Consider the following 72,089-nt stretch of genomic DNA (forward strand, 5'->3'; position numbering starts at 1 on the left):
GTAAAAAGGCAGGCTGCGTTCAAGAAATAGTCCAACAATCTGGTCCGAAGTCATACACAGGGAAATCCAAATTAGCAAAGCAGGGCAGACAGACAGGGAGCTAGATCACGAACAACACAGGTATCACTCACTATCACAAGCAAGGGACTGAGCATTTGGCTTGCTTTTTACAAGTGACAGACCACATCAATCACCTTGCAGGTGGACACAGACAGGGAGAATGCAATAGCCAAAACCCGGATCCTGGAATGAGGAGCAGGAGCACTTAAGTGACAGGAGATTGTGAACACATCATTTAAACATGAAGAAAGTCCAAACTGTATGAGATCTTTATCACTATTGTGATTCCAACAGCCAAACATACATGTGAGTGAATTTTTGCCAGTTATTTTATATTGGTTTTACTTTGTAAACTTGTTTTTATATAATAAATGCTACACTATGAGGCTGCCTCCCTCTTTTATGTTCATGTGATGGAGCGCTGAGTATTGGGACATGGAGAAAAATTGGGAAACTTCTCCTTGTGATTAGAGAGGATTGGTGTTGGTCGAATCTTGCAACTAATGGGGTGAAATATTCCCAAATCTAAAGTTCTGCTCAAGACTCTCTCCTCTTATCATACATGGGCAATCCAGGTGCTGGCTAGTATATAGCCTGTGTCCACTCTCCATCAAAGATATGTGGAGAATGGTGAAGCGTGTCAAGAAACTTTGGTTTTTGAGTGAAGACATGTTATATGTAGTCACTTTGCTGACAACAAAAATACAGTAAGAGGGTCCAAATTTAGAGTTAAGTTCCAGCTACATCCCCCCCCCCCCCCCCCCATACAAATCTGATAAAGTCACAGAGGGCCTAGCGTTTATAGCACAACACCCGACGATACCAGCAATTTGGATGGGGGACTTTAACAAGACAATGTCTCCATCTCTAGATCGACCGACACAAATAGGGGACCAAATGGGTGCACCCGTGCAGACCAGATTATTTCGGACCATGACAGAATTTGCCCTAGTGGATGTGTGGCACAACAAGCCCACAACCAAAGCCTACACATGCCATTCCACAAGCTATAATACTATGTCTAGAATAGATTTTGTACTAGTGTCCCTGGCTCTACTACCTAAGGTCACGGGGTCGGGGATCACACCAAGGACGCTGTCAGACCATTCCCCTTGCTGAGTGACAGTATCTCTGAGGAATGCCCCCCTGTACACACATGGAGACTGAACCCCCACTGGTTATCGGCCCTTACAGACCATGATTTCATTGAAAGAGAGATTAAACACTTCCTGGACAGACCTAGAATCCCATCCTCCCTTAACACATTCTGGGATAAATTTAAGGTACAGGCCCGATGGATTCTTACCACCAGAATAAGCAGACTTAAACAGTCATCTAATCTAATGCTACAACTAACAATTGATAAGCTGCAAGAGCTGGAAACATAACTCCAATCCCACCCCTGAAAATCTAGACAAGGTAAAACTACAGTCCCGCATGTACTGAAAAGGCCAAGCAAAGTATATTTTTCTGTAAGCAAAGAGTTTACGAGCAAGGGGAGAGGGCAGGCAGGTTATTAGCCTATTTAGCCCACATAGACGATAGGCCTCCAGTAGTAGTCTCCCTAAAAGACCCTGAGGGAAATAACATTACGGACCCCTCTCAAGTAGCATCCCAGTTCTTACAATTCTATAAAAAAACCTTTATAAATCCCATACTACCCATACACAAAAGGATCTTCAAGCGTTTTTAAATACAATCCAATTCCCCAGATTAAAACCAAAACAAGTGAAATTACTAGATGCACCCATAACTACACAAGATATTACAGATGCAATTGCCCAACTGGCTAAATCTAAAGCTCCTGGACTAGATGGACTGCCCCTGGAGTTCTTTGCAACATACTCGGAAACACTCATACCTAAACTTAAGGATCTCTACCAATCCATATTTGACACAAACTCGCTCCCTTTGTCCATGCAGGAGGCCCAAATAATCGTACTCCCCAAGCCGGGCAAAGACCCCCATTACCCTGAGTCATACAGGACTATCTCACTCCTACAGGTAGACATTAAGATACTAGCTAAAATATTGGCCAATCGATTGAACACAGCTATTCTTACGCTAATACACCCTGACCAAACAGGCTTTATGCCAGGAAAAAACACTGCCATGAACATTAGGAGATTATACATGAACATACAGGCTCAACATGACAATTCCAGAACCAGGGTGGTAGTAGCACTAGACACTGCCAAAGCCTTTGATTCCATAGAATGGCCGTACTTGTGGGAGTGCCTACACAACTATGGCTTTGGTCCACAGTTCATGCAATAGGTTAAGCTCCTTTATCAGACACCTAAAGCAAGGGTGTTTGATAACGGTTGGCCTTCGGAGCAGTTCCCTTTGGAAAGGGGTACAAGACAGGGATGTCCCCTGTCCCCCCACTGTATGCCCTGGCGGCGGAGCCGCTGGCTATTGCCATCAGGGCAGACACAAATATAAAGGGCTTGAGAAAAGGGCACACAGTAGATAAAATAGGTCTGTATGTGGATGACACTATTTTGTACTTAGCAGATCAGGGACTTTCACTACAGGCCGCACTTGAAATCATTGAAAAAATGGGTAGTTACTCGGGATTGCGTATCAACTGGGACAAATCCCAAATCCTCCCACTGGACATCCCCCCCCCCTAAAACAAACCCAACTTTACCATTATCTAGAGCAGTGGTCATCAACTCTGTCCTCAGGGCCCACTAACAGGCCAGGTTTGCAAGATAACTGAAATACATCACAGGTGATATCCTTTGCTGCTCAGTGATTACAGTATTCTAGTCTGCATCTCCCCAAGGTAATACATAAAACCTGGCCTGTTAGTGGGCCCTGAGGACAAGGTTGATGACCACGGATCTAGAGTTTCAAAAATTAAGTACCTGGGGGTGGAGGTCACTAGGACTTTGACGGACTACACACACTTGAATGTTATACCCTTGTTTAACTTGATAAAGTCCAAAACCCAGACATGGTCCAGGCTGCCATTAGGGGTGATGGGATGTATAAATATAATAAAAATGATTCTGTTGCCCAAAATACTATATATTGCTTGGCATGCTCCTATCTACATCCCTTTAAAAGTCTTTAAACAAATGGAAGCCATTCTAAACTCATTTGTGTGGGGAAATGGCAGACATAAACTGGCCTGACATGTTCTAAAGAACCCTACGGATATGGGAGGAGTGTCCCTTCCTGATCTACAAGATTATCACTTGGCAGCTCAACTCTCCCACATATACCACTTTAACAAAGCAACGCTATAGATCCCTAGTATGTAAGAAACCGGGTCACCCAGCATTTACCCCACTTCAAGCTATCCTCAAAAGGAAACAAAATCACTAAAAAACCCCCAAGGTATAATATGGGAATGCTACTCCATCATCAAAGAATATGGGAAATTACGTTTAAAAAGCAAAACTTTGGGAAAATTCACACCCACACCCCACTATGGTTCAACAAACACCTACCTGAGTTGGAATCTCTTTCAGACTCAACAGTATGGGCTACACATGGCATAATATACCTCCATCAGGTGTTATCTAATTCCAGACTTAAGCAGTTTCAAGTACTTAAACAAGAATATACACTCCCTAATCAGATGGCTTTTAAGTAAGTATCTACAACTTCGTCATGCATTAAAAACACAATTACCAAATATGGAAGTAGTGTCAGACTCTCCTCCAGTTCCGGATATAATACTGGGAGAGGAACCCTCTAAACTCATATCGACCCTTTATCTAAAGATCAGAAACCGTAGATCACATGCCATTGCACAAAGGGCAAAAATGGAATGGGAAAAAGACATAGGAGAGGAAGACTGGGATGAAATAATGAAAGGGACCAGGCTGACGTCCCCCAAGCTATCTGACAGACTGACATAGATATACATTGTACACAAAGCCTACCTGACTCCCCTGAAAAAGGCAAAATTCCTCCATATATATGACCCGACATGCTATTTGTGTCACGCAGCACCAGGTACGTTCTTCCATCTCATATGGAGCTGCCCAAACATTCAGTCATATTGGATGCAGATTGTTCAGTTTTTACATGACAATATGGGATCCCCAGTAGTGTTAGACCCCAAACTATGTCTTCTGGGACTTATGCCAGACATGGAAATTGACAAATTCCAAGCTAAATTTCTAAATGAAACTCTGTTTATGGTGCGTAAGGGCATAGCCAAGGTATGGATGCAGGCTCAGCCTCCCTCTATACGCCAATGGATGATTGCACTAACATTAAAAAATTAGTCTATGCCCAGAAAATGCGCACATAAGTACTCAAAGGTGTGGGATAGATGGTTAGAAGATGGAGAAACATGTGCCTAAAATACTCCAAGCCCTGAAGTCAGGCCTACTTAGATGAAAGTAGAAAGTGACTGTCATATGAAGGTGTAAACCATGAAAATCGTAATGAGATCTGTACTGATAGCAGAATGACATGAAGTCTCTTATATACTAGATGTCTACACCAGCATAAACTTGTGCCTTAACATGTATGTACAAAGAATCTCACACAAAATGACTGTTATAATGTACTGTTTATTATTTCATATAAGCAACTACTTTGTAAAATGACTTTTATCCAAATAAAGTTTTTCCAATTAAAAAAAAAAAAAAATTTAGAGCGTTAAATTGATATTTTTTCATATTCGGGTTGGAGTGTTTGGATGCCGAAATCACAATAGTAATTATACTTCGGTACATACAGGCACGGTCACTGATAAGGCAGTACAGCCAGCCCCCCTGTACTGGGCCCAGGCCTCATCAGTTCAAAAGGGGGGCCCGGGCACCTGCTGAGCAGGAGGGCCAGCAGTACTGCCTTATTGCTGAGACTTGTGACTCTTGTGCAGTGCTCCCAGCTTCTACTTTTCTTTTCTTCCTCTGGCTGCACTGCAGGAGGATCAATTCTAGTATCTGTGCCCCCTTCCTCCTGCTGCCTGGGACCCCTGTGTGCCCCTTTCCCCCACGGTGCTGCTGTTTTCCCTCCTCTCCTCTCCGCTCCCGCCAGCAGCTGCTGAGGGTACACAGGTGGGTTCTTTCTGGGTGGTGAGGGGGTTCACCATTCTGAATGAACACACCACCCTCAATGAACACAATGAGTGATCGTTACAGTGAGGTGATTGCCTCCATGCCGCTATTCACTTTGAATAGGTCTTGTTCAATGGGGTAAAATGTCTGCTATGGCTGCATGCAAAGCATAGCATAGCAGGCATTGCATTTTATCAAAAATATAATTTGATATTTTCAGAGGAGGAGGGCCCTGTCAGGTAGGTTGTACAGGACCCTGTGATTTCTAGCAGCAGCCCTGCATACAGGGGCAGTACTTGATTAGCCTGCCCTTTACTAATTTCAGTGATGGGATTTACACTGTGAAAATCTCATACAGGATACGATAGACTTTCTTCATGTTTAAATTATTCTGACGTGCTCATAATCTCCTTTGTAGTTTTAAATAATTAGGGCACGTAAGATTTTTGTCTATGTATGTTTATATATGTGTTTGATGTGTCTTTTTGTGACACACTCATAGGATTTCACAATATATGCTTTGATTGTAACAATAGGTGTTTTTTGAACAGGGGACTTGTATTTCACATGTTTTGATTGTAACACCTGATGTAACACTTGGTGTTTTAAAACACAGGAATTTATTGCTAGGTTCACACTATATACTGTATACTTTATACCACAAAAGTGAGCACACCCCTCACATTTTTGTAAATATTTTATTATATCTTTTCATGTGACAACACTGAAAAAATGACACTTTGCTACAATGTAAAGTAGTGAGTGTTCAGCTTGTATAAAAGTGTAAATTTGCTGTCCCCTCAAAAAAACTCAACCCACAGCCATTAATGTCTAAACCGCTGGCAACAAAAGTGAGTACGCCCCTAAGTGAAAATGTCCAAATTGGGCCCAATTAGCCATTTTCCCTGCCTGGTGTCATGTGACTCGTTAGTGTTACAAGGTCTCAGGTGTAAATGGGGAACAGGTGTGTTAAATTTGGTGTTATCACTCTCACTCTCTCATACTGGTTACTGGAAGTTCAACAACCTCTTGGTAAACTCTCTAAGGATCTGAACAAAAGAATTGTTGCTCTACATAAAGATGGCCTAGGTTATAAGAAGATTGCCAAGACCCTGGAACTGAGCTGCAGCTTGGTGGCCGAGACCATACAGAGGTTTATTAGGACAGGTTCCACTCAGAACAGGCCTTATCATGGTTGGCCAAAGAAGTTGAGTGCGCGTGCTAGCATTATATCCAGGGGTTGTATTTGAGAAATAGACTATGATTGCTGCAGAGGTTAAAGGGATGGGGGGTCAGCCTGTCAGTGCTCAGACAATACGCTGGATGCTGCATGAAATTGGTCTGCATGGCTGTCGTCCCAGAAGGAAGCCTCCTCTAAAGATGATGCACAAGGAAGCCCACAAACAGTTTGCTGAAGACAAGTAGACTAATGCCGCGTACACACGAGCGGACTTTCTATCCTACTTGGACCGGCACACTTTCCGACGGACTTTGTCCGCCAGGTGCGCCGGACTTTAAAACGAACGGACTTGCCCACACACGCCGGGATTTTCCGGCGGGCTAAGTCCGCCCGTCTTTCCGACGGACTTTCGCCGGAGTTCCGGCGGACTTTCAGAATGAACGGACTTGCCCACACACGGACAAGTCCGTTCATTTTGAACGTGACTCAGGTGCGACGGGACTAGAAAAGGATGTCAATCTTGCCGCTTTTATCGGCTAGATTGACACCTTGCGAGCCCCGTCGCGGGGCATACCAGGCCCTTAGGTCTGGTATGGATTATAAAGGGGAACCCCGCTACGCCGAAAAAACGGCGTGGGGCCCCCCCTAAAATCCATACCAGACCCCGATCCGAGCACGCAGCCTGGCCGGTCAGGAAAGGGGGTGGGGACGAGCGAGCGCCCCCCCCCCTCCTGAACCGTACCAGGCCGCATGCCCTCAACATGGGGGGTGGGTGCTTTGGGGGAGGGGGGCGCCCTGCGCCCCCCCCCCCAAAGCACCTTGTCCCCATGTTGATGAGGACAAGGGCCTCTTCCCGACAACCCTGGCCGTTGGTTGTCGGGGTCTGCGGGCGGGGGCTTATCGGAATCTGGGAGCCCCCTTTAATAAGGGGGCCCCCAGATCCCGGCCCCCCACCCTATGTAAATGAGTATGGGGTACATGGTACCCCTACCCATTTACCTAGGAAAAAATTGTAAGTAATAAAACACACTACACAGGTTTTTAAAATATTTTATTAAACAGCTCCGGGGGGGGGATCTTCCTCCGGCTTCGGGGGTCTTCTTCCGGCTTCGGGGGTCCCTCCGCTTCATCTTCTCCCGGCGTCCGGTTGGTTCTTCTCCGCTCTCCGGCCTCTTCTCCCGGTGTCGCAGGTCTTCGGCCGGCCCCTCCGCTCTCTTCATGTAGCTCTATTGCGAGCGGAGGTCCGGACTTCTGGGCTTCTTGGCTTCTTGGCTTGGCTTGGCTTCTCTTCTCTTCCCCCAGATGTTGACACGACGCTCTCTCCGGCTGGACTGGTTTCTGAGGGCTGCGTTGTGACTTATATAGGCGGAGACCCCGCCCCCATATGATGTCACAGTCCCTGGGCATGCTGGGACTGTGACGTTTTAGGGGGCGTGGTCGACCACGCCCCCTAAAACGTCACAGTCCCAGCATGCCCAGGGACTGTGACATCATATGGGGGCGGGGTCTCCGCCTATATAAGTCACAACGCAGCCCTCAGAAACCAGTCCAGCCGGAGAGAGCGTCGTGTCAACATCTGGGGGAAGAGAAGAGAAGCCAAGCCAAGCCAAGAAGCCAAGAAGCCAAGAAGCCCAGAAGTCCGGACCTCCGCTCGCAATAGAGCTACATGAAGAGAGCGGAGGGGCCGGCCGAAGACCTGCGACACCGGGAGAAGAGGCCGGAGAGCGGAGAAGAACCAACCGGACGCCGGGAGAAGATGAAGCGGAGGGACCCCCGAAGCCGGAAGAAGACCCCCGAAGCCGGAGGAAGATCCCCCCCCCGGAGCTGTTTAATAAAATATTTTAAAAACCTGTGTAGTGTGTTTTATTACTTACAATTTTTTCCTAGGTAAATGGGTAGGGGTACCATGTACCCCATACTCATTTACATAGGGTGGGGGGCCGGGATCTGGGGGCCCCCTTATTAAAGGGGGCTCCCAGATTCCGATAAGCCCCCGCCCGCAGACCCCGACAACCAACGGCCAGGGTTGTCGGGAAGAGGCCCTTGTCCTCATCAACATGGGGACAAGGTGCTTTGGGGGGGGGGCGCAGGGCGCCCCCCTCCCCCAAAGCACCCACCCCCCATGTTGAGGGCATGCGGCCTGGTACGGTTCAGGAGGGGGGGGGGGCGCTCGCTCGTCCCCACCCCCTTTCCTGACCGGCCAGGCTGCGTGCTCGGATCGGGGTCTGGTATGGATTTTAGGGGGGGCCCCACGCCGTTTTTTCGGCGTAGCGGGGTTCCCCTTTATAATCCATACCAGACCTAAGGGCCTGGTATGCCCCGCGCTCGCCGCAATAGGAAGATTTGTTTTTCCTATTGCAGCGAGCGCGAGATGCAATACCATCCCCTCGTGTCGCATTTGGTCCGTCGGACCAGCCTACACACGAGCGGGCTTTCTGTCGGACCAGCACACACACGAGCGGACTTTCCGCCCGAAACTGAGTCCGACGGAAAGATTTGAAACTTTCTTCAAATCTAGGTCCGGCGGGCTTTTGGGAAGAAGTCCGCCGGAAAAGTCCGCCGCCGCCCACACACGGGCGGATTGTCCGGCACACTCTGGTCCGCCGGACCAAGTATGCCGGAAAGTCCGACCGTGTGTACGCGGCATAAGGACATGGATTACTGGAACCATGTTCTGTGGTCTGATGAGACCAAGATAAACGTATTTGCAGAGGCGTATCTAGTGAAAATGGCGCCTATGGCAAAACAAAAAAAAACCCTGTCAAAACAAAAAAAAACAGCTAACAAAACTACAAGTCAAGCTCTTTAATCTTTCAATTAACAAATTATGGATTAGCACTACATAAACTGCCCATGGGTCAGTTCGCCCCTGGTCATTAAACATTCCACATTCAGTGAAAGTTCATGTACTGCAAAGTTTGCATTAAAAGAACTTTCACTGACTGTAGAATGTTTAAGGAGCTTTTTGCACAAATCACTTTATTAAACTTTATGATATCTATTTATTTACTCCTTATTGAGCACTATTTGATTGTGCGTGTGTGCCAAGCAGAAGCAGCCAATCAAATATAATGCTCAATATGGATTAAATAAATATGCATAGCCATAAATATCAGAAATAAAAGTGTAATAAAGTGATTTGTGCAACAGCAGGCACTACTTTTAAATAGACTGTGAATGCAACATACTACAGGAGATGACCAGAGACTGCGAATGTGAAATACTAGAGGAGATGACCAGAGACTGCGAATGTGACATACTACCGGAGATGACCAGACTGCGAATGTGACATACTACAGGAGATGACCAGAGACAGCGAATGTGACATACTACAGGAGATGACCAGAGACTGCGAATGTGACATACTACAGGAAATGACCAGAGACTGCAAATGTGACATACTACAGGAGATGACCAGAGACTGTGAATGTTACATACTACAGGAGATGACCAGAGACTGCAAATGCGACATACTACAGGAGATGACCAGAGACTGCGAATGTGACATACTACAGGAGATGACCAGAGACTGCGAATGCGACATACTACAGGAGATGACCAGACTGCGAATGCGACATACTACAGGAGATGACCAGACTGCGAATGGGACATACTACAGGAGATGACCAGACTGCGAATGTGACATACTACAGGAGATGACCAGAGACTGCGAATGTGACATACTACAGGAGATGACCAGACTGCAAATGTGACATACTACAAGAGATGACCAGACTGCGAATGGGACATACTACAGGAGATGACCAGACTGCGAATGTGACATACTACAGGAGATGACCAGACTGCGAATGGGACATACTACAGGAGATGACCAGACTATGAATTAGACATACTACAGGAGATGACCAGACTGGGAATGCGACATACTACAGGAGATGACCAGAGACTGCAAATGTGACATACTACAGGAGATGACCAGACTGCGAATGTGACATACTACAGGAGATGACCAGAGACTGCGAATGTGGCATACTACAGGAGATGACCAGACTGCGAATGGGACATACTACAGGAGATGACCAGAGACTGCGAATGTGGCATACTACAGGAGATGACCAGACAGCAAATACGACATACTACAGGAGATGACCAGACAGCGAATGGGACATACTACAGGAGATGACCAGACAGCGAATGTGACATACTACAGGAGATGACCAAGTAGCCAGTTTTAAAATTTTAACTTTTAACAATGCACAGCTATACAGGGGGGTAAACAACATTGTCAGGGAGGGTTTAGTAACAGTGAGTCTATAGGCAGAAAGACCTACCTGGCCAGCCAGGCTCACCTCCCGCTCTCAGAAGTCTGGAGGCGGAGCTTTCCATGGTAGGGCGGGGTTTACGGTGCTAGGGGCGAGGCTTACAGCGCTAGGGGCGGTGTTTTCACTGTAGGGGCGAATATTCGTGGTCCAGGAGAGACGATCTCTGCGCTCCGAGGCACAAACAGAGTACATGGGGCAGAGAGGGCAGGGTCAGAGCGTCAGTGGAGCTCCCTGCCCCGCCCCTCCCTGCTGACTGAGCCTCCCTCAGCCTAAGTCGAGCCCAACAGCCGGCTATCTGATAGAACACTGGCGCCGCGATCCAGCAGGCTGGCCGCGGCGCCGGCGGCTATATTAGTCCGGGAGGACGGGTGGGTTTTTTTTTTCATGTGAAGGGTGGCTTTTTGCGCCCCTTCCCCCTATGGCGCCCATGGCACTTGCCATGGCTGCCATACTTTAGATACGCCACTGCGTATTTGTTTCAGATGGTGTCAAGCGTGTGTGGTGGCAACCAGGTGAGGAGTACAAAGACAAGTGTGTCTTACCTATAGTCAAGCATGGTGGTGGGAGTGTCATGGTCTGGGGCTGCATGAGAGCTGCCGGCACTGGTGAGCTACAGTTCATTGAGGGATCCATGAATGCCATCATGTACTGTGACATACAGAAGCAGAGCATGATCCCCTCCCTTTGGAGACCGGGCCGCAGGGCAGTATTCTAACATGATAATGACCCCAAACACACCTCCAAGACAACCACTGCCTTGCTAAAGAAGCTGAGGGTAAAGGTGATGGACTGGCCAAGCATGTCTCCAGACCTAAACCCTATTGATCATCTGTGGGGCATCCTCAAATGAAAGGTGGAGGAGCGCAAGGTCTCTAGCATCCACCAGCTCTGTGATGTCATCATGGAGGAGTGGAAGAGGACTCCAGTGGCAACCTGTGAAGCTTTGGTGAACTCCATGCCCAAGAGGGTTAAGACAGTGCTGGAAAATAATGGTGGCCACACAAAATATTGACACGTTGGGTCCAAATGGACATTTTCACTTTTGTTGCCAGCAGTTTAAACATTAATGCCTGTGTGTGCTGAGTTATTTTGAGGGGACAGCAAATTTACACTTTTATACAAGCTGAACACTCACTACTTTACATTGTAGCAAAGTGTAATTTCTTCAGTGTTGTCACACGAAAAGATATAAAAAAATATTTACAAAAATGTGAGGGGTATACTCACTTTTGTGAGATACTGTATGGGTGCAGGACACGCTTTCCCACATGTGCAACAAAAATGTGCAGGGGTTCTTAAATGATAAGTTAACTTTAAAAAAATATATATATATAAATGCACATCTTTTTGCAGGTAAAAAAAAAAACGTGCATTTATTTTTATTTTTTTACTTGGAGCCTGTAAAGCATTGCACCTGCAATCCGCAAATCATGGGTGCCATGCAGGACTCCTGCAGACTTGTCAGTGTATCTGTCTGCTCATACCTTGTACGGGCAGGCAGATACACACTGTCAGGAAAAGACAATGAACAACCAGGGCGTTCACAGTGCCATTGTAGTTCATTGAGAACTACAAGTCGTCAGCTGCAAAGGCTGTCGGGACTTGTAGTTTTCCCATTCACAGAACACTGTGAATGGATGGCGAGGCAAGGCGGCATTTTCTTTAGATTGTGGCACCGAGCCGGGGGGTGAAGATTGGGGGTGCGGGGGGGTGGTGCATTTGTAACATGTTACATGTTACACCCTGAATATGGGTGTAACATATTACAAAAGGTGAACTTCTCTTTTAATGGCATCCCCACTCAATGTAAATTGCAGCACTGTTTCCCATGTGCGCAGTTTCCTGAGCTGGGAACAGTTTCCCTTTGGCTACAATTTTTGAAAAGGTGCAGGGAACTTTTTCCTGCGTTTTTCTTAGGTACTGCAGCGCAAATGCAGCCTCCGGGAAACCGGCATAGTGTGAACCTAGCCTTATTTTTCCGTTTGTATTGATTGTAACACTATGTTTCATTTGTAATATTTAGTTTATGTTGTGGCGCTGCAAGTTTTACCTTTTATGTTATAAGGGCTTCACATATATCAGCCCTTTTTGTAAGCAGCTCAGAAAGTGCTAAATTAGCGCAGACATAAATTTTATATAATTAAAATGAACCACATGGCCTGTGTAGGGGAACACTTCAGATACTCTTCCAAGGTTACATAATTTTTATGATGCAAACCAATTGGATGAGGCAGGGTCATGGCGTGAGCTTTTTCTTCTTTGGTTGCTTAGACTAGTAGTCTCCAAACTGTGGCCCTGGGGCTAGATGCGGCCCTTTCCTTACCTTTTGCCGGCTCCGGAGGCATTATTCCTGTCACTGACACCAACAACGGGGGGGCTATTCCTTCCACTGACACCAACAATGGGGCATAATTTCTTCTACTGACAACAAAAATGTGGCACTATTCCGTCCAACGACACCAACTATTTCTCCCCCTAATACCAAAAATATGTCATTGTTTATTCCCACTGGGCACAGTCCGGTCCCTCTAACGCCTGAAAGACAGAAAGCTGGCCCTTTTAGAAAGTTTGGAGACCCCTGGCTTAGACACATCAAAAGTAGCACAGGGATCAAGGAGTAGGGGTCCCCCCCCACGCTTTTATTTGTGTTTTTTGTTTTGTTTTGTTATGGTCCCCTTCATTTCTTCTTTTTCTTTTGTCCTCCAAATTTTATCTTTTTTTTGTTCTCTGCTTATAATCTTCTTTCTTATGTCTTATACAAGCCAAATAATCTATGCTTGTACCAATACCACTATCGGTGCCGATGCTAAGCATTTGCACGAGTATTGGTACTTGTGCAAATGCACTGATACCTCAAACCGATAATTTCAGGCTCGGTTCTTTCAGCTGTCAGCGGGATTCCCCCACTGACAGCTAAAATGTAAAAAAAAAAAAAAAAGCCGCCAATTATCAGGTGTTAAGGAGTGGGGTTGCCACATCCTTAACAACCAATGACTCATTCAGCTGTCAGTGGTGAGGTTCCCCTGTTGACAGCTGAAGTGTTAAAGAAGTCTGGCAATTGATGCTGTCAAAAAAAAGCAGTCGGGCAATGTTTATCAACAACATTGCTCAGCCGCTGAAACACTAAGATAAAAAGAAACATTGTTTCTTTTTGTATCTTTCTGTTTCTTCATCTACAGATCAAAAGGATGAACTTTGATCTGCAGATGAAGTCAGTTTAAGACCCCTTTCACACTGGGGCCAGGGCCACTCTAGCGCTAAAGCACTGCTTGTTTTGGCGGTGCTTTAGTGCTGTTTAAGCGTCGGTTTTTGGGTGCTAGCGGGGCTAAAGAAGAGGTTAAAAATGCCTGTGTTCAGTTGCTTTGGAAGCGCTGCCCATTCATTTAAATGGGCAGGGTATTTTGGGAGCGCTAAATACCGCGATCCCAAACTGCCCCAAAGATTCTGCTTGCAGGAATTTTCCTAATGTCTCGCAAGCGCACCGCCCCAGTGTGAAAAGTCACACTGAAATGAATGGGAGGCGGTTTTTAGGCGCTTTACAGGCTCTATTTCTAGCGCTAAAACACCTGAAAACGCCTCAGGGTGAAAGGGGTCTAAAGCAAAATGTTCCTCTGTTTAACCCTTGCTTAACTCTTAATTTACTCTAATCAGCCCTAATTAACTTCTTATTCTCCTCCATTTAATTATTATTTTCCTGTTAAATTTTTTTATTCCACTTCTATGTTACAAACTATCAATAATTAAAAAGTTTTTTTTGTTTGCTTTGTTCAATATCATTTTTACACCTTTAGCATATATCCACATGTTTCACATTGAAAAATTAAAAAATAAAAAAAGATATACCATATTTATCAGCATATAACACGCACAGGCGTATAACACGCACATTCATTTTAAGAGGGAAGTTTCAGGAAAAAAAAAAAAATTTTAAATAGGGAACTTTGAATCAAAATAAGGGTCAGTGCCCATCTGCAGCCTCACCATTGCCATCAATGCAGCCTGATCAATGCCCACCTGCAGCCTCACAAGTGCCATCAGTAGAGCCTTATTAGTCCACATCAATGCAGCCTCACCATTGCCATCAATGCAGCAGCCTCACCATTGCCATCAATGCAGCAGCCTCACCATTGCCATCTATTGACTTCCTATTACAGAGGCCGCCAAGTAAACAGGAGATTCTCACTGTATGTAATCTGACGGCACTCCTCCCGCTCCCTCCCCACCCCCCCCGTTGCCTCCGAGGCAGCTGAAATTGTAGTATTGGCGTATAACACGCACACGCTATTTGCACCCGATTTTCATGGTGAAAAAGTGAGTGTTATACGCCAATAAATACAGTATTTATTTCATTTGTAAATAACTTTTAAATGCTTTGTACCACTGCTGACAGCTACAGTGTAAACAAAACAGTTATCAGGTATCGGTATTGGTATCTGTGAATACTAACAAAAAAAGAATTTGTACTTATACTCATTGTTTAAAAAATGGTATCGGTGCTTGACTAATATAATCCCCACATTTCTGGAACTGATGATATGCACTGATGTCATACGCATGATTATTATTGCTCTTGCTTTTGTTACCAGATATGCTCAAATATCACCATATCTCTCATATTCGCACTGCATAGATCAGTTGTTAACCTAGTGATTTTTTTTAATGTGTTTTCTCATTGTTCACTTCGAGCAACAATGTATCTAGATTCTTTATGCATTTGGTAAGAGTGTTTAAAAGCTGACCAAACAATAACTTTTTTTTTGTTTTTGTTCAACCAGTAGGTTGAACGAAAAAATAGACTTGATTCCCGCCCCACTAAGCTATTGTAGTCAGACAGTATAGGAGACTTCCCCACTGTCGAAATAAAATGATCAGTACTTCCAGCTATAGCCAGCAGTTATGATCTTTTGGGAAAAAACCTAACAGGCTGATTGTACAGTTGATTGGTAGATCGACTTCTGTACAACCAGCCTGCCCATACATTGATCAAAATTCGGCCAGTCCCTACTGAACCAGCCAGATTTTGATCCATGTTTATGCTGCAACCCAACCCAATTCTAAAAAGGCGTCTAAAACACCCTTGTATGAATTTCCCCGATAATGTGTTCTAACAAGAATTGGGGGCAAATCTTCTTCTAATAAGGAAAACCTGTTCCAGTCACAACTGTCTATGAGGGGATTTTATTTCTTCTTTAAGAGATTTCATCTTACTTCCTATCACTGGGACATAAAGTACTCCATAATTTAAAAAAACATACTGGTGCTTTAATCTTTTCCTACTTTATCTCAAACTGAAAAGTAGTTCCTCCCAGAGACATTGGTCCCATTGGTCGCACTTCTATTTTTAGTAAAGTTATTGCCCAAAAGTGCATGTCTTTTGATCCACCAACCTCAGCGCAGTGGAAAAATCAGGTTAATTCTGTTGCCAAAGAAAAAATTCACCAAATTATGGAATCCTTGGTTGTCAGTACCTATTTAGCACCCATCACACTTATTACACAGAGGCTATTTCAAGAAAATGTATACATTTGTTTGAGATGGAACGGAACTGGCAGGGCTTTAATGTACATTAACATATAACTACACTATTCATTTTTCAATGTATTATACAATCTATTGACCTGGAGTTAACAGAGAATGTCTGTTTTTGTTGTGAGGATACTGTCTCCTATTGTAAATGCCTGTAGCAAGATCTTTAGTACTACTTTTGTGACATGTTCTGTCTTAACAGTATTGTTTGCAAAACCCATTATTTTGCTTTTGAATGCTTAAATATCTGTCACCTGGAGGTGTGAGGTATGGAATTGTAGTCATATATTATTCATTTTTAAGAAGTAATAAAAAAGCATTTAATTAATAGCCATTTTTATTAATAAGAAAAAAACATAATGCCAGTCATTTTCCCAGAAAAAGTGGCAACCCTATACCTATCCTCTGACATAACATCTTCAATTCCATGCTTACATACTCTTTGCTGAATGTATTGGCCCATTCTGCACTAGGACAAGCAATGAAGCCCTCTCAACCCTACACCAAGCACAACCATTGCTGTAACTAAAGGTTACTGATTTGTTAAAACATCAACATTGTAACATGAACACTCATTCCACAAACCACTAAACACAGGAAGTTGTGAAAAAAGTCTGAGCTCAGTAGACACCAACCACAATCAAGCTAAGAAGAGAACAAGAAAAGAAACCTCATATAAGATACAGACACATTATAGATAGCCAGTAGGGATGAACTGAACACCCCCCCGGTACGGTTCGCATCCAGAACATGCGAACAGGCAAAAAAATTTGTTCGAACACGCGAACACCGTTAAAGTCTATGGGACACGAACATGATTAATAAAAAGTGATCATTTTAAAGGCTTATATGCAAGTTATTGTCATAAAAAGTGTTTGGGGACCTGGGTCCTGCCCCAGGGGACTGTATCAATGCAAAAAGAAGTTTTAAAAACGGACGTTTTTACGGGAGCAGTGATTTTAATAATTGCTTAAAGTGAAACAATAAAAGTGTAATATCCCTTTAAATTTCGTACCTGGGGGGTGTCTATAGTATGCCTGTAAAGGGGCGCATGTTTCCCGTGTTTAGAACAGTCTGACAGCAAAATGACATTTCTAAAGGAAAAAAAGTCATGTAAAACTACTATCGCTAGCGCCTGCTATAATGAATTGTCGGTCCAGCAATACCAATAAAAGTTCATTGATAAAAACGCCATGGAATTTCCCCACAGGGGGAACCCCAAACCAAAATAAAAAAAAAAAAAAAAAAAAAAGCGTGGGGGTCCCCCTAAATTCCATACCAGGCCTTTCAGGTCTGGTATATATATTAAGGGGAACCCTGCGCCAACATTTTTTTAAACAAAAAAATTTTTGGTCCCCCCAAAAATCCATACCAGACCCTTATCCGAGCACGCAACCTGGCAGGCTGCAGGAAAAGAGGGGGGACGAGAGAGCGCCCCCCCTCCTGAAACGTACCCGGCCACATGCCCTCAACTTTGGGAGGATGCTTTGGGGTAGCCCCCCAAAAGCACATTGTCCCCATGTTGATGGGGAGAAGGGCCTCATCCCCACAACCCTTGCCCGGTGGTTTTGGGGGTCAGCGGGCAGGGGGTTTATCGGAACCTGGAAGCCTCCTTTAACAAGGGGACCCCCAGATCCCCGCCCCCCCCCCGTGTGAATTGGTAATGGGGTACAAATGTACCCCTACCATTTCAGAAAAAAAGTGTCAAAAAGGTTAAAAAACAAAAAGAGATGGTTTTTGACAAGTCCTTTATTAATTTCTTCTTCCATCTTCTTTCTTCTGGTCTTTCTTCTGTGTTCTTCTTCTTCCTCCGCTCTCCTCATCCCGCATCTTCCTCCGGCTTCTTCTCTGCTCCGTCCGCACGATCCGCCTCAGTGGGAGTCTTCCGCCGTGTGACGCTTCGGTTCTTCTGACACTTCTTATATAACGGAGGGCGGGGCCACCCGGTGACCCCGCCCTCCTCTGACGTACAGAGACTTCACAGGGACTTCCCACTGGCTTTCAGAGGGGGCAGGGTCACCTGGTTACGTAAACAGGTGACCCCGCCCCCTCTGACAACACGGGGAAAGCCAGAGGGAAGTCCCTGTGAAGTACCCGTGCGTCAGAGGAGGGCGGGGTCACATTTTTTTTTTTTAATTTTGGCCCGGGGTTCCCCTTAAAATCCATACCAGACCTGAAGGGCATGGTATGGAAATTAGGAGGACACCCACCCCCACGCATTTTTTTTTTAAATTTTGGTTTGGGGTTCCCCTGTGGGGAAATTCCATGACGTTTTTATCAATGAACTTTTACTGTATGTGTATTGCCGGATCGACAATTCATTATAGCCGGCGCTAGCAATAGTAGATTTACATGACTTTTTTTCCCTTTAGAAATGTAATTTTGCTGTCAGACTGTTCTAAACACGGGAAACATGCGCCCCTTTACAGGCATACTATAGACACCCCTCAGGTATGAAATTTAAAGGAATATTACACTTTTATTGTTTCACTTTAAGCATTATTAAAATCACTGCTCCTGAAAAAACGGCTGTTTTTAAAACATTTTTTTTTGCATTGATACATGTCCCCTGGGGCAGGACCCAGGTCCCCAAAAACTTTTTATGACAATACCATGCATATAAGCCTTTAAAATTAGCACTTTTGATTTCACCCATAGACTTTTAAAGGGTGTTCCGCAGCTTTTGAATTTGCTGCGAACACCCCAAATTGTTCGCTGTTCGACGAAAGGGTGAACAGCCAATGTTCGAGTCAAACTCATGTTCGACACAAACATAAAGCCCATCCCTACTCAGCGGTGCATTTACCCTGACATAATGACCTAAGATTAGCTTCTGCTGAGTGGGCATGATCAAGATCATCATACAGTAAACCCAGAACCTTGAAAAATTCTTCAACTGACCCTCTGGCTGGGTCATATGTGGAGAGACTAAAAGCCCAAGACTGGGGATCCCATACAAATCCCATATAAATAATGGAATAATCAGACTGACCCGCTGTGCTTCAGAACCAGAGGAGTGTGGATGAAGCTTAAAGTATAGCATACAAATATTTCCAAATTTGCAAAACATATAGGGGTCACCATAAAAACGGTCAGGTGGGTTAACTTTGGGCTCTGGCTCCTTTATTACTGCTGGAGGTGCATTTCCTGGAAGTGGTGTGTCAGCAAATTTCCTCACAAATAAGCGAGCCTGTGTAGTGTCCCTCTTGACAGAAAATGGCTTGTGATAATGTCATGAATGTCACATCTACCCCAATGCAGGTGGTCAGACACTATAGCTAGCTACTGTGTGCTTCATTTATAGCAGTCCCCTTTCCCTTAAGGCAAGCAGGCCTGCTGGTACTTGGTTTCCCCCAGGACTTATACACAATGTTATAGTGCCTGGCTACCACACTAGGGCAGACTCAAACAGAGCAAACAACAGACTACTTGCAGTGTAGCAGAGATATAGCGTGGTTCTATGACAGTCAAGGTAAAAGGCAGGCTGAGTTCAGGGAATAGTCCAAGATTCTATCCAGGTCATACACAGGGAAATCCAACAGCAAAGCAGGAACAATGCAGGTAACTCTGTCTCTATCACAAGCAAGGGACAGAGTGTTCAGTTTGCTTATATCAGGTGACTGACCAGATTAATCACCTTGCAGGTGAACACAGACAGGGGGAATGCAACAGCCAACACCTGGATGCTGGAATGAGTAGCAGGAGCACTAAGTGATCCTGACACTAAGTTGCTATGATTGTTTTCATGAATATCTGGTTAATAGTATGTGATTGATATGCTTGTTTACCATGCTTGTACTCATTTTGCTATGTCATGTTTTTTAATGTATTGAATAAAACATGTGTTTTTACATTGACTTATCTTTTAGCCATGCTAGACCTACCTCATTTAAAGTCCCAAACCCTCTTTTTCTTGCACATCGATTCAGGGATGGAGATGTGTAATGTTACCATAGACGTGCGCACGGGGTGTGCCGGGTGTGCCTGGGCACACCCTAATCACCCATGCTGTGTCCAGAGATTTGCCCCAAAATGCTGCATCCAAGAGAGTGTGTGGCCCGCGCTGCCTGTGAAACAGTTTCACAGGCAGCAGAGCGTGAGAATTGCCAGAGCTGTTCAGTGTATGAAACTGTCAGCTAATGACACTGCATGCAGGGAGAGACACCAGCTGTCAAAATGTCGGGGTGATGTCGGGGGTGGGCGGGACAGAACGGCCATCCAACACCAGCCAATGGGATGGGGTCTGGGCGGGCCGCTACATTTATGTGGCCCCACCCCCTCTCTGAAGCTGCTCAAACATTGGCTTGTGTTTATAGCGCTTGGTCCTGCCCACTCCCGACATCGCGGCTGAGTTGTAAGTCATCACAACTCAGCCGCAATGTCGGGGGTGGGCGGGATCAAGCGCCAACACCAGCCAATGATTGGGCTGCTTCAGAGAGGGGGCGGAGCCAGAGAAATGTAGCGGCCCGCCCAGACCCATCCTATTGGCTGGTGTTTGGTAACTGTTCAGTCCCGCCCACCACCAGCATCACCACTGACTTTTAACAGCTGGTGTCTCTCCCTGCATGCAGTGTCATTATCTGACAGTTTTATACACTGAACAGCTCTGGCAATTCTCACCTTCTCCTGAATGTGAAACTCCCCCTCTCTCCTATCTGTGCCACCCAATGCTGCCTATCAGTGCCAACCATTGCTGCCAATCAGTGCCAACCAATGCTGCCAATCAGTGCACACCAATGCTGCCAATCAGTGCACACCAATGCTGCCAATCAGTGCCAACCAATGCTGCCTATCAGTGCCAACCAGTACTGCCTATCTGTGCCAGTGCTGCTTATCAGTGCCAACCAATTCTGCCTATCAGTGCCAACCATTGTAAACCAGTGCTGCCCATCAGTGCCACCTATCAGTGCCAACCAATGTTGCCTATCAGTGCCAGTGCTGCTTATCAGTGCCAACCAATGCTGCCTATCAGTGGCAGTGCTGCTTATCAGTGCCAACCAATGTTGACTATCAATGCCAACCCGTACTGCCTATCAGTGCCAACCAATTCTGCCTATCAGTGCCAACCAATTCTGCCTATCAGTGCCAACCAATTCTGCCTATCAGTGCCAACCAATTCTGCCTATCAATGCCAACCCGTACTGCCTATCAGTGCCAACCAATTCTGCCTATCAGTGCCAACCAATTCTGCCTATCAGTGCCAACCAGTGCTGCCTATCAGTGCTGCCTATCAGTGCCAACCAATGCTGTAAATCAGTGCCAACCTATGCTGTCAGTCAGTGCCAACCAATGCTGCCTATCAGTGCCCATAAGTGCTGCCCATCAGTGCTGCCAATCAGTGCCCATCAGTGCTGCCTATCAGTGCCCATCAGTGCCGCCTATCAGTGCCCATCAGTGCCGCCTATCAGTGCCCATCAGTGCTGCCTGTCAGTGCCCATCAGTGCTGCCAGTCAGTGCCAACCAATGCTGCCAATCAGTGCCAACGAATGCTGCCAATCAGTGCCAACGAATGCTGCCAATCAGTGCCAACCAATTCTGCCTATCAGTGCCAACCAATGCTGCCTATCAGTGCCAACCAATGCTGCCTATCAGTGCCAGCCAGTACTGCCTATCCGTGCCAGTGCTGCTTATCAGTGCCAACCAATTCTGCCTATGAGTGCCAACCATTGCAAACCAGTGCTGCCTATCAGTGCAAACCAGTGCTGCTTATCAGTGCCAACCAATGCTGCCTATCAGTGCCATTGCTGCTTATCAGTGCCAACCAATGCTGCCTATCAGTGCCAACCAGTACTGCCTATCTGTGCCAGTGCTGCTTATCAGTACCAACCAGTGCTGCTTATCAGTGCCAACCAATGCTGCCTATCAGTGCCAACCAATGCTGTAAATCAGTGCCAACCAATGCTGCCTATCAGTGCTGCCTATCAGTGCCCATAAGTGCTGCCCATCAGTGCTGCCAATCAGTGCCCATCAGTGCTGCCTATCAGTGCCCATCAGTGCTGCATATCAGTGCCCATCAGTGCTGCATATCAGTGCCCATCAGTGCTGACAATTAGTGCCCATCAGTGCTGCCTATCAGTGCCACTTACAAGTGCCCATCAGTGCTGCCAATCAGTGCCCATCAGTGCTGCCTATCAGTGCCCATCAGTGCTGCATATCAGTGCCCATCAGTGCTGCATATCAGTGCCCATCAGTGCTGACAATTAGTGCCCATCAGTGCTGCCTATCAGTGCCACTTACAAGTGCCCATCAGTGCTGCCAGTCAGTGCTGCCTATCAGTGCCCATCAGTGCTGCCTATCAGTGTCAATCAGTGCCCATCAGTGCTGCCAATCAGTGCTGTGAATCAGAGCCTATCAGTGCCCATAAGTGCTACCAATAAGAGCCCATCAGTGATGCATATAAGTGCCCATCAGTGCCACCTATCAGTGCCAATCAGTGCCCATTAGTGCCAATCAGTGCCCATTAGTGCCCATCAACGCTGCCAATCAGTGCAGCCTATTAGTGCCTATCAGTGCTGCCTACCAGTGCCTATTAGTGCTGCCTTAGCAGGGATGGTGGAAACCCCTCTACAGATAATTGCAATACAAATTACCTTCGAGTGCAACAACTTTTTAGTTGGGAGGTTCCCACCATTATAGCACTTTGGATTTTTTTTTTTTTAGAGTGTTACACTTAATTGTATATGTTTTAGTTACAGTTATAATGTGAATTATTGCACTTGAAGTTAATTTCCCACCACCCCTGCTAAGTCCATGTCTTTATGGACCTTGCTTTGTGCACTGGTGCACAGTCATGTTGGAAGGGGTCATCCCCAAACTGTTCCCTCAAAGTTGAGAACATGAAATTGTCCAAAATGTCTTGGTATGCTGACGCCTTAAGAGTTCCCTTTACTGGAACTAAGGGGCCAAGCCCAACCCCTGAAAAACAACCCCCACACCATAATACCCCCCCCCCCACCATAATACCCCCTCCATCAAATGATTTGGACCAGTGCATAAAGCAAGGTCCATAAAGACATGGATGAGCGAGTTTGGGGTGGAGGAACTTGACTGACCTCAACCCGATAGAACACCTTTGGGATGAATTTGAGTGGAGACTGTGAGCCAGGCCTTCTTGTCCAACATCAGTGCCTGACCTCACAAATGCCCTTCTGGAAGAATGGTCAAACATTCCCATAGACACACTCCTAAACCTTGTGGACAGCCTTCCCAGAAGAGTTGAAGCTTTTATAGCTGCAAAGGGTGGGCCAACTCAATATTGAACCCTATGGACTAAGACGGCATTAAAGTTCATGTGCGTGTAAAGGCAGGCGTCCCAATACTTTTGACAATATATATATGTATGTATGTGTGCTTGAGCTTTCAGGTGCACACCCTAATGCAATAGGCTGCGCACGCCTATGAATGTTACACACCTCATTTAAAGTCCCAAACCCCTCTTTTTGAATCACACCAAAGGAACCTTTTCCCAAATCGTGTGGAGTCACATTATTTTGAACGGACACCATTGAAAACAATGTGATTGTTTGTTGATTGTCAAGACCATTGCCTGAGCCAAAGCAAGAATGTCCACCTGAAGACACTGTTGTCTTAAGTCTATAACCAGCTTAAAAAGACCATGTTGCCAGAACAGTCATTTTAAAAACAATATTCCCAGTTGGTGACAGGGTCTCTTTAAGACAGGATCAGTGACATTGATTCAATTCTTTCCTATGCATTTGTTAGACTGCCAAGCATATTTATTGTTTTACAGTACCACTTTTACTGCCTGTATTATAGTACACAAAAGATTTCAGCTTCCTGAAATAAGCAGAAGGGAAATACCATGTACAGCAGCTCAAATATTGACATGGCACTAATGTGGTTTCAAATTTATGAGGTTTATGCAGAAGTGCTGATAACATTTCATCTTCAATCATTGTCTGTCGCTGTACTCTCTGACAAGGCATCATTACGAGCACCTGAGAACAAAGTTGAAGGTACGTTCTCTCTGTCTCCCTCCCGCTTGCCTGTTTTTTCTCTTCTATTCTCTTTAACTTTATCCTTTCCTTCTCAGACTTCCATTACTTTTTTCTTCTATCGGTGTTTTGCATCTTCTCTTCTCTCTTTAGCTGGTCACAAAAAAACTATTTTGGCTGGTTCCTGATTTAACCGGTCAAAATTTGATTTGTGGATGGCCCTAATAGCCCCCCTCCCACCCCACATATTTCAATAAAAAATTTAAAGGTGCCAGGTGAAATATTTTCATCCAAATAGCACTTGCATCCAATCAGATGCAGGCATTGTTCAGGTAGTTTGACAGCTGGTGTTAAGCCTCGTACACACAATCTAATTTTCCGAAGGGAAATGTGTGATGACAGGCTGTTGGCGGAAAATCTGACCGTGTGTATGCTCCATCAGACAATTGTTGTCTGATTTTCTGCAAACAAATGTTGGCTAGCAGGTTTTCAAATTTTCAGCGGACAAATGTGTGTTGACGAATTTTCCGAGCGTGTGTACACAAATCAGTCGGACAAAAGTCCAAAGTACAAACACGCATGCTCAGAAGCAAGGACGAGCCAGAAGCGGTTGGTCTTATAAACTAGCGATCGTAATGGAGAATTAACATTTTGTGACATGGCAAATTATAAAATCTCGAAATGCAGCGCACATTCTCTTCTTCTTTAATGGGATAATAATGAAGCTGCTTTGCTGGTGATACTGATGGAGCTATTGCAAACGAATTTTCAAAGGCTTTTATTTTCTAGTGATATCAAGAATAATATTATTATGCTTTTTTTTTATTGGGGCAGGTTACCACAAGACCATTATCCCGTAGTTTTTAAGATTAAATATACAACTATGTTGGTGTCCCTTGTTAATTTTACATTGTATTTTTTAAACTGTAACTGCCTACTCCCAAACTGTCATTTGAAGTAAAACACATAGCCAAGTATTATTCTCCACAATTTTTTTATCATGCATTAAAAAAAGAAAACAAATAAAATTAGACATGCTATCTGCCAATAGAACTTAACCAAAAAGTGCATTCTATGCATCCAAAAATATATAAAATATACCAAATCAAATCATTGTTCAATCCAAAAAATAATGTCAAAGCAATAACTCCAAGGCCAATAATAAATAACACGTTATCTCCTCCGATTCCACAACATGGCTAGTTGACGAACGGCCGTTCAAAAACAAACTGAAAAGCGTGAAATGAAAAGTGCGAAATGAAAAGTGCTAATCAACACTCACCAAACTTCTACTAACACGAAATTAGCAGAAGGAGCCCAAAGGGTGGCGCTAAAGAGCTGAAAAACAACGTAGTACATCACTACATTCGTATTTGTTGGCCAACAATTGTTTGGCCGTGTGTATGCAAGACAAGTTTGGGTCAACACCCTTCGGACAAAAGTCCACAGTTTTGTTAGCCAACAATCCGATCGTGTGTACGAGGCTTTAGAGTTTAGCATGGATGAATGAACCTGATAAAAGCATGTATGGTCAACTTTACATCTTCTGCAGTGTCTTTCTTTTTATTAATTTATAATCACTATTGGAACTGCATGTTACAGGGTGAAAACGCACAATACCAATATCAGAGACAGGGACAGAGCATTATATCAACCCATAACAGGGACCTTAATGACAAGAACATCAGGTATTATTTTAATGAAAGCTGCAGATTTAAAAAGATTTATACTTACCGGTATTTTTATTTTTAATCTTATTTTATCGTTTTAAAAAAGTCAGAGCAAATTCAGACAAATACAAAAAGAGGTTCTCAAATAATATAAAAGGATTTGGGAATAAACCTATGATCTAACATACTCGATGTTAGGTCATATCTGATATCTGAATATCTACGTATAAATAGTAGAGTATGCAAGCACCCTATGATAGCCATACAGATCCCTAAAGCTCATGAAAAATTGAATAAACGATTGAAGAATTTACCGTAGCTAAGCTTCGTTGTCAAAAACATAACCAAAAATATAACAAAAAAAAAAAGGAAAAAAACAAATTGAAAAAAGAAAAATAAGTGTTTTCCACCCTACCTTAAGCGAATCCAGCGAATCCATTTCCAGTACCCATTCAGCCAACGTAGGCACCACTGAGGATTACCAATGTCTTTTTTTTTTTTTTTTCTTTTTTTTAAATATACGTTTTTATTAATTTTCAAAAAAAACAGACAACAAACAAAAATGAATACTTGCGGCAATTAAAGAAACTATATACATAGAAAACAAAACACATAAAAAAAAAAAAAAAAAAAAAAAACCAAACCCCACATACATACATACATACATACATACATACATTGGCCATACCTGGTTCCTATGCCAGTTTAATTTTAGAGAAAGGTGTCATCCCGTGTTACATATGTACACCTAGAGCCCAATAACTAATGGAGAGATTGCAAAGAGTCATATTCCTCTAGGAGGCTATTGAGGCTGTAGAGGGGTCCATGAGCCATTTGGACCAAACCTTTTCATATTTGAGGAGACAACCCCTATTTGTATATGTTTCTTCGTATAATGGTAAGCTATTATTAATGAGTTGTTTCCACAAAGTCAGCGATGGGGGGGTGGTTTTCTTCCAGCTGAGAGCTATGGCTTTACGAGCATAGAACAAAAGCAGCCCCACCAAAGTGCGCCCTGCTGTTGTAGGAATAAATTGCTCTGTCAGACCTAGAATACATATTGGCATTGATCGTTGCAGTGGGATATATGTTATTTTGAATATAAAAGCTAGTATTTCTTCCCAATACCTTACGATAGCTGGACAAGTCCAGAATATATGGGTAAAGTCTCCAGGAATCTCCCCACATCGCCAACAACCAGGAGCTGAGTCTGAATTAATTTTATTTAATATATGGGGGGTGTAATATGCCCTGTGGACTATCTAAACTGAATAAGTCTGTCTCTCAAGGAGACGAGAGAGTTGAAGGGAGAGTCCCATATATTATCCCAATCATCCTCATTAAGTTCAGGGATATCCTTAGACCATTTTTATCTTAATTTCTCTAAATCGGGGAGAGAGGCAGTTGTTAAGTGAAGATACGATTTAGATGCGGCATTCTTTGTGCAATCCAACCTAAGAAGCTTCTCTAAGGCAGATTGGACTAGTTGTAGAGAAGAGCCAGAGAACTGACAGCTGAAGGCATGGGAGAGTTGAAGGAAACGAAAAGAATATGACTGAGGGATATTGAAATCAGAGATTAATTGGGAAAAAGAAATCAAACATTTATCCAAAATGATCTGTGTCACTGTTTTTATCTTAAAATTAGTCCAAGCATAGGGGTCGGGTAGTGAATAGAAATGCTCCAGAGTGGGATTTAACCAGAGGGGAGCATTAGGTGAGATTGCCTGTAGGGGATATCGTTCAATTTTGAGGCCCTCTCCCCATACACGTAGCGTGGTAAGCATAGATGGTGTCAATGAATATGGAGCACAAGGGCCCCGAAAGATCAAAAATTTCAGCGCCTCTAAGGATCCCAGCACTGCTGCTTCTACCTGAGTAGCGGAATTTGAGGTATATGGGTTAAGCCACCAGGCCGTAGTTACTAGCTGAGAAGCCAAGTAATATTTATGGAAATCTGGACATGCCAGGCCACCTTGGGAGGTCGGGCGTACCAATGTTGCCCAGCTATACCTAGGGGGCTTTGATCTCCATATGAATGCTGAGAAAATACGATGTAGCCTTGCAAAGAAAGATTTAGGGATCCACTGGGGAGAGTGTCGAAATAAATATGTGAATTTAGGTAATACATTAATTTTTATTAAATTTATGCTTCCTAACAATGAAAGGGGTAATGACTCCCATGCCTTCAGCTGTTGTTGAATCTCCTGGATCACAGGTGTTAAATTTAGGGATATATAGTCTGAAACCTGTCTGGAAACCACTACCCCTAAATATTTAAAATTCTCCACCCATCTTAGGGGGGTATCCATATCAGCAGTAGCACGAGCCGCAAAGTCTATAGGAAATAGAAGTGACTTTTCCCAGTTTACTTTAAGGCCTGTGACTGCGGAGAAAGAATTGAGGACCTGTTGGGCCCCCCTAAGTGATGGTCCTGCGTCATTAAGAAAGAGGAGTGGGTAGTCCGCATACAAGGCGACCCTTTCCTCCAGCCAGCCAACACGCAATCCCTTAACATGAAGGGAAGTACAGGGAGAGCCTCCGCCAGCGGTTCCATCGCTATGGCGAAAAGCTCTGGAGAGAGGGGGTAGCCCTGTCGAGTACCCCTTGACAGAGAAAAAGACTGTGATAAGCTACCTCCCAACTTGATAGCTGAGGTGGGGTTTTGATAAATTATCTGTATCCATTTAATAAAGATCAGGGGGAACCCCATCCTTCTAAGGACCTCCCAAAGAAAAGGCCATTCGATAGTATCAAAGGCCTTTTCAATATCTAAGGAGGCCACCACCCTAGTACCTTCATTCAAATGCTGTGCATGTATATTAGTAAACAAATGTCTCAAATTTACATCGGTTGACCTGTTGGCCATGAAGCCAGTTTGATCAATATCTACAACAGATGGTAATAGTGGCTGTAGTCTGATGGTAAGTAATTTAGTCAAAATTTAAAAATCTGTATTAAGTAGGGCAATTGGCCTATAGGAGGCACACAATGAGGGATCTTTTAGATCTTTATGAATTAGTATAACATGGGCATGGCTCATAGAAGTTGGAAGGGCTCCATCTGTCAGGCATTGAGAATAAAGTTGTGCTAGCTTGGGAGCTAATATATTCCCATGTGTCTTATAAAACTCTATGGGGAGGCCATCCGGACCCGGAGACTTCCCCCGCGGAAATGATTCGATTGCTCTCAGCACCTCCTCCGGGGTTATTGGCCCCACCAGAGATTCTCTTTCTTTATCTGAAAGCCAGCCTAATGCCAATGGGTCTAGCCAGGATGCCAAATCCTTGGGCTGAAAGTCAGAAGGCAACACAGGAAATGATTCGATTGCTCTCAGTACCTCCTCCGGGGTTATTGGCCCCACTAGAGATTCTCTTTCTTTATCTGAAAGCCAGCCTAATGCCAATGGGTCTAGCCAGGATGCCAAATCTTTGGGCTGAAAGTCAGAAGGCAACACAGAGGTATAAAGAGAACTATAATATTGGCGAAAGACCTCTAATATATCTGGTAATAAAGAAACTGATGCACCTGAGGCAGACACCACATTGGGAATCACTATTGGAGGATAATCCGGCTGTGCCAACATCGCTAGAAGACGACCATTATGGTCCCCCTGTTCAAAGAACATTTGTTTATTCCGATGTAGATCTAATCTGCTGATCTCAGTGAGATGGAGATGTAGCTTACGTTTTGCAGCATTCAGGAGGTCAAAATGAATATTAGTAGGGTCAATAGTATAAATATCAGACTGACGTTGCGCAGCTTGCTGTAGCGCTGTTGTTCCAATGTCTAGGGATTATAAGCCACTGTCAAAAAGTGGCAAAGTATATACCATTTTACAGTTCTCATTGAACTTGGCAGTATAGGTAGTAAGGTAATCTGAGGATCATTAGGAATAAAAGTCCCTGTCACTTTACATTAAAGTTGTGAAACAGAGGCCCAGAAATTCTTGATCAGGGGGCACTCGGCCCATATATGAAGCATAGTACCCTCCTGGCTCCCACACCGCCGCCACAAACTGGATACGGAAGGATAATGATGATGTAAAGTAGCTGGGCACCTATACCATCAGGCCATCAGAATTTTAAAGTTTTTTTTCTTGTGCTGCACTGGCTTTGAAGAGTTTATGAGACAGAATAAATGCTTTCTCACAATCTTCTTAGCTAATTTGAGTTTTTTATTCCTTCTTCCACTTGAAAGTATAGACTGAAAGTTTGGGTGAAAGAAGGGACAGAATAGAGTAAATTTGGGAAATTGCTTGCCTTGGGGGGCAATTCACTAAGTAATCATTCTTTAAATGTAGTAGGACAGGAAATACGTTTTTGTTTGCTAGTAACTGAAGCAAAAATTATTTAATTTGTTGTTGCAAGAACCAATTTCCCATTCCATGTACATTTAAGATAGGAACTGTAGGGGTTAGGAAGGGAACTGTCGACTGAAAAGATTGAAACCAAGCAGGGTCGTATCATTTTTTGACAATCCACAATGATGGATTGTCAAATAAAGGCATCATAGGACCAGTATAAGCAGAGTTATAGAGACGCAATATCAGAGTGTCCATTAGGCACAGTTTCTGTTTATGAGGTTGAGGTTGTGGTGGGTAAATAGATAACCAACATGTCAGGTGTTAAAACTGTACGTGCCCAAGAAGAGGTGACTCATTTTAGCACCCATGTTCTTCCAAAGTTCTTACAGGTTATTGGTTTACGGTTATCCTTGAATATTGACAATCTTTATCTAAACAGGTACAACATACTTGTTGGCAACTCTAAAGGAAATTCTACAGAAAATGTTTAAATATTGTGATAAGGTAAACTAAAGTAGATTCATCCCAATCACTAAAATCTTCTCATATAATCTTTACAAGTTAATCTTATTTTGAAAACAATATACAGTCAGGTCCATAAATATTTGGACATCGACACAATTCTAATCTTTTTGGCTCTATACACCACCCCAATGGATTTGAAATGAAACAAACAAGATGTGCTTTAACTGCAGACTTTCAGCTTTAATTTGAGGGTATTTACAACCAAATCAGGTGAACGGTGTAGGAATTACAACAGTTTGTATATGTGCCTCCCACTTTTTAAGGGACCAAAAGTAATGGGACAGATTAACAATCATCCATCAAACTTTCACTTTTTAATACTTGGTTGCAAATCCTTTGCAGTCAATTACAGCCTGAAGTCTGGAACGCATAGACATCACCAGACACTGGGTTTCATCCCTGGTGATGTTCTGCCAGGCCTCTATTGCAACTGTCTTCAGTTCCTGCTTGTTCTTGGGGCATTTTCCCTTCAGTTTTGTCTTCAGCAAGTGAAATGCATGCTCAATCGGATTCAGGTTAGATGATTGACTTAGCCATTGCATAACAATCCACTTCTTTCCCTTAAAAAACTCTTTGGTTGCTTTCGAAGTATGCTTCGGATCATTGTCCACCTGCACTGTGAAGCACTGTCCAATGAGTTCTGAAGCATTTTGCTGAATATGAGCAGATAATATTGCCTGAAGCACTTCAGAATTCATCCTGCTGTTTTTGCCAGTAGTCACATCATCAATAAATACAAGAGAACCAGTTCCAATGGCAGCCATACATGCCCACGCCATGACACTACCACCACCATTTTTCACTGATGAGGTGGTATGCTTTGGATCATGAGCAGTTCCTTTCCTTCTCCATACTCTTCTCTTCCCATCACTCTGGTACAAGTTGATCTTGGTCTCATCTGTCCATAGGATGTTGTTCCAGGACTGTGAAGGCTTTTTTAGATGTTGTTTGGCAAACTCTAATCTGGCCTTCCTGTTTTTAAGGCTCACAAATGGTTTACATCTTGTGGTGAACCCTCTGTACAGACATACCCCACTTTTAAGTACACAATGGGGTTTATTTACTAAAGCTGGAAAGTGCAAAATCAGGCTCCCTTCTGCATAGAAACCAATGAGCGTCTAACCCCAGCTTGTTCAATTAAGCTTTGGTAATAAAACCTGGAAGCTCATTGGTTTCTATGCAGAAGTAAGCCTGATTTTGCACTTTCCAGCCTTAGTAAATAAATCCCATTGTGCGCTTAAAAGTGGGGTATGCCTGTATTCACTCTGGTGAAGTCTTCTCTTGATTGTTGATTTTGACACACATACACCTACCTCCTGGAGAGCATTCTTGATCTGGCCAACTGTTGTGAAGGGTGTTTTCTTCAACAGGGAAAGAATTCTTCGGTCATCCACCACAGTTGTTTTCCATGGTCTTCCGGGTCTTTTGGTGTTGCTGAGTTCACCGGTGCGTTCTTTCTTTTTAAGGATGTTCCAGTTGATTTGGCCACACCTAATGTTTTTGCTACCTCTCTGATGGGTTTGTTTTGTTTTCTCAGCCTAATGATGGCTTGCTTCACTGATAGTGACAGCTCTTTGGATCTCATATTGAGAGTTGACAGCAACAGATTCCAAATGCAAATAGCACACTTGAAACCTCATCTGTTATATTTTACCATAAAATTAGGTAGTGTGTTGTGTATGTGTACACTAAAATTAACATTACTGTATGTTGTGCGAATATCATGGAACTAATATATAAAATTGGAACTACCATTATTTTATTTTCCTGGGTCTTAGCTTTCAGAATCATCAATCATTTTTGGAGTTTTCAACTAATTTTCAACTAATCTTCAAGACAAAAATATTTTCTTTAATGTGTGCACAAAATGCAAAAATGGCTCTAGCAGTGAAAAGGTCATTTGATTGACAGCTACTCTAAGCGTTGTTTTTTTAACATCAGGTTTTTGTGAAATACAGCAAGGAATCTACAGTGTGTACATGAAAAGAGCCCTCTTTCAATACAAGGATCACCCGAGTAACAGCAAAAGGGTGGGCGTTGGAGTGGAGCACTGCAGTAATGCCAGTATGGAAAACAGAAGTTTTGAGCAGGTAAGCTACCTATTCTACTACATATAGGGACCTAGAAAGAAAAAAAAGTGCTTGTCAGAAAGTGCTAGTCAAAAAGTGCTCTCCTCCAGTCAGAATGCTGCTTGTTAGTACTGACTGACCTCTTGTGCTGCTAATTTCTTTCATATTACACCTCTGCTGTAGAGTGCAAGAGGGTGATATCAAGTCAAGTTCAGGGATTTACACTGCTTGCAGTGTAAAAAAATACATTTAATGATTTAATAATGATTCCAGTACACCTGTCATCAAAGACTCAGGCATACCCCACTTTTAAGTACACAATGGGATTTATTTACTAAAGCTGGAAAGTGCAAAATCAGGCTCACTTCTGCATAGAAACCAATCAGCTTACAGGTTTTATTACCAAAGCTTAATTGAACAGGCTGTAGTCTGTCATTGCTAGCCTTTCCTTTTACACATATTAGTTGCCTGGCTGTCATTAGATGCGTGTCTGAAGAAGGAGATAAGTATGTTAGCTGCCTGGCTGTACTTTGTGGCCAATGTGTGTATATCACAAGACTGGGTTACAGTAATACCAATCCATTGGTAGACAAAACAGTAAACATGCTATGGGAACTGTTTACTAAAACTGGAGAATGCAAAATTTTTGGCAACTCTACATAGAAACCAATCAGTTTCCAGGTTTTATTGCCAAAGCTTAATTGAACAAGGTAAAGTTAGAAGCTGATTGGCTACCATTAACAGCTGCACCAGATTCAGAGTGCACCAGTTTTAGTAATCCTCACCCTGTATGTCTATTTGAAGTGCACATTAAAGAGATATGGTCACCTTGCACATGCAGGGCAAAATGACAGTGTCTCTACAAAGCAGCACTCCCCCATAGCTGTCCACATTTTTTTTTCCTAAATTGTATACTGCCTGCAAAGCGTGTAGCATGCAGTGTACATTCTTGGCATCTATGAGATGCAGAGAGTTTAGCCAATCCCCAGGATAATGTAATCTCAATGTTTGCGCTCAAGAGTCAGATCATCAGTGCTGCCCAATGGCCAAAAAAAACAGAAGCTGGTTCAGCAAAGGAATCCAAGAGCATAACATCAGTGCTGATGGAGCAGCAATAGAGAATATGGACCTGTCACCTGACAAACTAAGAGCTTGGTTTGTTATAAAGTTCATGTATTCCATGCATACACATTGTGGCTAGCACTCCTAATAACTCCTAAGATGGGAGTTCCATTTACCTTGTAGGGATTTCCTGTATTTTCCTGTTATGTCTTTAGATAAGGTAGTAAAGTGAAAGGTTTAACAAAAGTTACAGGTTTTAAACATTCCCAATGCAAGAATCTAAAACTAAAAACAAAAAAAAAATAGACTTTACATATGCTTTAGGCCCCTTTCACACTGGGGCGGTTTGCAGGCGTTATGGCACTAATAATAGCGCCTGCAAACCGACCCGAAACAGCCGCTGCTGTCTCTCCAGTGTGAAAGCCCCGATGGCTTTCACACTGGATCGGTGCGCTGGCAGGACGGGAAAAAAAGTCCCGCTAGCAGCATCTTCGGAGTGGTGAAGGAGCGGTGTATACACCGCTCCTGCCCATTGAAATCAATGGGACAGCGCAGCTACACCGCCGGTAAAGCACTTCTGCCTCTTTATAGTTAAAGAACAACTCTGGGCAAAATTTTCATTTTCCCATGCAGTGGGGCTATGCCTGCACTGTACGGGTTAACTGCTCGTTTTTGTCTAGGGGATTTCAGAATGGAGATATACTTACCTAATCCTCCGAGTGCAAGCCCGCTCCCCCCACACACACACACACACGCTCTCGGTCTTGTAACAGTCCACTGCTGGTTGTGGGAGAGCATGTTTTTTTGGAGGATCAAAGGATAGCCTTTCAGTGCACCCCAGACATAACAAGCAGTTAACCCACGCAGTGCGAGCACAGCCGCACTTCATGGGAGGAACATTTTTTTTTCATTCTGTTCTGTGTTAAAATACTATGATACTATGCATATTATATATACACTGTATTAGCAAAAATATTGGGATGTCTGCCTTTACACGCACATGAACTTTAATGGCATCCCAGTCTTATGCTAGTCATACACGCACAGAATTTTGTCCGTTTGCATACTAAACAATTATTCGTTGGTCGAAAGCGAATTGTCCATTAACTGACAGAATAAACTCGTTTACATAATCTTTGTGACCGTAGGATAACAATAAAAACATATATAAATTATACAAGACAGAATATTCTTATCGTTTCGATTACAACATACACATATACACTTTAGTTAAAACGGTAAAAGTTTTCCCTTCGGATCCATTGACATTAGCCGGGCCCATGGTCGAAATTGCCAGTAAAGTTGGGTCCACTAACGGCACGATTGTCGAACGATCTTTCTGAAAATGACCAGTTTCGGCCGAAATTCTCTGCGTGTATGGCCAGCATTAGTCTGTAATGTTCAATATTGAGTTGGCCCACCCTTTGCAGCTATAACAGCTTCAACTCTTCTGGGAAGGCTGTCCACAAGGTTTAGGAGTGTGTCTATGGGAATATTTGCCCATTCTTCCAGAAGTGCATTTGTAGTCAGAGTCTTCGAGTGAGAAAGTGATACTCCTAAGCACCAAGGCCTGAGGTGTGCCTTGGCCTGGCTGGTCAGTATGCCTGAAAGAGGGCATACCCTGAATGTAAGAATAAGAAAAAGTACTATGAGTATGTATGAAGGCTGGGGAAAACGGGTGGGTGGGAACCCAGAAATGCCGACGACACCTGGCCCTGACAGAGGAGGAGGCTTAAATAGCCCTCTCTGACTCCTCCCACAAATACAGGCTAGCCTCTGGCCAGCCTTACACTTGTGAGGTCAGGCACTGATGTGGACGAGAAGGCCTGGCTCGCAGTCTCCACTCTGTGCAGGCCAGTCAAGTTCCTCTACCCCAAATTCGCTCATCCATGTCTTTATGGACCTTGCTTTGTGCACTGGTCCAAAATCATTTGGTGGAGGGGGGATTATGGTGTGGGGTTGTTTTTCAGGGGTTGGCTTGGCCCCTTAGTTCCAGTGAAGGGAACTCTTAAGGTGTAAGCATACCAAGACATTTTGGACAATTTCATGCTCCCAACTTTGTGGGAACAGTTTGAGGATGGCCCCTTCCTGTTCCAACATGACTGCGCACCAGTGCACAAAGCAATGTCCATAAAGACATGGATGATCGAGTTTGGGATGAAAGAACTTGACTGGCCTGCACCTGGTCCTGATCTTAACCCTATAGAACACCTTTGGGATTAATTAGAGCAGAGACTACGAGCCAGGCCTTCTCATCTAACATCAGTGTCTGACCTCACAAATGCGCTGCTGGAAGAATGGTCAAACATTCCCATAGACACACTCCTAAACCTTGTGGACAGCCTTCCCAGAAAAGTTGAAGCTGTTTTAGCTACAAAGGGTGGGCCAACTCAATACTGAACCCTACGGACTAAGACTGGGATGCCATTAAAGTTCATGTGCTTGCAAAGGCAGGCGTCCCAATAATTTTAGTTATAGTGTATAGCATAAAGGTCCTTATGCCTCATCCCAGATACAGTATTGTTTTCTAGATGTCTTTACCACTGCTAAGGTGCAGTTTATATATGTATATGTGTATCTGAGAAGTGTTTATACAATATAATAAAGACAATTGTAAAAGATGGATTCATTAAAATGGTAGAACTAAAAATAGTAATTTCCAAAAATAATGATAGGATTTTTCCTTTTTTTACTGTAATTTTTACTCTGTTATGTTGTATTGTATAATGAACTGACTGAGCATAAACAGATGTGACTAGCAATACTTTATTTTTTTCCAGGATATTCAAAATAAGGCAAACTCCAGTGACATCCATCCATCTGTACAACTGTTCCAATTAGTTTTGTACATTCCAACATTTATCTTTGGTTTCATCTTTAACATGTTAGCCTTATGGATACTGTTCTTCAGGATTAAGAAATGGATAGAGGCAACAACCTATATGACAGCTCTGATCATCTTTGACTCCTTGCTGTTAGTCACGCTGCCATTTAAAATAAAAGCATATAGGATGGGGCAGAGCTGGAGCCTTGGATTTGGTGTGTGCACATTCCTGGAGAGTCTCTACTTTGTCAATATGTATGGTAGCATTTTAATATCAGTTAGTATCTGTATGGATCGTTACATAGCTGTACAATTTCCCTTTCAATCCAAACGCTTCAGATCCCCTAAGAAAGCAACTATTGTCTGTGCTTTTCTCTGCACTTTGGTATGGGGAACATCAATTGGTTTTCTTGCTAATTTAAGAGATGCTAAAGAATCACATTGTTTCTATGGGTTTTCAATTCGCACTTGGAGCAACAGGACCATGGTCACTTTACTGGAGGCAGTGTTTCTCATTTGCGCTGTCCTAATAATTGTCTGTACAACTCATATCATTCTCACAATTAAAAAGAAAAGACAAACTAGCTTGCACAATGCAAAGGCAAACAAGGTTCTCATAGCCAACCTGATCACCTTCATGCTCTCATTTGCACCTTTTCATGTGTCTTTATTATTGTACTATCTAGCGAAAAATGATATTATCTTAGAAAATTACAAAGGGCAATTGCGAATATTCCTCCAGTTGAGCCTCTCTTTTTCTAACATCAATTGTTTTCTGGATGGTGTGTGCTATTATTGTATTCTCAGAGAGTTTGAGAAATCCATCAAGAAAATACCAATGACTAGCTGAGCAAGGACTTGGAAATGAACAATTCATTGAACTGTTCACCATTTACTAAAGTACAAAATTGGTTACTTTTTTAAATTATTTCTAATCCTGGTAACAAAGATACTAACTCCAAATTTTTTATTTTTTTTTATTTGAGTGTACATTGTTCACATCTTCATAAAGTTACAAACCAAAACATTTTAGTCACACATGTGGTAGTAGTATAAATAAAGAATAAACCCCTGTTCAGTGCCTTGTTGGACCACCTTTTTTGTCTCCCTGACAAAACATCCTGTTCAGTGCCATGCTGGACCATATTGAGCCCCAAGAAAAACCCTGTTCAGTGCCATGCTGGACCACCTTTGACCATTAAAACGAACCCTTATAATGCCATGCTTGACCACAGTGGACCACATTTCACCTTCACAAAAACCACTCTTCAGTGCAACATTAGACCACCCTTGACCCTTACCAAAAAAAAAAAATCCTGTTTAGTGCTATACTGGTTGTGACAAAAAAAACAAAACATTCACTGCCATGTTGTACCACCTTTAACTCTGACAAATAAACCATGTTCAGTGCTGTACCACCCATGGCTCTGTCATGTGTTGTGACTCCATAAGGTTTCTGCAGCGTTCCTATGTTATATCTGAGACATCAGTGATTTATGTAATTACTTACTAATCTGATGGATGAATGTTGCATTTCATGAACACTGTGTTCAGGTTCATCTAAGGCCTGAGTCACACTAGTGCGATGTGATTTTGATCCAATTTCCAATGCAATTTTGTAGTGCAAGTGCAGTGTGACTGACTTTGAGCATTTTTTTTTGTCCTTATTTATGCTATTACTATATTGGTTGTTGAGGAGTTGGCACCCAACAGCAAGCTAACAACCAGTGACTCATACCTGCTGTCAGGTGACGTGACGAAGTTTCGCCCCTGGAACAAAACATGTAGACGCAGACACAGGGATTCCCCCCCCCCTTTTTTATCATCTGGCCCGACCACCCCATTTTTACAGAGAGCTCAAGTTTTTCATCGTGCTTCATACAGCCGACTGTGTATGAGTTAATTGAAGAGTCCATCCACCCATGATTGGATCAGCTGAAAAGCAGTGCAAACTCAGCAGGACTCAATCATACACAGGAGATTGGAGAGACCAGGTACACACGGCTGGGATAGCTGATCAGCGCACAGCATATGAATCTTGGCTGGATTTCATCCTAATATAGGAGAGCTGTACTTGCTGGGAATAGCAGAGCAGACATTATTTCCATTTACTTGGAGGGGAGCATGAACAAAGAACTGTGAGTACTTCTGACACCCACATTGGGAGTCATTGTCCCCTGGTGGCATTACTGACAGGTTGAGGTTACCTGTTTTTTGTTGGGAATCTCCCTGCTCTATCTCACTGGCTTACCACTCATCTATGCCAGCCCTCCCAGCCACTGTTATCAGTAGACTCCCTAGGAATGTTTATCATGCTGGTATAACTGGCATATATCTGGTCTCCTACACATTCCTTCATGGATCATCTAATCAGTTACTAGTCAATTGACTGTCATTTGCAAGGCTCCTTCATACATCTCTTGTTACCAGAACAGCAGCTGGACACTGATTCTTTGATATTCGAGCTCCCATTTCCCATTGCAGCCATTTAGTTTTCCTTTTTGCAATTGACTGACTCCTTTTGACTGACTGGTTTTGTGGGTTTGTGTTTTCATGCATGTAGCCCCATTTGGGCAGGTATGCTTCTCCGTCTCACTTAGTGCTGGTGCCTCATTCACCCACTGTGGTTTTAAGGTGGAGCACTGCACTTGGTGCAAGGAGTGTTACCTCTGTTTTTTTTTTTTTTTTTTTTTTTTTTTTTGGTGGGGTGGCTCAGGTTCCTATGGTGTGGGGGAGGTTTTTGTTTAGGGAGGGTGGGCTCAGCTCCACTTTGGGACTGTATCCTTCCCTTTTTGTAAAGCTGGTCCATGGTTCTAGTCTGGGAAGGGATAATAGAGGGGCTGAGGTGGTTGTTATGATTATATACGGATAGTTAGGTAATTTATGCTGTTGATCTTGAGCCCATTGCTCACTAAATTTGTAGTTCACTAATTTTTGGTGTTTAGTGTCTTTTTGTTTTTTTATTTTTCATATTCCATTGCAGCAGGGATGAGTCATTGGTTGTTAAAGGAGAAGTATAGCCAGAGTCATGAGACTCATTTTCAGCAGACATTGGGCTGAAGCCCGCTGTCGGCTGATGTCACAGAGTCGGTCCAGGCTCGAAAAGGATCACAACCATATGGTCAGGATCCGCCCACAACCCTGGATTGGCACCTGACTCAGCCTCTCAGCGAGCCACTGAGAGCCTGAGCCGGTCGCTCCCACCCCCTCCACTGCCCAGTGCACCAGAGAATGGGGGGGGGGGGGCAGAGCAGAGGGCTGGTGACTGACAGCTCTCTGCTCAGAGAGCCCTGAAAACTGAGCGATCGGTGGTGTTTGATCACTTGGTTCTCAGTGTTAGAGCCAGCGGGGGACAGATGCTGTATCCACCTAGGTAAGTATGATTAAAAAAAAAAAAGCAAATCCCATACTTCTCTTTTAGGCTGCTGGTGGGTAACGACTCCTTAACAACCATAAGTCATCCCTGTTGTCAATGGGGGATTCCTTACTGGCAACAGGATGTAAACAAGAGTCAGCATTAAAAAAAAACAGCGTGGGAGGTTCCCCTAAGCCATACCAGGCCCTTTGGGTTGTCTCTGTGTTGAACAATAACATCACAAAGTGCGGGGGAAGCAGTGCTGTCATTCATTGGGAGCAAAGCAACAGAGTGGTCATGTCTGCGGGCAGTGGGTTTTTTTTTTTTTATGCGCCATTCATCGTGATTGTTGCGGAGCTACATCATTTGTATGACTTGATTGATGATGGCTGTGCATCAGGGAACTTTTTTTTCTTATAAAGAACTTGTCAAAAACCATGTTGTGTTTTTTATTTACTTTGTGACATTTTTTTTTTTTTTTGGTGAAGTACCCCAATTAATTCACATAGGGGGACAGGGATCTGGGGGACACTTTGTTGTTTCCATATTCCAATAAGTCACTCCCCCCACCCCCACAGCCACCGGGCCAGGGTTGTGTGGTGAGAGGGAATGCACACTCATTCCTCCCCTTTCCTGTCCTGCTGGGTTGCATTGTTAGATAAGGGGACCCTTTTCTGTGGGTTGACCAGAGATGAACAAATAATAGAAAAGCAATAATGCCATGCCTGGATAAATGCTGCTGATACATGATCATAACTTTTGGAAAACCTGTTATCAGTAAGTATAAGAAATTGAAGACAACCCTATCTTACTTGTTAGGAAATTTTGTGCTGACCACAAAAATGAGGCATTTTATAATGGAGTGTGCTTTTCATTCTACATACTTTGAGGTTGAAGTTGTTTTACATTTTCCTGATTACCCATTTTTTAATGTATTCTTTCTTCCCCTGTTTCTTGTCTCCCCGCTCCCCCACACACAGACACACACACACTGTTCTTCCTCTGTCACCTAATATTTTCTGTACTTCTCTAACCCAAATCCCTTAGGGCTCTTTCACACAAGCATTGAAAAAAAGGTGTTTGGGTCACGTTTTTAACGCTTCCTAAACGCCTACACACAGAATTGTTACAATAGGGATCAATTGGAGGTGTTCACACTGCAGCGTTAGCAGGGGTTGACGATTTGCAACTGCCCGCATTCACTTCTATTGAAAACACCACAACCGCACCTTAAACGCACTGTAAACACATCTATGGCATGTACAGTGCATTTACAGTGCAGTTGTTTTCCATTTTAGCCTTGTAAAGAAAAAACACACAGGGCATTTGAGAAGTGTTGCCTACAACATGAGCACCTGTACAACACTTCCCAAATGCTCATTAACACTATAGATGCGTTAATGTGCTTTTGGGCTGCTTTAAAACTTAACGCAAGTGTGAAAGAGCCCTTAAGGCCAGTTCACACCACATGCAGTCCAGAGCATTTTTAAACTGCATCAAGAATGCATGGACCGTAGTTAACACGGATTCCAATGGCATAGTTGTAAATGTTGTGCCTCAAAAGTCCCATCTTTATAATAGGTTTCTTGTTGTTATTTTAGTTAAGAGGCTGCTCTCTTAGAAATCACAAGGATTTAGAAAGAAGAGACCGCAAAGCTTCATGAGGCAGAATCAGAATCAGCAGCTACAGAATGTAGCAGCAGTAACAGTGGCAGGAAAATTAACCAGAACAATGTATGTAAACCATAGACACACCAGCTAAGTTTAGAAAAGCAGGAAGTGACAATAGATAATTCCAAAAATGGCCCAAGACTCACTGATGTAAACTGTGTGGAAGACAAGTGTAAAAACAAAGGAAACATTAAGCAATGTAAACCACTTCTCCCTTTTTACACTAGAAAATACAAAATATACATTTATAAGAGATAAATCTGTAAATAAAGGAGGGCGCCAGATCAGTATATGTCAAACATAAACCACAATTTATTATGAAAATGCTTGCATCTAAAAATGCTGTATACTGCACTCAGGGCTGATAGAATGGAGAAGAGGTCTCAATGGACTGGAGAGTAGTCGCAATAGCACACGCCAGGACTTGCCCCCATAGGCTTAGAGCTGCTTTTCCACTACTGCTACGATGAGACAGCCGCCTCCCTTTCCCCTTTCCTGTCAACTGGTCAATAGCCCTGCTTACTCCTAATTGTTTTTTTCCTGTATATATATATATATATATGTGTGTGTGTGTGTGTGTGTGTGTGTGTGTGTGTGTGTGTGTGTATATATAATTTATATATTTCTCATTGTGTGGGGCAAGTAAGCCTGATGAAGGAGGTGGGCCTCAGAAACTTGTTGCGCCCCCCCCCACCTCCCACCTCCCACCTGTTCTAGCAGCCTGTGTATACACTGACAGTGGTGTGAGTTCAAGTTCCGGAGGTCCAGGACGCTGCTGGTGTTTCCGCGGCAGGTCCTGGCGTGTGCTACCATGGCTACTCTCCAGTCCATCGAGACCACTGCTCCATTCTACTAACCCTGTGTGCAGTATACAGCGTTTTTAGATATAAATGTTTTCAGAATAAATTGTGGTTTATGTTTGACATATACTGATCTGTCTCCCTCCTTCATTGTTTACATGTCTTGAGGGGACTTCATACCCATCGAGGAGCTACCGGTGACTGCACATGTATTTTCATCTAAGAAGCTTTCCACCCTCTTGCATATGTCTTCTATGGATTTTAAATGACTATTTTTCTGCCAGTGGAGCACTGACTCACCTGCTAATTTAGTGAGTGATTTCATGAGAGATAAACCTAAATGTTTTATTTATTGTTCATTGAGGGACACACATATGTAGTAATTCTTAGACATTTGAGTTATATGATGCTGCCTACAGTACATGAGGTTTGGACACTGACAAGCAGAAAATAGATTAAAGGCCAGTCTCCATATAACCCTGCCCCTAAATGTAATTCCTCACTTTTTTCTAGTGTCCTAGGAGGGTAAAAAAAGTTTAACTATTCAGTCAACTATTTCCTTCAGTCAAAGTCTGATTCAGCTCTGTCAGGTGGGGTTGAGGTCTTCCCAGTGTCCACGGGGACTGTTATGTCCACCAGGGACTTCCAAGCTGCTTGTAACTAGCTGCTAGATCCTTCTGCCCTTAAGGGTTCTAAGTTAGTTCCAAAGCCCTCCAGTGAACCATATGTCTCTGATTATGAGACCTTGAGTCTAACTGTGTCTACTGTCCCTATTAGCATTTCTGATTCAAATTCAAGATCCAAACAGTCTAAAAAGGCAGTTGACTTGAACATACAAAGGCTTGCTTCAAATGTTATTGATGCAGTGTTTTTTAATTCTGCTGTAGGCCTTGGGTCTTTTAGAATTCTTATGGCTGAAAAGTCATTTCCAATACCCCTGTAGTTTCAGGATCTACACTATGTGAACTGGAAACACCCTGAAGGGTCCTAATACCCACCTGAGACTGTCCTGGATTATTATCACTTTGAGAAGGGATTTACTAATAAGTAGGGATGAGGTTCGTGTTCGAGTCGAACCCATGTTCGACTCGAACATCGGCTGTTAGTTCGCCGAATTGCGAACGATATGGGCCGTTCGCGCCAAATTCGTGTGGCGCGTCACAGCCCATAATTCACTGCGGCATCGCAGTGCATTGCTAGCTGATGATTGGCCAAGCATGCACTATGACCCACATGCTTGGCCAATCACAGCGCCGTCAGTAGAGAGAGCTGTAATTGGCCAAAGCCAGGGTGGCTTTGGCCAATTATGGCTCAGGGGGTTTAGAACACGCCCCATACTATATAAGGCCACCTGCACAGCGGCCCTGTGAGGTGTGTTCCGGAGTGCTTAGAGAGAGACAGTGTCATTTCATTTGAGTTAGCTAGATTAGGTAGGACAGTCAGTGAATTAGCTGCACTTACAGTGTATTGTGTGTATATATATATATATATATGCATCCCAGGTGTTGTGTGTGTGTGTGTGTATATATATATGTGTGTGTGTGTGTGTGTGTGTATGTGTATATATATATATATATATATATATATATATATATATATATATATATATATATGTGTATATATATTATACACTGTATTCAGTTTAGCTAGATCCGTTCCTGTTATCTTCCTACTGACAGGCAGGCTTGTCTTGTTACAGTATTTACAGCTACCTGAAGAAAATTGCTGGTGTTCTTTTGATCCTATTAGTACCACAGTCAGGCAGCTAGACTATTTACAGTTAGTGTAGTGCGTCCTCCTCACAGTGTTCAGTTAAAGCTACAAGTTAGTTTAGTGTGACCTCTGCACTGTGTTCAGCTAAAACTACAAGTTAGTGTAGTGTGTCCTCCTCACAGTGTTCAGCTAAAGCTACAAGTTCGTTTAGTGTGACCTCTGCACAGTGTTCAGCTAAAGCTACAAATTGGGGTAGTGCATCCTCCTCACAGTGTTCAGCTAAAGCTACAAGTTAGTGTAGTGCGTCCTCCTCACAGTGTTCAGCTAAAACTACAAGTTAGTTTTTTGCGCGCTCTGCACAGTGTTCAGCTAAAGCTACCTGTAGAAGGTTGGTGGTGTTTTCCTGATCCTATCACTACCGCAGGCAGCTAAATAAGCTACAAGGTTTTTTTTGCAAGCTCTGCACAGTGTTCAGCTAAAGCTACCTGTAGAAGGTTGGTGGTGTTTTCCTAATCCTATCACTACCGCAGGCAGCTAAATAAGCTACAAGTTATTTTTTTGCGAGCTATGCACAGTGTTCAGCTAAAGCTACCTGTAGAAGGTTGGTGGTGTTTTCTTGATCCTATCACTACCGCAGGCAGCTAAATAAGCTACAAGTTAGTTTTTTGCGAGCTATACACAGTGTTCAACTAAAGCTACCTGTAGAAGGTTGGTGGTGTTTTCCTGATCCTATCACTACCGCAGGTAGCTAAATAAGCTACAAGTTAGTTTTTTGTGAGCTCTGCACAGTGTTCAGCTAAAACTACAAGTTAGTGTAGTGCGAGCTCTGCACAGTGTTCACCTAAAGCTACCTGTAGAAGGTTGGTGGTGTTTTCCTGATCCTATCACTACCGCAGGCAGCTAAATAAGCTGAAAACAAGAAAAAAAATTTGCGCTGAACTGAAGGAAACAAGCAGCCAGCAAAGTTCATAGATATCAAACAAAAAGTCACATTCAAAAATTATTGCGGCGCTAAAAAGTTCAAAAAGAGTCAGAAGAGTGGGAGGAATCAAATCACCAGATGTATTGTGCAGATGTAGAAAGAGTCACTCGTCACCACGTGATAATGTAGTCTGCTTACCAGAAGGAGAATGATGAGGAGAATTCTATCTGATACCGATACATACCTTCTCCTTCCTCATGATCCCACTGTCAGATATAAAAGGGAATTGGAGAAACTTATTGAAAAGGGGTTTAATGAACATTTGATTAGCAATGGCTCCCAGAATTCCGGTTATTTACTTTTTACCAAAAATTCACAAAAGTTTAGTTAACCCACCTGGGAGGCCTATTATCAGCGGGCTGGATTCTGTCACTTCCCGCATTGGGAAATATATCAATGGATTTTTACAACCTCTGGTATTCCAGACCCCTTCCTTTTTTGAGGGACTCTTCCCAGGTTTTACAGATATTGGACACCCTTGAGTGGAAAGAAAGTTACATCATGGCTACCGCCGATGTATCTTCTTTATATACCATTATATCTCACGCAGATGGTATGCACGCAGTTGAGACCTTTCTTAGTAGAGATAACCAGTTGGCCCCCCCCTCAGAGGGAGTTCATTTTACTCCTGCTAAGGTTTGCCATGATGCACAACTACTTCTGGTTTGGGGGTTCTTTTTACCTCCAAAGCAGAGGGGTAGCCATGGGCGCAAAATTTGCGCCCAGCATGGCTAATTTGTTCATGGCCAAGTGGGAGGAGGATGTCGTCTATGCTGACAGACGGCCAGAATTGGTGTACTGGGGCAGATATATAGACGACATCCTCCTCCTATGGGATGGCGATGAAACATCATTGACCAATTACATGCAGGAGCTGAATCGGAACATCCTTGGTATATCTCTACAATTCGAAATGAGCAAGGTCGCTATCCATTTTTTGGATTTGAATATACAGATCTGTGACAATAAATTTATAACCACCACTTTCGTCAAGGAGACAGATCGAAATGGCTACATTAGTCAGGGGAGCTGCCACCATCCCTCCTGGTTAAAAGCGGTTCCTAAAAGCCAGTTTATCCGCTTAAGGCACAACTGCACTTTCAAACATGACTTTTTGAAGCAGGCCTCTGACCTTAAAACCAAATTTTTGAAAAAGGGATACTCTGTTGCTGACTTGGATAAAACCATCAATGAGGTTGCCTCCATGGATATGGCTACAATGCTAAAGGGAACAGATAGAATCACTAAGAATAACAACATTCATGAGTTCTCTTTAGTGACCACCTACTCTCGACAACATTACGATATAAAGAAAATTCTTAAAAAACATTGGGCCGTGTTAAAAAACGATAATGTGTTAGGCCCATCCTTACCTGAACACCCACAGGTAATTTATAGAGGAGTACCTCCCTTGAGGTTGCAGATTGCCCCTAATGTTCTTGATGCCCCTAATAGGGTTTCCTTTTTTCAGAACTCTAAAGGTTTTTTCCCATGTCGCAAATGCAAAGTGTGTCGCATAAATAGCGATAAAAATAGAAAAATTTGTCAATTCAAATCTAACTCCACCACAAAGGTTTATGATATAGATACCTTTATCACTTGCATTTCAAAAAATGTTGTGTACTTATTGACCTGTCCATGCGGCCTACAATATGTAGGCCGCACTATGAGAGCCATGAATGTGCGAATAAAGGAACATATAAAAAACATAAAGAAGGGTTTTCCTAAACACACGGTCTCACGTCACTATTTAGAATGTCATAACAAAAACCCAGCAGGGACTTTGATTACTGCCATTGATCGTTTCACACCCCATTGGAGAGGTAGTTTCACTAAGAGAGAAATCTCGAGGTTGGAAACTCGATGGATACATACCCTTAAATGTTACACGCCCAGTGGGATGTTAATAGCTTCATTAACAACAGTTAGCATCAACACACTCCTTTTTATTTGTTTTATTTTTTGTTGCATTTTTTTCATCATTTTTTTCACATACTCGTAATTCTGGGATTAATATGAGCATTTTTTTAAAAACGATGTCTCTTACAACCATTTTTTAATATTTGTATCGTTTTAATACATGTATTGATTTATATTGTATGCATGAATTTTTATTTTACTATGTGTCATTATGCGCACAACTAATCACACTTAAAATGTCTAGCATTTTTTTTTTGCATGGCAGGCGTTGATTTGTTGTACAATGCTTAGCGTTTTTTTTCCCATGCCTCTGAATTGTACTGCATGACAGGCGTTAATTTGAGCCTGTCCGTGCGGGCGTTAATCCATTTCCACAATTTTTTAATTTATGTAGTGAATTACATGTTATCAGGTTTAGTCTTTGATCAATTTAGATTTTTTTCAAGCTTTTATATTATGTCCCCGAGCCGGACTGCATGGCAGGCTTTCTTTTTCGTCGCCTGTCCGCGCTCATTTGGCATTTTTAGCTTTTTGTTTCACAGATAATAGGTTGACCAATGATGTGGCACTGCGTCATCTGTTGGCATCTCTTTTGGTTTCTGGTGATTTGATTCCTCCCACTCTTCAGACACTTTTTGAACTTTTTAGCGCCGCAATAATTTTTGAAGCTAAATAAGCTACACGTTAGTTTTTTGCGAGCTCTGCACAGTGTTCAGCTAAAACTACAAGTTAGTGTGGTGCGAGCTCTGCACAGTGTTCAGCTAAAGCTACCTGTAGAAGGTTGGTGGTGTTCTCATACTACAGGCAGGCAGTTGATTTTGCTAGCTTCAGTATCAGAGTATATATATATATATATATATATATCTATCCCAGCTTAGTGCAGCTACAGGCCATTAGTATGTCTGGAAGGCCAACAAGGAGAGGCAGACAGTCACAAGCCAATAAAAGAGGGCAAGCAGGCTCTGTGTCTAGAGGCAACAGTGCTGGTCGTGGAGACGGTGCATCCTCATCAGCACGTGGCCGTGGCACACACTTGGCCTTTTTTTCGGCAGCTGGCCATGTTGAGCCGCAACATGCGGAAGACTTGGTCGAGTGGATGACCAAGCCGTCCTCATCCTCCTCATCCTCTCTCACCCAGGCTCAGGGTGCCTTGTCTGGCAAAGCAGCTGCCAACACGGCCTCTTCCCTCAGCTCAATGGCATCAGTGACTCCTTCCCTAGCCCCTCCATGTCCTCCTGAGGATTCCCTCGAACTGTTTCACCACAGTGTTGGGTACATGCTCCAGGAGGATGCCCAGCGTTTAGAAGGCTCTGATGATGATACTAAGCTAGATGAAGGCAGTAACGTAAGCACGGACAGAGGGGGTGCCCAAGTAGGACAGCAATCTGGCAGTCATGCTCCCCCTGCTGCAGCATACTGCCAGGTTTGCTCCAGTGATGAGGAGGGAGGGGATGATGAGGTCACTGACTCAATGTGGGTGCCTGATAGGAGAGGGGAGGAGGAGGAGGCACATCACCAATGAGGCAGGATGCCCTCCAGGGGCCAGCCTAAGGGCAGCACACTGACTGCATCACACCCCAAAGCTCCGCATGTGCAGGGTGCTGCTGTCTCTGCGCATTATTCCAAAAGTTCTTTGGTGTGGGCCTTTATTGAGAGGAGTGCTTCAGATCGCACTGCTGCTATTTGCAACATATGTCTCAAGCGTATCTCACGTGGCCAAAACATCTCCCACTTGGGCACCACATTCTTGACCAGACATATGTTGACCTGCCATGCAGTTTGTTGGCAAGCGTATCTAAAAGACCCACACCAAAGAACAAAGAGGACCTCTCCTTGCTCCTCATCAGCTGAGATCTCCAACCCCACTATACCTTCAGTCCTCTCTGAGACCTGCACTGAGATGAATGAAGGTGTAGAATTAAGTGTGTCACAGCCAAGTACTTGTGGGCAATCTGCTTTCGGTACACCGACGTAAGATTGTACCAGGCAAATTTCCCTGCCCCAGCTGCTGCACCACCGAAAGAAGTTCGCTCCCAGCCATCCACATGCCCAGCGGTTGAATGCTAGCTTGGCAAAATTGCTAGCACTTCAACTGCTGCCTTTTCAGTTGGTAGACTCTGCCCCCTTCCGTGAGTTTGTGGAATGTGCGGTTCCTCAGTGGCAGGTACCCAAACGCCACTTTTTCTCACGGAAGGCGATTCCAGCTCTCTACCGGCATGTGGAAGGCAATGTCTTGGCCTCGCTGGACAGGGCGGTCAGCGGTAAGGTGCCTCATGGTCCAGCAGGCATGGACAGGGACGTTGTCTAAGTTTCACCGCGCATTGGGTGACTCTGCTGGCAGCTGGGAAGGATGCAGGACAAGGTGCAGTAGTGTTGGAGGTTGTTCTGCCACCACGCCTCCAAAATGCCACTACTAATGATTGTGACACACCTCTCTCCTCCACCCCCTCCTCTTCTTCTTCCTCCATGGCCTCTTCCTGTGCTTTGTCCTCGGAACTAGCGGTGCTCCGTAGCCGTTCAAGGGGCTACGCAAGTATGCAGGCCAAAAGATGCCATGCGGTGCTTGAGCTGGTGTGCTTGGGGGACAGGAGCAACACTGGGGCAGAGGTTCTGTAAACTCTGCAGGGGCAGGTTCAGAGGTGGTTGACACCACGCCAACTTAAGGCAGGAATGGTGGTTTGCGACAATGGCACCAACCTCCTCTCCACCCTCCGACAGGGACAAATGACCAATGTGCCCTGTTTGGCTCACGTCCTTAACTTGGTGGTGCAGCGGTTCTTGGACAGGTACTCAGGCTTACAGGATGTCCTGAGGCAGGCCAGGAAAGTCTGTGTGCATTTCCGCCGGTCATATAATGCCAGTGCTCGGCTGGCAGACCTCCAAAAGGAGTTTAACCTGCCCAAGAACCACCTAATCTGTGACATGTCCACCAGGTGGAACTCAACATTGGCCATGCTGCAGCGGCTGCACATGCAGCAGAGGGCCATCAATGAGTACCTGTGTGACTATGGCACCAGGACAGGGTCAGGGGAGCTTGTTTTTTTTTTCCCCACTCCACTGGGCCATGATCAGGGATGCATGCACTGTCCTGTCACCATTTGAGGAGGCCATGAGGATGGTGAGCAGTGACAGTGCATGCATAAGTGACACTGTCCCCCTTGTCCACCTGTTGGAGCACACACTGCGTGGAATAATGGACAGGGCACTTGAGGCAGAACAGAGGCAGAGCTCTCAAGGCCCCCTTTATCCAGACAGTGTTCCTGCGTGCCCGCTGATCACACAGGAAGAGGACGAGGAGGAGGAGGAGGATTGTGTCCGTATGGAGGTGGAGCCTGGCACTCAGCATTAGCAGCAGTCTTTAAGGGATCAGCCTCAAGAAACACATGGACTTGTACGTGGCTGGGAGGAGGTGGCTGCGGACCATGTCGTCCTTAGTGACCCAGAGGATTCCGGACCGAATGCCTCAGCAAACCTACACTGCATGGCCTCCCTGATCCTGCAAAGCCTGCAGAAGGATCCTCGTATTCGTGGTATCAAAGAGAAGGACTAATACTGGCTGGCAACCCTCCTTGATCCACGTTACAAGGGTAAGGTTGAGGACATTATCTTGCCGTTGCAGAGGGAGCAGAGGATGAAACATCTTCGGGAGGCCTTGCAGAAAGGTCTGTGCAACGCGTTCCCAGAGACTGGGAGGTTACAAACTCCTGTTTCTGGACAACGTTTTGCTGAGGCTTCAGTCAGTCAAAGAAGGAGCGGTGGAGAAGGTGGCCGTCTGACCGATGCATTCAGACAATTTTTTAGTCCGCAGCCCCAAGGTATGATCGGTTCCAGCAACCATCGCCAGCGTCTGTTTTACATGGTGCAGGAATACCTAGGGGTAAGATCTGACTTGGACACCTTTCCACCGAAAATCCTCTGGGTTACTGGGTCTTGAGGATGGATCACTGGCCAGAGCTTGCACAGTATGCAATTGAGCTACTGGCCTGTCCTGCATCCAGCGTTCTTTCGGAACGCACATTCAGTGCTGCTGGAGGCTTTGTAACCGATCACAGGGTGCGTCTGTGCACCGACTCGGTCGATCGACTGGCCTTCATAAAAATGAATCAGTCTTGGATCACCACCAGCTACCAAGCACCTGATGCTGATGTAACCGAATAATTTTTTTTGAAATCTCAGATCCTTTCAAAGACTGCCTATGCTGATGCTGAGTGACTATCCTGAGTAATTATCCTCTTCCTCCTCAATGATCACGCTGATAGCTTGTAAGAACATTTTTGGTTCTGGGTGCCGCCACCAGTGCCTAAGGCCCAATTTTTCAGCCCCTGTTTAACAGGGGCGTGTAATTACAATTTTTTATGCAATACTTTGCAGCAGGGCTCGTTCCTGCGTTCCAACTAGAGTATCTGTGAGGGGTTGCAGTGTTGTGGCACCAGCACCAGTGCCTAAGGCCCAATTTTTCTGCCCCTGTTCAACAGGGGCATGTAATTACAATTCTTGATCTAATATTTCACAGCAGAGCCCTGTGAGGGCTTACAGTGTTGTGGCCACAACAACACCTAAGGCCCAAATTTCTGCTGAGTATATAGGGCAGGCCCCTACTTTCAAACATCCAACTTACAAACGACTCCTACTTGCAAACGGAAGGAGACGGAAGTGAGATGAAATCTAACCCTAGGAAGGGAAATTCTCTCCTGTAAGAGTTAATATGGGGAAAACATTTCTCCTTTCCACTGATGCTTTATCACCAATCCTTGTTTCACAAAAAAACCCAAATTTTCAAAAACATTTGTCATTGGGACAAAAAGTGAGGTGAAATCTTCTGAAGAGGAGCACAGACAGCAAAACAAATGTCACAGGGGTGATAACCCTTCCCTATGTTTTCCAAAAAGCTTAAAATAGATTTTTTGGCTGGAGCTAAACACGTTAAAAATGTACCAGTTCAAAATTACAAACAGATTCTACTTAACAACAAACCTACAGTCCCTGTCTTGTTTGCACTGCCTGTATACTGCTGTTCAGAGAACAGAGCCTGTATACGGCTGTTTCCTTTTTTAATTTGGGTGCGGGGTTCCCCTTAATATCCATACAAGACCCAAAGGGCCTGGTAATGGACTGGGGGGTACCCATGCCATTTGTCTCACTGATTTTCATCCATATTGCCAGGACCCGACATTACATTAAAGCCGCACGCAGTTTTAAATGACTTTTTTTCCTTTAAAAATGACATTTGTGCAGGGACTGTCTAAGCACAGGAAACACGCGCCACTTTACAGGCATACTATAAGACACCCCCAGGTACGATATTTAAAGGAATATTTCACTTATTTTTTTTTTTATTTTTTTATTTTAACTTTAAGCATCATTAAAATCACTGCTCCCGAAAAAACGGCCGTTTTTTAGAAGTTTTTTTTTGCATTGATACAGGTTTCCTGGGGCAGGACCCGGGTCCCCAAACCCTTTTTAGGACAATACCAAGCAAATTAGCTTTTAAAATGAGCACTTTTGATGTCGAACGTTCGAGTCCCATTGACGTCAATGGGGTTCTAAACGTTCGTGTGAATTTTCGGTCCGTTCGCAGGTTCTGGTGCGAACTGAACTGGTGGGGTGTTCGGCTCATCCCTACTAATAAGTGGTCCATGCTCTATAGTGGATGCTTTAGCAAAGAAACCACTAGTGAAGTACCTTTTGGGAAATTCACTGACTTTACCATCATAGATTCCAGTTTGAGTCAACTCCAATTGGCCCTCCGTACTGTGTAGGTGGTAACTCTGATTTGTCAGAATGGATTAAACTCCTTAGCGAAGATCCTTCCATTGCTGAGTTAGGTCTCCACATTTTGGAGTGTTCGGAACAGATATCTGGAGGCTTGTGTGGTTAAAAACAAGCCTCTGAACTTATTACCCACACAGAACTGATGTCTATAAATATCCAAAAGGGCACTCTCACTACATGTGTGGGAAGCTTTGAAAAAGCGAGGGTGTATCATCACACGGAGTGGTACCGTGGATACACGTGAAATAGCACTGTGCCACGTCCTATGCAATTTCATCTACAAAGAAAAAAGGGGGGACTTTTGGACTTTTTAGGCACAACTACACAAATCAGTTATAGATAAAAAAATCTTACTTTATTATTATGAAGAAACACATATAACAAAAAAAGGGTGACAATATTAAAAACACAACATATGTATATGTTCAGATAATGCTATACAACACCATCTAGAGTATGTAGTTTTTCGGACGTCTGAAGGATTACTCCCAAAATATAGATCAGTCCAAAGAAGTGCTTAAATAGCAAATCCGCAATCAGCTCGTATGTTCTAATTATTCGATGCTCGACATGTTTCGCGTGTGAACCACGCTTCTTCAAGGAGCGATGACAGTATATGTTGTAACTATCAGGATGTATAACATGACAATTTTATGATTAGTATATATATATATATATATATATATATATATATATATATATATATACTATATATATATATATATATATATATATACATACACACATCTATATAGAGAATAGGCGTCTATGGTGGCGCCACATACATTGTGCAAAAAGAAAATATGTACTTGTTCAAACAGGGCAGTAGTGAACGACAAAATCCCCCAAAGTGGTGCTGTAAGACTGCTATGGGGATGTGCACAACATAGTTTGAGAAAATCGTATTCGATAAATAGTATAATAAAGCAAATTTATGAACTAAATGAAATTAAAGTACCTGTGACATAATGAGGGCGGGGAGGGAGGAGGGAGAGGGGGAAGGGGGGGAAAAAAGGGGGGGGGGGGGAAGGGGGAGAGGGAAAGAAGAAAGAGGAAAAAAGACAATGAATGACAGGACAAGAACAACCCAAAAGCAAGGAAAAGGAAGAGAAAGAAGAAGAGAAAAGAAAAAGGGAGGGAGGGGAAAAAAAGAGAGAGAGGGGAAGGGGGGGGAGGGAAAGAGAGGGGGAAAGGGGAGGAAAGAGAGGGGAGAAGGAGGAGAAAAGAGAGAAAGGGGGGAGGGGAAGGAGGAAAAAGAACCGGGACGTGGGCCAGATATAAGGGGGGGGGGGAGGAGGAAAGAAAACAAGACGTGTTGTGTTAAGGGGGGGGGAAGGAAGATACTTACATTTAGAACAGTTATAAAATCATGAAACGAAGTACAAATCCGCTGGTGAGGAGGAACCAGGTAACTGGCAGTTTGGTACATATGCCCATCAGGGTAAGTATATTCCTGGTATTAAACTACTTTTTTATTTATTATTATTGTGTATAAACCTGTTCCCAAAGAAAGAAACAGTTTAATTTTGAAGGAAAGATGAAAATAAAAAATACAAAAAAGGAATTTAAAATATAAAGCATATGAATTTTAGGTAGTCTGTTCCTTACTGTAATATGGAACACTCACCAATATTCATCCTATAGGTCAGAATTTTTAGTCTGTTTACCCCTGGGTTTCACGATGGGATGCATACCATCATAGACCGTTATATGGGTGCCAACAGCTACTATATACTCAAGGGTAGACTTGAGATGATTTGTCCTAGGATGTAAATAAAGTAGACATGAAGTAAAGAAAGTAAAACTAGTATTTAAACTAGAGAAAAAAAGGGCAGACATCCAACCGTAACAGCAGTTAAGTGGTTAATGCTGCAGTAGAGAGTACCTGGGTATGATGGAAAGGGGCCAGTGGCATACGTTCTCCTCCTGATGCTGGGGCGGAATGCACACTATGTTAGGGCGCTGTCCTAAGGTAGTGACCTATGGACTTTGTAGGCACAGCATGGACGGGATATATGTCTGAAATCCAGACCAACTGTAATGTTGATACGGAAAAAGAAATTGGGATCAATCAATACATGGCCAAAATGAAACGCCTTTTAAAAAAGAAGGCTAACCTCTATTGGCATATAGAATTCCTCAACAAGTATGTCAGGGAAAACATCAGTCCCCTGGGATTAAGGGTACAAGTATATCCCTCTTTTCAGACTACAACTCCTGAGTTTAAGGTAGCGTGGGAAAGTGCACTTACAACCTGCAGTATTAATCTGATGAAATTGCTCATTTCCCAATATCAATCTGAATTGGTTACACTTGATCAAGAGATCATAACACTACAATCTTCTAATGAAAGCATAAAAACTCATGCTTTATATATTAAACGATGGCAGGACATTAGAGATTTTGTCACTAAAGTCACTAAGGATATCATCTATAAGAAACAAAATAAACTTTCCAAAGACAGATTAGCTTTCATGGACGGTTTTGCGTACCATTGGCAGCTACCCGCTCAGAATAGAGGGTCTAGAACCAGAAACCGCGTTGTGAAAAATCAAGGGAATATACTACATACTACAGATGATGACGCTGAATCTGACTCCTCTCTACTCTCTTCACAGCCTTCGTCCAGGAAAACCAACTCCAGGACTCATCACTCACATCTAGGAGCACGTAAGCGGGATCTTGGTGGTGGGTCTTTTACTCCGTATTTCAAAAAACGTCCTCCTTCTGATAATCCTTCCTTTCACAACCAATCTTCACAAGACACCTCTCTTAACATTGACACTAACGGATATCCACCTGGAAAATACCTGGGAGCTACGGCCCTACAGGCGATCCAGCTTCTCAATTCACAGTCACATTCTTTGCCGCAAACTGCGACTCCATCTTCCACAATCAGTGATATGGGCAGACCCCCGCTACAGGGAGCCACTTCCGCTGAGAATACACAGCTTACACTTTTAAACACTCCTGGTAACAACACACAGGGCACTCATCTCAGGCAAAGTACACTAGACTCACATGTCTCTCAGACTAGAAACATGTCACAAAATTTTCAAATGTCAGAGCACAAACCACCACCCACGTAAACGCGAATCTGGACATCCTTAATCTAACCTCTTATCCCCTTAATACCCACCAAGTAGAGGTTCTCCAGCTCGGCTTGAGTTTCTGTCCATCCACCGTAATCGATTAAATATGAGACTATTAAGGATCTATACTTATTCTCTCGGAATCTCACTTACAAATTTTTATTCGATAAGGATCAGGCACGATCCTTACAGGACAAGCAGATTTCCGAACAAGTCAAACACTTTACTATGGAGGACTTTCGAGCCCTCCGAGATTTAATGTTGCTACTTGATGAGAATGATCAAACGAGCCAGGTAGAGACCCTTGCGGCCTCTAACTCTGATCCTCCAGTTGTTTCCCTGATTAACCCATTCAAGGCCAAATCTCAACGCTTCCCCGATTTAATGGCCAATCCCAGTATTTGGGCCTTCCTGATGGGCACGATCAATGATGTCAAGAATATGAAGGTAGTACCTAAATATAAGAATCTAACTAAAGCCCAGACATTAGCAATTTCGCAATTACAGAATCACCCCGATCTGGTGATAAAACCCGCCGGCAAAGGCGGAAACATTGTCCTCATGACTAAAGATGATTACAAACAAATGGTCATGAACATTCTATGCAACAAGACATGGTACAAACGCATAGATTCGACAGAAATCGATCAATATAAAGCAAAATTCTTAGACATCATTGGTTCTGCCCATCAGGAGGGCCTCATTGACCAAGATCTATACAATTTTTTGAATGTGCGCCATCCTAGGATGGCCACATTCTATGCACTCCCCAAAGTGCATAAAAATCAAACTAAACCCCCGGGAAGACCGATAGTGTCAGGCATAGGGTCTCTAACAGAAAATGCCAGCAGACTAGTGGACTCAATACTCCTACCACACGTGCTGTCCTTACCTTCATATATCAGAGACACTATGGACCTTTTAAAGCAGATCGAGGGGATGGTCGTGCCTCCTGATGCCCTGCTCGTGACTTTGGATGTCGAGGCTTTATACTCGAGCATCCCTCACGAGCAGGGCATCAGAACTGCACGGACCTTCCTTCGTGAACAAACACATCACCGTTGGGAATATTGCGAATTTATTCTAAAATTGCTACATTTCATCCTTACACATAACTGTTTTACATTCGATGGGTCCCACTTCCTCCAGGTATAGGGCGTGGCTATGGGCACCTGTTGTGCGCCCACCTACGCCAACCTGTACCTGGGGGGGTGGGAGCGTACAATATTTTCGGATGATGGCTTATCGCATTTGACTAGCCAGGTGATGTGTTGGATGCGCTTTATTGATGACATCTTTATTGTATGGTCAGGATCTATGGAAAGTCTAAACACCTTTGTCCAAAAACTTAACTGTAATTCATTTAATCTAAAACTGACAGTATGCAGTAATTATTCAACTATTACTTTCCTTGACCTTACTATCTGCAAAGATGGAGACGGCAAATTGGCCACCTCTCTGTTCCGCAAAGAAACAGCAGGCAACACTCTGCTACATGTGGAAAGTGCCCACCCTTATACCCTCATACGCAGTATACCATACGCTCAGTACCTCAGACTCCGCAGAAACTGCACTTTTACAGAGGACTTTAAATTACAAGCTAATACACTCCGTGAACGATTGAAGGCAAGGGGATATAGTAAATCACTTCTTCGCCGTGCTTACAATAAAGCATTGCGCCAACCACGAAATGTACTCCTATATCAAAAGAAAACTTCTAAACCAAATTTGACGGTAAGATACATCACAAAATATTCCCAACACCACGTTGAACTACGTGATATTCTAACAACACATTGGTCTTTATTACGTGAAGACCCCATCCTGACCAAATATATAACCCCTACCCCTACCATCACTTTTCAGAGAAGCAGATCCCTTAGGGATAAACTGACATCCAGTCATTTTTGCAATGACCCTAGAACACAACTCCAGCTAAAAGGAATCACTAGATGCGGAAGATGTTCCTTCTGCCCCATGATCCGTACAGGGACCCGCTTCAAACTTCCCAATGGTGAGACATTTATTCCCCATTTTCATGCTAATTGTGAAACTCAAGGCCTAGTCTACCTTATGACATGTGAGTGTCAAGCCTTTTATGTCGGAAAGACTATCCGACAATTTCGTTTACGTATTAAGGACCATGTATATTACTCTGGAGGAGGAAAAATGATCACATCTGTGAGTAGGCATCTGGACCTATATCACAGGTTCGACACCTCGGTGGTTTCCTTTATTGCCCTAGCGATTATTCCAAGGAGCCCCCGAGGTGGCGACTGGGACAAACAGATTTTAAGACAAGAAACTCTGTGGATAGAACGTCTGAATGCGACTCGGGCCCCCGGTATTAATGAGGCGCAGTCCTACAAACCTTTCTTGTGATAATCACTGAGTTAGGTAGACTGACTACAGTCTATATATGCTTACTATCTCAGAAACAATGAAATAGGGCCAAGATACACAGAGGTCCATTCTCAACCCTGACCCTTATAGAGATTTATTTATATACACAGACTTGAGTCGAGGTCCATTTGTCCTTTTGTACATAGTAAATAGATTGACAATATAGATTTTGAGGTATAATAGATGCAATAACAGAAATATCTGTAATGCCTTATTTTATAAAATGTTTTTTTTAATTTTTTCACAGACCAATGATTTTCTGTTATGTACTGAGTTCTTGAGGTGCAGTTTGTGACGGCGCCACCGGGTGGTGCAATTTTGGCTGCTATGCGGCCGCCCAGCGCCGCATCAGGTGTATATGATGCGGCGCGTACATCAGCTGGCTAAATACCAGCTGGTGTGAGCTCATAATGGGCATGCGCCGTTTCTCCACTGGAAGTGCCGTCTTTGCTGACGGCTCTCCCGGCTGGTTTGGGCGCATGCGCACGGTGAGTATTGGGCCGGTCCGGATGACGTCACGTCGGCACCGCCGATTGGATGACGACGGACGGGACGGGCACACAAATAGGACAGCGCCCTAACATAGTGTGCATTCCGCCCCAGCGTCAGGAGGAGAACGTATGCCACTGGCCCCTTTCCATCATACCCAGGTACTCTCTACTGCAGCATTAACCACTTAACTGCTGTTACGGTTGGATGTCTGCCCTTTTTTTCTCTAGTTTAAATACTAGTTTTACTTTCTTTACTTCATGTCTACTTTATTTACATCCTAGGACAAATCATCTCAAGTCTACCCTTGAGTATATAGTAGCTGTTGGCACCCATATAACGGTCTATGATGGTATGCATCCCATCGTGAAACCCAGGGGTAAACAGACTAAAAATTCTGACCTATAGGATGAATATTGGTGAGTGTTCCATATTACAGTAAGGAACAGACTACCTAAAATTCATATGCTTTATATTTTAAATTCCTTTTTTGTATTTTTTATTTTCATCTTTCCTTCAAAATTAAACTGTTTCTTTCTTTGGGAACAGGTTTATACACAATAATAATAAATAAAAAAGTAGTTTAATACCAGGAATATACTTACCCTGATGGGCATATGTACCAAACTGCCAGTTACCTGGTTCCTCCTCACCAGCGGATTTGTACTTCGTTTCATGATTTTATAACTGTTCTAAATGTAAGTATCTTCCTTCCCCCCCCCCTTAACACAACACGTCTTGTTTTCTTTCCTCCTCCCCCCCCCCCTTATATCTGGCCCACGTCCCGGTTCTTTTTCCTCCTTCCCCCTCCCCCCCTTTCTCTCTTTTCTCCTCCTTCTCCCCTCTCTTTCCTCCCCTTTCCCCCTCTCTTTCCCTCCCCCCCTTCCCCTCTCTCTCTTTTTTCCCTCCCTCCCTTTTTCTTTTCTCTTCTTCTTTCTCTCCTTTTCCTTGCTTTTGGGTTGTTCTTGTCCTGTCATTCATGTCTTTTTTCCTCTTTCTTCTTTCCCTCTCCCCCTCTCCCCTCCCTCCCCGCCCTCATTATGTCACAGGTACTTTAATTTCATTTAGTTCATAAATTTGCTTTATTATACTATTTATCGAATACGATTTTCTCAAACTATGTTGTGCACGTCCCCATAGCAGTCTTACAGCACCACTTTGGGGGATTTTGTCGTTCACTACTGCCCTGTTTGAACAAGTACATATTTTCTTTTTGCACAATGTATGTGGCGCCACCATAGACGCCTATTCTCTATATAGATGTGTGTATGTATATATATATATATATATATATATACTAATCATAAAATTGTCATGTTATACATCCTGATAGTTACAACATATACTGTCATCGCTCTTGAAGAAGCGTGGTTCACACGCGAAACATGTCGAGCATCGAATAATTAGAACATACGAGCTGATTGCGGATTTGCTATTTAAGCACTTCTTTGGACTGATCTATATTTTGGAGTAATCCTTCAGACGTCCGAAAAACTACATACTCTAGATGGTGTTGTATAGCAATTATCTGAACATATACATATGTTGTGTTTTTAATATTGTCACCCTTTTTTTGTTATATGTGTTTCTTCATAATAATAAAGTAAGATTTTTTTATCTATAACTGATTTGTGTAGTTGTGCCTAAAAAGTCCAAAAGTCCCCCCTTTTTTCTTTGTAGATGTGTGGGAAGCTGATGAGACATTCAAGGAACAATTTATTTGTCTTCCCTTTAAAGGAAGTTGTCTCTTTGGTCCCGCTCATGACACATTGTGCTCTTGTAGGAACTTACTGTAGCTGCTAATGACAGAGGATCAGCAGAAGGGTCAGAGGAGTCTTGTTCCTGTACTTTATCTGCCCTAGCAGTGTATGCTCTAACTCCTGCCCAGAAGTCGAAGATCTACTAACCCCTCTAGCAAACCTTAGTTATAAAGGTGCACCACTGCTTCTACCAGTAGGGGATGTTTACACACCTGATTGGGTCTTTGGTTATGAGGCCTCCTTCGCCTTTTGTATGCTTAAACTACCTCCTTTTAACTAACCTTCTAATTACTTGGAGGTGGTATTTATTTTAGCTGCCCTGCCGCATGTTTTCTGTGCTGCTACACATAGCTGTGCCTTTACCCAGGCCTCCCTAGGTTCCTTGTACTCTGGGACCCCCGTTCCTGTCTTAGTAGGAGCTCACATTGCAACCTTGCTGCAACCATTCCCTGTGGGAGATGGCAGCAGTTCAGGGTTGCTTGTGGGTTACCATCATTGGATTCAGGTCCTCTATCTCCATGTATCTCCTATATCTTCCATGCTCCTCAGGGAATTATGTTTAGCTCTCTGGCTAAGGCTCCTTCCCCTAGCTCCATGGCTGTGAATGCTTTTCTGAGTCAGGGTGAATCAGAGGACTTATAGTCACATGTGTAGGATCAGGTGGGCGGACCCTGTTTTTCCTGTCAGGTTCTAGTGACAAGGCCAGTTGTCCTTATGGATGGGTCTACTCATTCTACTTTTTTTTAATGTTGCTACATCAGTATATCTTTGTGATGGGTACTTTTCACACCCTTTTTTCCTACTTTTGTTTGTCAATCTCTCTAACCAATCACCAATCCTTGGGGGTTGTCTCTGACTCCTAAAGTCCTTGATCATCCCCTGTCAATCCCTCAAGATGCTGCATGATTGTCCTAGACATCCCTACTCCTTTTGGAGTCTTTTTTTTCAAAATGAGGTTAGAAGTGTAATGCCGCGTACACACGATCGGACTTAATGGCATACTTGGTTCGTCATTCTTCCTGCCGGACTTTCTGAACGGACGGACTTGACCTACACACGGACAAGTCCATTCATTTTGAACGTGACTCGGGTACGACGGGACTAGAAAAAGAAGTCAATCTCGCCGCTTTTATCGGCGAGATTGACACCTTGCGAGCCCCGTCGCGGGGCATACCAGGCCCTTAGGTCTGGTATGGGTTTTAAGGGGAACCCCCTACGCCGAAAAAATGGCGTGGGGTCCCCCCTAAAGTCCATACCAGACCCCGGTCCGAGCACACAGCCTGACCGGTCAGGAAAGGGGGTGGGGACAAGCGAGCGCCCCCCCCCTCCTGAACCGTACCAGGCCACATGCCCTCAATATGGGGGGGTGGGTGCTTTGGGGAGGGGGGCGCCCTGTGGGCCCCCCAACCCAAAGCACCTTGTCCCCATGTTGATGAGGACAAGGGCCCCTTCCCGACAACCCTGGCCGTTGGTTGTCGAGGTCTGCGGGCGGGGGGCTTAGCGGAATCCGGGAGCCCCCTTTAATAAGAGGGCCCCCAGATCCTGGCCCCCCACCCTATGTGAATGAGTATGGGGTACATGGTACAAGTTTAACATAATGTTTAACATGTTAATGTTATGTTTAACATAATGTGCTAGTATGCGATGCATACTAGCACATTATGACATTGCCTTGCAGGTTAGCAAAAAATATATAAAATACCCAGTGGTTTACTACCGCTTTAAGGTCCTATGTTTGTTACCGTTGAGGAACAATTTTACCCCAGAGTTTGTTTGTTTTTTGTTTGTTTTTTGTTTTACTTTCTAAAAAATTTTATTAATTAACTTGTGTTTGTGTCAATGATGTAACTATAACCATATCAGCCAGCATGGCGTCCATGGCACCTGTGGGTGGGACATTAGGAATTTTATTGAATCAAATTAAATACAGAAATGTTTGCGCTCAGGCCTTCTGGCCATCCATACCAGCATTGAAAAGCAGATTTGTAGTGGCCTCAGCTAGCACGTTTCTCTGCTAGGAGAACTAGTTTATTTACTGCTTAAACCTGTCAGCCACTGTACTATTGGTAAAGTAGGTTATCTAGTACAGTCAGTATGACTTTAAACATAGCTCCCAACTGTACCTGATTTCAAGGGACTGTCCCTTGACTGTCCCTTCATTTGTCCTTCGGTTTGGTCTGATCTATATACAGTATCTCACAAAAATTAGTACATCCCTCACATTTTTGTAAATATTTTAATATATCTTTTCATGTGACTGAAGAAACTTGCTGTCCCCTCAAAACAGCCATTAATGTCTAAACCAGTAGCAACAAAAGTGAGTACACCCTTAAGTGAAAATGTCCAAATTGGGCCCAATTAGCCATTTTCCCTCCCCGGTGTCATGTGACTGTGGTTAGTGTTACAACGTCTCGGGTGTGAATGGGGAACAGGTGTGTTAAATTTGGTGTTATCACTCTCACTCTCTCATACTGGTCACTGGAAGTTCAACATGGCACCTCCATGGCAAAGAACTTTCTGAGGATCTGAAAAAAAGAATTGTTGCTCTACATAAAGATGGCCTAGGTTATAAGCAGATTGCCAAGACTCTGAAACTGAGCTGCAGTACGGTGGCCAAGACCATGCAGTGGTTTAACAGGACACGTTCCACTCAGAACAGGCCTCGTCATGGTCAACCTCAGAAGTTGAGTGCACGTGCTCGGCGTCATATCCAGAGGTTGTCTTTGGGAAAAAGACGTATGAGTGCTGCCAGCATTGCTGCAGAGGTTGAAGGGGTCAGCCTGTCAGTGCTCAGACCATACACCACATACTGCATCAAATTGGTCTGCATGGCTGTCATCCCAAAAGGAAGCCTCTTCTAAAGATGATGCACAAGAAAGCCCGTAAACAGTTTGCTGAAGACAAGTAGACTAAGGACATGGATTACTGGAGCCATGTCCTGTGGTCTGTTGAGACCAAGATAACTTATTTGATTCAGATGGTGTCAACCGTGTGTGGCAGCAACCAGGTGAGGAGTACAAAGACAAATGTGTCTTGCCTACAGTCAAGCATGGTGATGGGAGTGTCATGGTCTGGGGCTGCATGAGTGCTGCCGGCACTGGGAAGCTACAGTTCATTGAGGGAACCATGAATGCCAACATGTACTGTGACATACTGAAGCAGAGCATGATCCCCTCCCTTTGGAGACAGGGCCTAGGGGCAGTATTCCAACATAAGAACCCCAAACACACCTTCAAGACGACCTCTGCCTTGCTAAAGAAGCTGAGGGTAAAGGTGATGAACTAGCCAAGCATGTCTCCAGACCTAAACCCTATTGAGCATCTATGAGGCATCCTCAAACGCAAGCACAAGGTTTGCTCAGTGTCATATACAAAGATTGTCGTTGGGAAACAGACATATGAGTGCTGCCAGCATTGCTTCAGAGGTTGAAGGGGTGGGGGGGTAGTCAGCCGGTCAGTGCTCCATACACCACAAACTGCATCAAATTGGTCTGCATGGTTGTCTTCCTAGAAGGAAGCCTCTTCTAAAGATGATGCACAAGAAAGCCAGCAAACAGTTTTCTGAAAGACATGGATTACTGGACCCATGTCCTGTGGTCTGATGAGACCAAGATAAACTTATTTGGTTCAGATGGTGTCAAGCGTGTATGGCGGCAACCAGGTGGAGTACACAGACAAGTGTGTCTTGCCTACAGTCAAGCATGGTGGTGGGAGTGTCATAACGCCAGTATCATGGTCTGGGGTTCCATGAGTGCTGCCGGCACAGGGGAGCTACAGTTCAGTTCCCTCGAACCATGAATGTCAACATGTACTGAAACATACTGAAGCAGAGTATTATTCCCTCCCTTCGGAGACTGGGCCGCAGGGCAGTATTCCAACATGATAACGACCCCAAACACACCTCCAAGACGACCGCTGCCTTTCTAAAGAAGCTGAAGGTAAAGGTGATGGATTGGCTAAGCATGTCTCCAGACCTAAACCCTATTGAGCATCTGTGGGGCATCCTAAAACAGAAGCTGGAGGAGCGCAAGGTCTCTAACATCCACCAGCTCTGTGATGTCATCATGGAGGAGTGGAAGAGGGCTCCAGCTGGCAACCTGTGAACCTCTGGTGAACTCCATGCCCAAGAGGGTTAGGGCAGTGCTGGAAAATAATGGTGGCCACACAAAATCTTGACACTTTGATGCCAAATTTGGACATTTTAATTTAGGGGTGTACTCACTTTTGCTGCCAGCGGTTTAGACATTAATGGCTGTGTGTTGAGTTATTTTAAGGGGACAGCAAATTTACATTGTTATACAAGCTGTACACTCACTACTTTACATTGTAGCAAAGTGTAATTTCTTCAGTGTTGTCACATGAAAAGATATAATAAAATATTTACAAAAATGTGACGGATGTACTCACTTTTGTGAGATACTGGGGTTGTATATAAAATGCACTATTTATCTTTCAAAAAGTGTTTCCCAGTGCCAAACCTTTCATTGAATTTCTAAATTGTAGCATTTGTAGGTTTATTTTTTTATTTTTTTTTTTATTCTTTTATTATGACAAAGCATCTCAGATCCAACAAGTCAAGTCATTTTCACAAATAAGGAAACACTTTGAATTATGAAAACGTTTGTTTACAGTTTATGTATTACTTTGCATATACTGTAGCATCTACTAACAGTGAAGCCAAGGTGCCTAAAAGGCCCGTAGGTACACGTACTGTAAGAATCAAATATTGAAGTTTCAACAAATAAAAATGAGTGAATCTAATGAAGAAAAAGAACAGATAGATATACTAGCATTTTTAACTTTGTGCATCGTTGGTTCTTCTACAAGAATTATCACATAACACACATTTGTCGGAAAGTCCACCGATTTTTATGATCACTATGATTTTATAATTGCCATAACAATGGCTAAGTCGCAGGAGTTTAACAGAAACAAAGGAAGAGAAGAAAGAGGTGGGGGGGCAGTAAAACAAAGCGGATGGGTCATACTCCTGCAAAGCAAACAGAAGCCCCGGCAAGCTACTCTGTGCTGCTGATAAATTTAATTCAATTAGGACTCGGAACGGGCCACTTCCTGCAGGTAAGCTTCCGTGCAGGTTAAATGTCTCCAGGGCCTCCATTTATTTCTAAATTGTTCTTCCATATTATGGAGTGTAACTGTCAATTCCTCCATACAGAGAATATAATTGATTTTAGACTACCACAGGACCCTGGTTGGTGATTGAGGCTGCCTCCACAGTGCAGGGACACATGCCCTTGCTGCATTGAGGAGCTACATCGTAAGCGTCGTCTTGTACCAGAGAGGTCTTTCTGTCAGGTGCAGGAGACATGCAGCCGGGTTTCCTTTCAACTCTACTGAGGTCAAATGTTTAATGGTTGTTGTCACCTCCTCCAAAAAAAGTCTCAAGGTGGGGCAGGACCAAAAGACGTGGAATATCGTACCACCTTCCTCAATGCACCACCAGCAGTTATCAGGGGAAACCCTATCCATCTTGTGAAGTATATAAGGAACTCTATACCATCGGGATAACATTTTGTACCGGATTTCCTGGTACTGGTTCGCCATGGAGGATTTATGTGCCAAAAGGATAATTTTTTTTCAATTTGTGATGGTGTAAACTGAATATCTAAGTCCACATCCCAATGGCGAACAAATGTCAGGGTCGGCTCATCAGTCTGGGTTGTCAGGTAACCATATAGCAGAGACAACGTGTGCCTAGAGGGTTCCCCCAGACTGCACAATGATTCAAAGGGAGTGAGAGCACATGAGATATATCGCACCTTCTGAAGGGACTGCAGGAAATGTCTAAGTTGGTTAGTGCTCAAACTTTCCAGTGGTGGATCTGAAAGCCTGGAGATGGCTGCCAGAGAAGGGAGCAAACCCTGTGGCCACATATCCACTAAACTATATTTTGCTAATAGAGCCAGCCTTTGCACCTTTCTGCTGGTAAGTCCGGGGATGAAGTCAGCATTTCCTATAACAGGAGTCAAAGGGGAAGGCAACGGTGAAAGACCTGTATTGAGCAAGGTCGACCTAATCACTGCAAGAGTGGCGCAGATCGGGGGGTGACCCCACATGTCCTCTGGAGGTAGGGAAGTGAGCCATGGTGTCAATAGAGGAATGGAGGCATCCTCAATCTCCATCACCACCCACTGCTTGGAATCTGCATTACAATGCCAATCCACAACCCTCGAAAGGTGCACTGCCCTGTAATACTTGATAAGGTCGGGATGCCCGATGCCCCCTTTCGCCTTTGGCAAAGATAATATTTGCATTTTTATCCTCGGTGACTTTTGGGAACAAATAAAGTCCCTAATTATCACTCAAAGCTGTTTGAAAAATTCCAAAGGGATGCGGATTGCCATAGCTTGGAATATGTATAATATCCTCGGGAGAACTGTCATTTCTAAGGTGTTGCACCGCCCAAACCACGTCAAGGTCAGGGTATGCCATTGTTGGGGTTCAGATTTCAATCCGTGCAGCAAGGGTAGCAAATTTGAAGAATACAGGTGCGACAGGTCAGGGGTGATGTTAATTTCCAAATTGTATTGATTTGTCCGCCCAGTGGAACACAAAAGATGAGCGTATACTGTGGACTTCAGAATCGGGGACCGTTATGTTCAGCACCGTGGACTTAGCAAAGTTAATCTTAACCACTTCCCGCCCGCCGTATGCAGAATGACGGCTGGGAAGTGGCTCTGTTATCCTGATTGGGCGCCATATGACATCCAGCAGGATAACATGCCGACACACGCCCGTGGGGTCTGACACCCCGCATCTCCGATCGTGATAAGAAGCCTCTGTCAGAGGCTTCTAACCACGTGATCAGCTGTGACCAATCACAGCTGATCATCGCTGATTATCGCGTGAACCAGGAAGTGCCAGTAAGCGGTATTTCTCGGTTCGTGCTGACAGGGAGAGCCAATTGGCGGCACTCCCTGTCAGAGGGTCTAGCAGCACATTGATTATCAGCACTGCCCCGTCAGATGTGCCACAACACCTTTTAAAATGTGCCCATAAGCTGTCAGTCAGTGCCCCATAAAAACACAGCTCAAAGTGCCAATCAGTGCCCATATCAGTGCTAATCAGTGCCCACCACAGTGCCAGTCTCAGTGCCCAGCAGTAAAACCTGTCAGTACCTCAACATCAGTGCTGCCAATCAGTACCGCCTATCTGCCAATCAGTGCCGCCTGTCAGTGCCCATCACAGCCGCCTGTCAGTGCCCATCACAGCCGCCTGTCGTTGCCCATGAGTGCCACCTATCAGTGCCCATCAGTGCTGCATATCAGTGCCGCCTATTGGTGCTCATCAGTGCTGCATATCAGTGCCCATCAATTCTACATAGTAGTGCATCCTCATCGGTGCCACCTTATCAGGGCCAACTCATCAGTGCCCGTCAGTGAAGGAGAAAACTAAATTTTATAACTGAAACGAAGAAAAACTTTTTTTTTTCAAAAATGTTCTTTTTTAGTTTGGCAAAAAATAAAAACTGCAGAGGTGATCAAATACCACCAAAAGAAAGCTCTATTTGTGGCAACAAAATGGTAAAAATTTTGTTTGGATACAGTGTAGCACGACCGCGAAATTGTCATTCAAAATGCGACACAGCTGAAAGCCGAAAATTGTCCTGGGCGGGAAGAGGCGAAAGTGCCTGGTATTGAAGTGGTTAAAGTTTGATAGTTCCCCATACGCCCATAAGGCTGCTAGAATGTTGGGAAGCGAAACACGTGGGTTGGAGACAAAAAAGATCAAGTCGTCCAATTTTATGATGCCTTAAGGGCTTCTGTACACCCCCATCAAAATTAAAAATAATAGGGCTGCCCCCTTTCCCTGATCTCGTCCCGTTTGCTATATTGAAAAAGTCAGAGCGCCATTGATTTACCTGTACGCCGACGGGGTGGAATAGAGAGATAGGATCCATCGAAGCACACTGAAACCTAGTCCAATGTGATCCAGGGTGGCCCGCATGAAATGCAGGCCACCCTGTCGAAGGCCTTTTCCACATCTGTTGAAATCAAGAGAAAGGGGCTTCTGGTGGAGCGGGCCGTATGAATAAAGTTGAAAACCCTGGCAGTGTTGTCCCTTGCTTCCCTCAACAGCACAAAACCCGCCTGATCCAAATGTATCAATTTCGGGATGTGCGGTAAAAGTCGGTTTGACAAAAAATTTTTTAAATGGCTTTAAATCTACGTTGAGGAGCGCAATTGGAAGGCAATTTCCACACTGAGATGGGTCCTTCTCTTCTTTGGGTATGAGTTATATATACGCCCTCAGTGTGTCCGCTGGCATGGAACCTTCCCCCTTCAGGGTATTATAGGCTGTCAAAAAATGAGGCGTCAGAAGTCGAGAAGGTGTGATAATAAGTCAACGTGAAACCATCGGGCACCGACGCCTTCCGAGGTTTGGTTTGAGCTAAGGCTACATTGAATTCTTCAGCTGTAATCTCAGACTCCGTGGAGTCTCTTATTCCATCCGGTAATGTGGGCATGCCAGAGGCTCTGATGTACTCACTAGCTGACTCTGTCCTGGCCGCAACCGTCTCAGTGGGGTGTAAGTTATACAATTTCCTGGTAAAAATCACAAAATTCCCATGCCATATTAGAGGAATTTACCTTGGTCTCCTGTCTGGTTGTGATATATGGAATGAAGGTGCGCTTCCATGGGCCACGAAGGGCTCTAGCAGCATTAACCCAGGTTTGTTCGAGAATTCAAATAAAGAACGCCTAGCCCAGGCCGAACTTTGAGCGGTCTTCTGGTAAAGCAGATCTTTCAGTTCTTCCCTGGCCTTCAAGAGGGCCGTGAGATGGGCTTCTTTCAATGATCGTTTGTGTAGTAGCTCGAGAGAGCACACCTGAGAAACGAATGAATCAATCTGCCGAGACCTTTCCCGCTTCTTTTGGGCCCCTATTCGGAACAATGCGCCCCGCACCATGCATTTATGCGCTTCCCAAATGGTCGCAGGATTCAAAGACGGCTCAGCATTTTCTGAGAAATAATCAGACAGTACCTTGTCTAGTTCACAACGCACCTCTGGGATTTGTAACAAAGACTCATTAAGCTTCCAAGTCGGGGGACTGAGGGGGTAACTTCCCATCGTAAAGTCACATAAATCGGTGCGTGATCGGAAAAGGAGATGAAGTCAATTTGGGAGGAGGCTACAAGAGGAAAATCCTTTATGCTGAATCAAGGAGTCAATTCTGAAATATGTGCGGTGTAACGAAGAAAAATAGGTATAGTCTCTATCTTTCGGGTGCATAATTCTCCATGGATCAACCAGCTTTAGGTTAAACAATTCTGCTTTTAGTTTTTTAAGACAGGAGTAGGAAAGGTGAGACCCCCCTCTTGAGACATCAAGTAATGGCTCCTGGGAGAAATGTAAAATCCCCACCCAACAGAAAGGTACCCTCACGAAATTCCAATAAAATTGGGACCTTAAAAAGGAAAGGTGATCTGAGTTTGGGAAATAAGCGTTAGCCAGGGTCACTGTGGTAGATATAATTTCCCCCTTAGGAGCAAGTATCGGCCCTGGGGATCCGAACGCTCCTCCAAAAAGGTCCAGGGGACCGACTTCGCGATCAAAATACTGACACCCTTTAGACTTCGACAAAGGTGAGGGTGCATGGTATGCACTAGGAAAGTCCTGATTATACAGCCTAGGGACTGCCTGCTGTTTTAAGTGGGTTTCCTGCAAGAACGCCACCTGGGTACAGAGCTTTTTAAGATCAGAGAGAAGTCTGGACCACTACTCTGGAGTGGCCAGGCCACGAACATTTAGGGAGGTAAATTTGAACCTGTACTCTGATTGACAGGGGGTTAGAATTTTCAGAGGGTGCCATGCTGCCTTCAAACACCCGGGACTATGACCCAAAAAAAGGGGGGGGGGGTAGGTGAGAGGAATGGGAAACCAACCTGCCTTTGAAGAAAGTGGATGGAGTTGAGGGGGGGGGGAACAGGTGATAGGAAAAATAAGCACCAAAGCCTGAAAAAGAAAGAGAAAAGATGTATAAGGTGCTCTAACGTTGGCTGTACAAAGCCTAGTGCAAGTAAGCGCAGCCTATGTGGGGTGAGTGGAGAACTGATTCTGTAAAGCAGTGGGAGACGTGCTGTGGGGTGAGGGCCAATGGCAAAAGGCTAGACTGGGACCTCAATTGTGGAGAGTAAGTGTCTCAGGGAACCCCCTAACGACTAAGGATATTGGCCCTTTAAGATAACTGAGTGGCTATTAATCCGACGGGTATATCTCGTAAGGCACCATAAACCTGAGTATGGACCCAATAAAACATAACACACCAGATTCTACCTGGTCTACAATACCTCAAAATATAATGTTCCATAACCTTTCGGGTGGAATTGCCACAACCCCCAGCCACTCGCCAGGAAAAAAAAAAGCAAAAAACACCTGGGTTGTAGTGGTGGTGGGGAGGGGGAAGCGAATCAACACCCGTCCAGCTGTGGAGCAAAACTGGTCAAGACATATCAAACATGTTATCTACATGAGAAAACATAGCGTGAGGTATATTCTAGAAGCTCCAGAGCAGAGCAGGCCACCTGTTTGGGCAGCAACCTACTATTCAGTCTTATGAGGACAAATGTTGTATAGGGCCTGTCCAGTTCTTGGTATCTCGGTGCCCGCAGTTGTCACAATGAAGTGGAAAAAAAATACCGTTTTACATGTTACAGCGGCCTTTATATGACATCCTACTATGCCGCTACCAACCAAGAAGTCAACCCGGAAAGCTGATCCCAGTTAAGGTTTAGATGAAGTCGGGGTATCCATGGATTTCACCCTTGTTCTGGATTGCTGTCTTCGTCTTCTGGATCTTTGGGGCCTCAGAGATGCAGGACGAGAGCTACCAATTGTAGTTGGGAAATCAAGCCAGTGTGGGATGGGGACCTCCAGGGTCCCCAAGAAGGCGAAGAGATTTGTTATCCGATCGGGCCAGTGCAAAATGAAGCAGTCATTTCCCTTTAGGACTACGAGATCAAATGGGTGTCCCCATTGGTACGTGGCCCCCGTGTTCCTAATGATCTCCAGCAATGGGCATAGCACATCCCTCATTCTGGAAAAGATCTGGAAAAAGTTGCACAGTTACACCATTAAAGTCCACAGGGCCCTGGCCCAGGCTTGCCGCATTATTTCCTTTTTGACGGTATAAAAATGGACCCTGGCGAGAACATCTCTGGGGAGAGGGGCATCCCCCCCACGGGGTCCCTGCACTCTGTGCACCCGATTTCAACTCCAACTCCTTCGTGGGTGACTTATCCAGCAGGCGATTCAAGATGGCAGTGTGGTTCTGAGGTCGCCCCCAGAAGTGGCCTCCTGTAAACCCCGCAGCCTAATATTGTTTCTGCGATTACGGTTCTCGCCATCTTCAATCGACAGCTGTAACATAGTGAAGCGACGTTGGTAGCTGGTATGCGACTCCCCCAGTGCCGCCACTTTAGATTTCATTGCATTTGAGGAGGTTTCAACAGGGGAAACCTGTGAGTCCACAGTGTCAATTTGTTGCTTAAGGTCATAAATTTCTCTAGACTCAGCGTCTCAAACTGGCAGCCCTCCAGCTGTTGTGAAACTACATGTCCCATCATGCCTCTGCCTGTGGGAGTCATGCTTGTAACTGTCAGCCTTACAATGCCTCATGGGACT

The 72,089-nt window shown here is 44.0% G+C and overlaps 1 protein-coding gene across 1 annotated transcript; it reads left to right on the forward strand.

The window, feature by feature from the left end:
• Window positions 1-23,890: 23,890 nt before the first annotated feature.
• On the forward strand, window positions 23,891-37,906 carry LOC141139580 (G-protein coupled receptor 55-like). Its single transcript, XM_073625855.1, has 3 exons — window positions 23,891-24,052; window positions 32,473-32,621; window positions 36,443-37,906. The coding sequence occupies exons 1-3, from the start codon at window positions 23,899-23,901 to the stop codon at window positions 37,334-37,336; spliced, it is 1,197 nt and encodes a 398-aa protein (XP_073481956.1). The 5' UTR covers window positions 23,891-23,898; the 3' UTR covers window positions 37,337-37,906.
• The last annotated feature ends 34,183 nt before the right edge of the window (window positions 37,907-72,089 follow it).

This window comes from Aquarana catesbeiana, linkage group LG04 (assembly GCF_042186555.1).
Source record: "Aquarana catesbeiana isolate 2022-GZ linkage group LG04, ASM4218655v1, whole genome shotgun sequence".
Classification (NCBI taxonomy): domain Eukaryota; kingdom Metazoa; phylum Chordata; class Amphibia; order Anura; family Ranidae; genus Aquarana; species Aquarana catesbeiana.

Coding starts and splice junctions, on each gene's coding strand:
- LOC141139580 (XM_073625855.1), top strand. CDS start 23,899: ATGTACAGCAGCTCAAATATTGACATGGCACTAATGTGGTTTCAAATT. Junction 24,053..32,472: donor ACCTGAGAACAAAGTTGAAG/GTACGTTCTCTC, acceptor TTTTAACATCAG/GTTTTTGTGAAATACAGCAA. Junction 32,622..36,442: donor AAAACAGAAGTTTTGAGCAG/GTAAGCTACCTA, acceptor ATTTTTTTCCAG/GATATTCAAAATAAGGCAAA.